Raw genomic sequence first — 51724 nt, 5'->3', positions numbered from 1 at the left:
TTTCTTTCTTTCTTTCTTTCTTTCTTTCTTTCTTTCTTTCTTTCTTTTTTTAAAGATTTTATTTATTTATTTGACAGAGAGTGAGAGAGAGAGAACAAGTAGGGGGAGCTGAGAGGGAGAAGCAGGCTCCCCGCTGAGCAGGGAGCTCCATCCCAGGACCCTGGGATCATGCAGGCGCTTAACCCACTGAGCCACCCAGGCGCCCCAAAGATGTCCTCTTCCTAATCCCCAGAATCTGCGACTACGTTACACTATGTGGCAAAGAGGAATTAAAGTCCCAGATGGAATTAAAATGGCTAATCAGCTGATCTTAAAATAGGAAGATTATCTCGGTGGACAATGTAATCACAAGGATTTTAAAAGTAGAAGCAGGAGGCAGAAGAAGGGTGAGTGTTGGATTGATACAATGTCAGAAAGATGGGGCCACTGCCAGCTTTGAAAAATGGTGGCAGCCACAAACCGAGGAATGTGGGCGGTCTCTGGGAGCTGGAAAGGGCGAAGAAGTGGGTACTCCATAGAACCTCTGGAAGGAGGCCCTGTGGACACCCTTGAGTTTAGCCTAGACAGATCCATTTTGGATTAGACCAATGAAACTGTGGGTAATAAATGTGCATTGTTTTAAGTTTGTGTTAATTTGTTCCAGCGGCCAGAGGAAAGGAATACGATTATCCTCCGGTATCGCCCCGCAGAAGAAGAGTGCCTCCGCGCTGGGCCGCCCAGCGCCTGGCATCCGGACAAGAAGCGCACGCATACTCCTGGCTCTGGTCTTTCCATTTTATTATTTTTTTAATTTTTAATTTTCTTGCTAAGTCCTGCTGCTTCTCCGCCTTCTTGATGATGAAGGTATTACCAAAGTTAAATTCTGTCCCGGCACGATTCAGTTATCTGGAACACTCATCTCCAAGCGTTGCTAGGTGTCTTTCTGGATGAGTAGGGCTCAGCCCCCACCCCCAACTCCAAGGGCGAGGCTCTGCGCCCCTCCCTCAGTGGCACGTGCGGTCCAGATGTGGAGGGGCCCCGGCGGGGCGCGCTCGGGGGACGGGCGCAGGGTGGGCGCAGGGGACCGGGAACCGGACGGCGCTCCCAGGCGGCGCGGCCAGCGGCGGAGCGGCTCCCCACCCGCGGGGGGCTGCGGGGAGGCTGCGGGGAGGCTGCGGGGGACGGGCGCGGGACGGGTCCGGGCGGAGCTGCAGGCGGGCGGCCTGAAAGGGGTTAACCGGGAGGAGTAGTGGTCGGGTCAGGTTACTTCCCTTTAAAAAGACGGGGAAAGGAGGAGTCAGGCGCTGGTGGGGCAGTGTCGGTGGCCGCCTGACTCGGCGGCGTCGTCGGGGAGGAGGCTCCCAGCCGGCCTGGGTCGAGCGCCCCTGCGGCCGCAGGCAAGTGGAGCGTGGTAGAGGGGCTGCGGGGCGGCTGCGGAGGGGCTGCGGGGCGGGTGCAGGGCTGCGGGCGGAGGGCGCAGAGGGGCTGCTGCGCGGCAGTCGGAGTGAGCGAGGGACCCGGACGCAAGCGCGAGCAGAGAACCCCACATCTGCTGCCGACGCCCCCTTCTCAGACGGGTACACTGAGGTCCAGGGAGAGTGAAAACTTTTTCTTTCCTCTTCTTTTCTCCTGCCCCTCCTCCTCTTCTTTTTCCAAAAGTTTATTCCTAAATGGACAGCGGGTTCCAAGGCAACACTTCGTTCTAGATCTAGGTAGCACCAATGTTGTGGCGGGGACCCCAGATGTTTCCGCAGGAATGGAACGAAGCAGCGCCAGGCACACGAAGGGCTTCCTGGTGCGGGATTTCTTCATTGCACCTGTGGCCAGGGGGCCCGTCCCCGGGGGCTTCGTGTTTAGCTCCTGGAGTTTCTCCTGCTCCTCCCTCTGTTCCTGGCCGAGGGCTTCATCTTGACCACCTCCTCGGCCAGGTTCTTGGGCTGCTCCTTTGTGGCAGGAACAGGTGCCTGCGGCCCCTTCCCCAGACCCCTTCCCCAGGCCCCACCACCGGAAGTGTGAGGAATTGTTCTGGCAGACATCCCGCTGTGATCTTGTGGCCTACTAGCCCCCTTCCCTATGGAGCCTTGGAGTCGAAGGCTAGACCATCCATGGAAGAAGGTGAAGCTGCTTCCATGTCACAGATGGGGAACGGTCCCACCTGTGTGAGGCCACCCAGGCCCCACCCTGGGTTCCCAGCGCCCCGCCCCAGCCTCTGGGGCCAGCTCCTTACCACAGCCACATCCCTAAGGCAGGACCTCCAGCCCCTCTGCTTGAAGTTTGATGGCTAAGCATCCTGAGGAGATAGTGGGGGTCCCCACATTGGAAGGGGCTGGGGGATTGGAACTGGGCCTAGGTCCCGGGCTTGTGGCTCCGGTGGAAGGTCCAGGACCACTGGCTGGGTGCCGTTGGACAGTCTGAGAGGGATGGCGGGGCCGGGGGGCCAGCTGCGCATGCTGAGGCCCCTGGGTGCCTTCATCCACACCGACAGCCATCCCCACCTGCGTGGCCCCACCCCAAGTATCTGTCATCCAAGACCCGACGGTGGCTCCAGTTGCACCCACGGAAGTAAGGCCAAGGTCCTCCACAGGTCTGTGTCTGGTAGCAGTCCCCAGCGCGGCCCTGCTGCCAAGAAGTTCCACTTCCTAGAACCACCCCCAGCTTTCCAGTCCTGGTCTGGAGGCACGGAGCTCAGATCCCATTGGCAGAGCCCCCAAGCTGGCTTCCATCAGATTTTCAGTCTCTTGGCTGCTTCCTGCAACAGTGGCTTCAGCTCCAGGACCCTTAATGTGCCTATAAAATTCAGAAGGGGTGGGGCGCCTGGGTGGCTCAGTCAGTGAAGCATCTGACTCTTGATTTCAGTTCAAGTTATGATCTCAGGGTCATGAGATCGAGCCCCACGTCGGCTCTGTGCTGAGCATGGAGCCTGCTTGGGATTCTCTCTCTCTCCCTCTGCCCCCCCCCCGCCTCCCCTTATATGTGCATGCTCTCTCTCTCAAAAAATAATAATAATAATAATAAAAATTCAGAAGGGACACACGGTCCTCCTAAAAGATGATCAGACCTTTCATCCTGCCCAGATCTGCCTTTGTAACTTGCTATCACGTGTTGTTACGCTAAACAGTTTTAGAAAATGTGGGGTGGGGTGGGAGAACATTTTATGAGGTTGGGAGCTTGCACGTGTGTCGTTAAGCCTTTAAAAGCCGCCATTAACTAACTGTGTGACCTCAGGCAAGTCACTTAATCTCTCTGGGCTTTGGTTTCCTCAGCAGCTCCCTGGTGGTGATTACCCTCGTGGGGCCCATGGTAGATACTCAGTTACACGGATGGGAGCTTCCAGGCAAGATCCACAGCCCAGAATGGCCCCTCCTTGGCTCGTGTACTGCCCACCCCACCCCGCCAGGGCCTCTGCTCCTTCCCTCCTGAGTGTGCTACGCTGGGTTAGAAATCCGTAGCGGCAGCTAACTCCCCATCAGGGCCTTCTGAGGTTCTCACAGGACAGACAATGCCTGATGCTTCCAGAGGAAGCACCCTGGGGGGCTGGCCCACACCCAGCCTCGGGCAGCCGTGCATGGAGGCCTCGGAAGCTTGGGAGTAGGCCAGGGGCTTGAGGAGCCAGAGTGTGTCCTATGCTGGGGCCCCAGCCTCGTCCCTACCTCCCCCTCACTGTTCTTTCAGGACAGGCAGACAGGCTTCAGCTTGTCCCTTAGAACCCAGCCTGCCCAGCCCTGCAGGTGACAGGGGACAACTGAGTGAGCTTTAAGTAACAGCCCAGGGTTCTATGAGGGAGCCTGGATCGCAGCCAACTCCTGGTCCTAGGCTATCCCCACCACACCCCCTCCCAGCTCCTGGCTTTCCCGTGTTGGAATAGAAAGCAATTTGTGCCCCCCACATCTGAGACAAAGGTGCTGTTCCTCATTCCGTTGACGGCTTCTACATGTGTGCCTATCTATGCCTTCAATACTCTCCCACTTGTCAACCTTAGTATTTTTTTTTTTTTTAATTTAGAAGGATTTTTGTTCTCTAGGCTGAAACATAGACAGGCAGAAATATATAAACCCATAGAAAGACTGCTTTGGTTGCGATGGGGCTGGAGGTACTCAGCTTCTCCCCCATCAAGAGATTAACAGTAGAAGGAACACACACTCTGCTCACTCCAAAGACAGCCCACAGGGGACCCCAGCCCCACACCCAGACAGGGTGGAACGATGATTTCCAAAGTGAGTGCAGTGATGCAAGATGATTTTAGAGGCTACGTAGATGAATAGATTTTAAATCAATATCATTAATTAAAATGTATATGGGAAAAATTTTAACTTAACACATCTAACCATGAGTTCTTGGTAATTACTGCTCTGAAGAAGGGTAAATAGGGGATTGATTTAAAGAAAAATATTGGGGCGCCTGCATGGCTCAGTCAGTTAAGCATCCGACTCTTGATTTCAACTCAGGTCATGATTTCAGGGTCGTGGGATTGGGCCCGTGTCAGCCTCCACGCTCACTGAGGAGTCTGCTTGAGATTCTTTCCCCCTCCTTCTCCCCCCACCCCCGCTTCTCCCTGCACTCGTGTGTACTCTGTCTCAAATAAATAAAATCTTAAAAAAAAAAGAAAAATATTAAGTGAATAATATACAAGAGAATCACAGATATGGCAAAAGTCACAAAGGGGATTTGGGTCTACGATCCAGGAGCCCAAGAAGGAGTGTGGGGGGGGGCATATCTGTCCCCAGGATCACGTGTCTGAACTAGGGTGAGTTCTGTCTTTAACCACTGACTTATTTTCTTGTTCATGCATCCATTCCCCAAGCATGTGTTACCTGCCTGTTCTCTACTAGGTGCTTTCCTGGTGGGGGGGATACTGTCTCCATGGTGCTCAGAGTCTTGGGGGTGCTGGGAGGGCTGTCCTGGGACAGCATCACTGAAGTGAGCCTCCAGGACAATGGGTGAGGGAAACGCAGAAGCTTTCCAGACCCAAGGAGCAGCTTGTTGCTGGTGGAGAGGGGGTTGTGGTATGCAGCTAGAAGGGGGAGAATGTGGTGGGCTTGAGGAACAGAAAGAGGCTGGTGGGCAGAGCCCAGAGGGTGACAGGAGGAGAAAGCTTCAGATGAGACCAGAGAATCTTGGGGGCTGGATCATGCCAGACCTAAAAGCCATGGCAAGGATTGTGTTTATGATCATTCATTGAGCCAGTATTTACTGGGCTCCTGCCCTGTGCTGGTAATGGAGGGGCTTATAAAGTTAGGGTCTTCCTTTAAGGTGCTCAGGTCTAGTGGCAGTCTTTTGAACACATAGATGGTCTGTTCATAAGCGCTGTGATAGAAATGTGAAACAGATGCCAGGGAAGCACAGAGGGAAGAGGAGTCACCATGCACAAGAAGGCCGTGACATTGGAGCTGGGTTTTGAAGGATGAGTAGGAGTTTGACAGGAGGGAGAGGAAAGGCATTCCTAGTAGCAGAAACAGGATGAGTGAAGGCACAGAGGTATGAAAAGGCCCAGCGGGTTTGGGGAAATGGCTGAGGCTGGAGCCACAATAGGCATTGGAAAGAGGAGAGGCCAGACAGTCAAGTTCACAGAAAGTCTTCAGACTCAAGACTGAGGTTTCATTCCTTAGGCAACAAGGAGCCAGAGACGGAGTTTGAGCAGGAAAGGAAGATCCTTCTGCTGAGGTGTGGTGAGCTTGGGGACTGCCACCACTACCCAGTGGGGTGTGAAGATGGCCAGGCTTGGGCCGTGGCAGGGGGGAAGCTGTAGAGCACGCCCCTCTCCGTGCCCCCCAGCCTGAGCTGGCCTGGTGCCCAGAGCAGGGACCCTTATTACAGGGCAATAAGCTGCCCGCTGCGCCAACTTTGAAAACTAGAGGCTCTTTCCAAAAGAGTGAAGATTCCAGTCAGCTGGGCCTGTGGTCCGCGTCCAAAACAAACAGGAAGAGACCGCAGTGGGGCAGGCAGGGCCTCTTTCTTTGTTTGGGGCAGGGATTAGGCCAAGTGGGCCTGTGGGTCTTTCTGCTTCAGACGTGGGGGGGCTGTAGGCCCAGTCAGGGACAGACTGAAACTTGGTTTAGGGGGACACTCGGCGCTGGGGACCAGCCTACAGGGTTGCTATAAAGATGGCCTCCTTAGGCCAATCCTGGCCCGATGATAGACTGGAAACACATGCCACATCACCCTTGGGAACCACTGTCCCTTGTGTCACCATGCCCAAGCTGGAAACTTCTGTTGGGCACTCAGCTTCTGTCAGCCCAGGCCTGAGGAGGGTGGGTCCTGGCCACCATGGTGGGAAGTCCACACTGGCCAGCCCAGGGCCCGGTAGACAGGTCTCTAGAGAGAAGGACAGAAATGCTAAGGGCTCAGAGCACCCTCAGTCTGAAGGATGGGCATTACGGATTCCCCCGAAGACCCTGCACTCAGCCCCTCGCCTCCACTGGCCCGTCGACAGGTGGCAGTCAGTCATTCTTGCAGTTATGTGTGAATGAACTTACCTACATGTCCCTTCAAGGCATGTGTGCATTCACTTCCCAGGCGGTCACACAGCCTTGGGAAGGCAGACCCGAGCCGGGGCAGGGAGTGGCAGATGAATGAGGTTCTCAGGGAGCTTCCAAGCTGATGGAGCTGGCCTAGGTGAGCCCTGAGATATTTTCGGCCTGAACAAGAACACTGCTTGTCTGTCATGGTTGGAGGAAGGTTCCGAGAAGAGGGCAGGCGGTTCTCCCAGGGCTAGAGTGGGGGCAGGGACAGAGATGGAAAGGGGCTAGAAAGACTTCAATAAGCAGTGATTCATGCATGTGTGTGTTCACTCAACGAGTATGTATTGAGCACCTGCTGTGTGCCAGGCACCATGCCAGGGGCTGATGAGAGGAAGCAGCCAAGGGTCTGCTCTCAGGGGGACTGCAGTTGCTGGGAGAGACAGACAGAACTCAAGTCTTCAGCACACAGATCAAACGGAAAACTGCACTGAGTTATAGGGCTTCGACGAAGAGGTTTGTTGTACTGATGGAACTAATAGGGACTTGACTTGGCTTCTCTGAGAAAGACTGGGAGGAGGAATAAGGAAATAACTAGGGAAAGAATTGGGAGAAGATGATCCAGTGAGCAGGAAGAGCGTGTGCAAAGGGCCTGTGGCAGAGGGGCCTGGCTGACGACCAGAGTGGCTGGACCACTGGGACAGAAGGGAATGTGGTGAAAATGAGGCTGGGAAGTGGGCAGGCTGATGGCATCTGAACTTGTAGGTCCCTTTAGAAGATTTAGTCTGGATTTTATGAGCAAAAGGAAGGGTTTTGTTCTGTTTTTAAGATTTTACTTTTAAGTCATCTCTACCCCCAATATGAGGCTTGAACTCACGTCCCTGAGATCAAGAGTGACATGTTCAGCTGACTGAGCCAGACAGGTGCCCCAGGAAGGTTTGAAACCGTGATGAAAAGCGATCCAGTTCTTGTGGCAAACAGGTTCGAGGGGGCCTGAACGGAAGTGGCGAGTCTGTGAGGGGATAACGGTGTCTGCATAAACGGAGAGTGGCTTTGACCAAGGACATGGTGAGCTCAGGGGGTGGGGGCAGTATTGGACGTGGAAGTGAGGGTCAGGAGGTATCAAGGTCTGAGCCACTGGGCTGCCGACGGGAAGAGTGATAATGAACATTATTTTATTAAGTATGATAAATAATATCTTCGTTTCTACTAAGGATAGGAAAAGAGGCCATGGCTGAGCTCTGAGTGAGGAAGAAGGGAATGACGTCTGGTTCTGCTATGTGGTGTTTAATATGTTTTCTCATTCAATCTGTGCAACAAAGCTGAGAGGTGAATACTGTCATCTACCAATGAGGAGAGAACTCTCAGCAAGGTAGTTACCTGCCCAAGGTCACAGACGGGAAGAGGTTAAGCCTCCACTGGCCTCCTGTCTTAAAAAAAAAAAAGGCGGAACATCTTTCTTTCTCTCAGTATGCTGATAGTTGAGATAGAAATTTTTGGCAAGAAGGGATAAGAGGGGAACCTGGAAGAACTCCTGCTCGGGAAGAACTCAAGGGAGGCTGGGACCCTGTCCCCAGGGCTTGAATTGCCCTGGGTGTCCTGCCGGGGTCCAGCCACAGGCGTGACCCAAGCCGCTCTTGACCCAAGCCAGAAACTAGCTCTCTCGTCTGCGTCTCCCACCTCTTGCTCCTGGGAAGTCCTTCCCTGACTCTAACCTCAATCCTCCTGCTTCTGTCCCACGGTCCCAGCACGCAGGCAGATCAGTGCCAGCCAGCCCCACTGCTCCCTCTACCTGCTGCCCGCCCTTTAGCCCTCTCCCTGCAGCCCGTGACGTTTTTGCTCCCCAGCAGGCACGCTGGCACACTGCGTCTGGATCTCCTCCTCTCCGGAGCCTGAGCAGAGGGTGCCCTGCCCAGCCTACTGACCTTTGCCTGTGTGAGCCCTGGTTAATTTTTGCCCAGGCTGTGGGCTGTGGGGATCCTCCCCCTCCCCCCGGGGATATAAGTCTGGCCCGAGGCTGCCTTGCTCCTCGCCGTCCTGAACCTCCCCCAGCTTCCCCCCTGCCCTCACCATGGCCAAGGGCTTCTACATTTCCAAGCCCCTGGGCATCCTGGTCATCATCCTGGGCGTGGCGGCTGTGTGCACCATCATCGCCCTGTCCGTGGTGTACGCCCAGGAGAAGAACAAGAACACCGGGAGCTCCACTGAGAGCCCCACGGCCACTGCCACCACCACCGCGGCCACCACCTTGGACCAAAGCAAACCATGGAACCGTTACCGCCTCCCCAAGACTCTGATTCCCAGCTCCTACAACGTGACGCTGAGGCCAAACCTCACCCCCAACAGTGAGGGCCTGTACATCTTCAGCGGCAACAGCACCGTTCGCTTCCGGTGCAATGAGTCCACCAACGTCATCATCATCCACAGCAAGAGCCTCAACTACACCAACATCGAGGGGCAAAGGGTGGCCCTGCGGGGCGTGGGGGGCTCCCAGGCCCCTGCCATTGACAGCACCGAGCTGGTGGAGCTCACCGAGTACCTGGTGGTGCACCTGCGGGAGCCGCTGCAGGTCAACAGCGAGTACGAGATGGACAGCGAGTTCCAGGGGGAGCTGGCCGACGACCTGGTGGGCTTCTACCGCAGCGAGTACGTGGAGAACGATGTCAAAAAGTAAGTTGCAGGGGGGTCTGTCTGCTTGGTGGGGGCAGGTCCCAGATGCTGGGGCAGAGCTGGGTCCTGGGGGCCAAGGAAGGGCTTGGACTGCAAGCCTTTGAACCTCCCGGAACCTCTCGCTGGCCCATGGCTCCAACCACGGGTCTAGTGGAACAGCTGCCTAGAAAGCAGTCCTCTCCTGGGGGCTTTCGTACCCCCCATGAGGGACTCAGGGGCGAGTGGGAAAAGAGCCTCTTGGACAGATAGGAAAACTGGGGCTCAGGGGAGAGACACTTGCCTGAGGCCTCCTGGTGAATACAGGGATGGAGCCTGCCGGGACTTTGACCCTGAGTCCTGAAGGAGCTCTGATCTCCCAAAGGAGCTGGCCTGTCAGGGCCCAGAGGCTGCCTGGGGGAGGTGGAGGAGGGCAGGGATGAGGCTGGACCAGCCTTTCATGCGCCCCTTCTCCGGCATGCCCGGCAACACCCTGAAACCCCCCACCCCGCCCACCCTCACGGGGCGCAGGCATTCCACCGGCACACCCTCTAACATCCTGGTTCGGGCAGGGTGCTGGCCACAACACAGATGCAGGCTACCGGTGCCCGGAAATCCTTCCCGTGCTTCGACGAGCCAGCCATGAAGGCCACATTTAACATCACCCTCATCCACCCCACCAACCTCGTGGCCCTGTCCAACATGCTGCCCAGAGGTGAGTGGGTCTGTCCTGGGGCCGCACAGCCTAGGAAGGAGGCACCCCGGAGCTAGGGCGCAGAGCAGGGAGAGGAGGCGTCACCACGTGTTCGAATTCTCTCCATGCCTAGGCCCCACCGTCCCTGTTACGGGAGACCCCAACTGGAGCATCACCGAGTTTGAAACCACGCCTATAATGTCGACCTACCTGCTGGCCTACATCGTTAGCGAGTTCAAGAATGTGGAGACGAGAGCGCCCAGTGGCATCCTGGTAAGAAGCTGGGCCCGCCCTCCTTCCCCAGGATTGGCCCTGGTCCGAGGGATATTCTTGTTTTAATTCCCTCCCATCTCTGCCCCTGAGTTGCTAACCAGTGTTCGAATCACAGCTCTGAGTGATCTTGGACAAGTGTCTTAAGTTCTGACCCTCAGTCTCTGCATCTGAAAAATGGGTCTCTACTTAGGAAGGGAGTTCTCAACGCCTGGGTGCCAGGCAGACGGTGGTCGTGACTACTATTATTCCCAAGGGCTCCTCCTTAGGACTCAAAGCCCTTCAGAGACCTCACCTCCCAGACTTCTCCTCTGCTGCCCACACCTCTCAATTTAACTTAGTTGGGGCCCTCGCTAGCCTGCTGACCTGTGGGGCCCGGCCCATCTGCCAGACCCAGCAGGGGCCTCTGACCTACCTCCATCCTCTTTTCAGATCCGGATCTGGGCTCGGCCTGGTGCAATCGACGAGGGCCATGGAAGTTATGCCCTGAATGTGACAGGCCCCATCCTAGACTTCTTTTCTGCACACTATGACACACCCTACCCACTCAACAAATCTGGTGAGTGAGGGGCCTTGTGGTGGGGCCAGAGGATGGGGCTCCCTACCCAGGGCCCATCCTGCCAATGCCCTTGCCTCCCCAGACCAGGTCGCTTTACCTGACTTCAGCGCTGGCGCCATGGAGAACTGGGGGCTGGTGACCTACCGGGAGAACGCCCTGCTGTACGACCTGCAGTCCTCCTCCACCGGCAACCAGGAGCGGGTGGTCACTGTGATTGCTCATGAGCTGGCCCACCAGGTAGCCCCACATCCCAGGGAGTGCTGAGAAGTGAGCCGGGGGCTCTGGGAGGAGAGGGCACAGGCCCTGGCTCCGCCCCAGGAAGCTGCGAAGGGGGGAGGGTCCCAGCCGGCAGGATAGCGGAGGGGAGCCACGGTGATGTCGTTGAGGTCCTGACCAGCACCTGGCACGTGGGGGACACACGGTGAAGGGGAATTCTGGGTACTGTGAGTGACCACAAGGCCGGAGTGGCTAGCCAGGCTGACCTTCCCTCCCCAACAGTGGTTTGGGAACCTGGTGACCTTGGAATGGTGGAATGACCTGTGGCTGAATGAGGGCTTTGCCTCCTATGTGGAATACCTGGGCGCTGACTACGCAGAGCCCACCTGGAATCTGGTGAGCCAGCTGGCTGGGGTCCCCCGGGTCTGGGGTCGGTGGCCACTGCCCCCCCGCCCCACCGCCAGGTTGGTCTCCTGATGGCCACTGGGCTTTGCAGAAAGACCTCATAGTACTGAACGACGTGTACAGCGTGATGGCCATAGATGCGCTGGTCTCCTCCCACCCTCTGTCCTCGCCTGCCGACGAGGTCAACACGCCGGCCCAGATCAGCGAGGTGTTCGACTCCATCTCCTACAGCAAGGTACTGAGGCAGTGGGGGGCAGGCAGAGGGAGTGGGGACTCAGAGCCCCCACCCACCCGCAGCCAGGACTCCCGGAGCACCCGCCCTGGCCCAGTCGGGGTGCAGGGTCCTGCTGGCTCGGCACGGCTTTCTGAGACCCCTCCCCTTCCCCAGGGAGCTTCGGTCCTCAGGATGCTCTCCAGCTTCCTGACGGAGGACCTGTTCAAGAAGGGCGTGGCGGTGAGTACCCTTGGCCGGCCATGGGGGGTGGGCTTCCCCCAGCACCTGCTGTGTGTCCCCGAGCCCCTGACTACCGCAGGGGGTCAGTGGGAGAAGCTGGGGAGCAGCAGCTTTGCCCTCACTGTGGCCTGTCTTTCCACAGTCCTACCTCCACACCTTTGCCTACAAGAACACCATCTACCTGGACCTGTGGGACCACCTGCAGAAGGTCAGTAACGGCCAGCTGTCTGCTGCCATTTTGTTGGGGTCCTGAGACGCTGCAAGCCCCCAGGGGGGTAGGGGGCAGCGTGTGTGGGAGAGGATGTGTCCAGCTGCACTGCTTACCAGCCCAGGCAGGTCCTTTGAAGCCTCGGTTGCTCATCTGTAAAATGGGTGCAGCGATAGGTCCTCGAAGGAGGTGTTACGAGACCACGGGTCAGGACCCCGGGCAGGCGGCTGCCCCCGCTGTAGGGAGCTCCATGATGGGAGCCGAGGGGTGCCTCATCAGCCAGCCCGCACGTTCCTAAGCCCTCCTCTTCCTGGAACTTTGGGTCCGGTCATTCCACCTGCTCAGCACTCCTGGCTGCCCTGTGCCCCGACGGGCCCCTCCGGCCATAAGTCCACACACTCCGGCACCCTGAGCGTCACCTTTGACCTTCTCACCCAGCCCTGCCTCGCATTCCTGTCCACTCAGACCCCACGCAGCCCTGTCTGTGGGACAGACCCTCTGATCACCCCGCCCTCCCCCCTGCCTCTCCTAGGGCTGAAGACTGCACACTCCCATCTCCCCATCATTTCCCCTCCCTCACAGCAGCCTGACTGACCCTTCCAGACTCCCGAGCCCAGTCCAGCAGGGTGGGGAGACCCACGGCCTTGTCAGGGAGTCACAGCTGGGCTCCAGCGCCCTCCTGGCTGGTCTCCAGTCCAACTTCTATCTGCCAGGAGCCTGGTCGGCCCCCCTCCCCAGCATCCCCCCTCCCTGGACCTCCCACAACCTGCTGACAGGGGGCACCTCACTGCCTCGGTCCCTGCCCTCCACATCCACTGTCTTCCTAGCCTGCCTCAGTCTCCCGCTCCTTCCTCTCCTGCAAAGCTGAGCCCTCCTCCATGCCAGGTGCCCTTCCAGCTCCACCCCTCCCTCCCTCCCTCCCACTCCCTCTGTCCCCAAGCCCCCTCTCTCTGCAGCAGCTCCACCTCCCCCTCCCTGCTCAGCTTCTGCCCTTCTAAGGCTCTTCTTCCTCTTTCCTGTCTTTATTTTCTCACTTATTAACAGATGTTGTTGGTTTTTTGCCGTTATTACAAAAGCAATGCACGTGCATGGAAACAGATGAAAAAAGACCTAGGAAAACAATAGAGAGCACCCGAAGCCCGTTCCCCAGACCACCCAAACTCTTACCCTCTCCCTGGCTCTGCACCCTGCCTGCTCCTCTGCCCTCTCCTCCTCCAGGGGTGTTTGTGCTGGGCGCCCCCCCACATATCCACCTCACGTTGGGCCACAGAAGCGGGGGGCCCACATGGATTTGCTTGGCCGATGTGCGGCGCACCAAATGCCTGGAAGTTCTCAGCTCGCCCAGCCCTGGTGCTGGGACCCCGGCTCCTGCCTCCCCACAGGGTGGCCCTTCCAGAGCGAGGCCGGGGGTCTGCCCAGGCTGCGGCGGGTGGGCAGAGTGGCGGGGGCGCTGCGCTGACGGCCGCCCCGGGTTGCTGCGCCCCAGGCTGTAGACGACCAAAGGGCCATCAGTCTGCCTGACTCCGTGCGTGCCATCATGGACCGCTGGATCCTGCAGATGGGCTTCCCGGTCATCACCGTGGACACCACCACAGGCACCCTCTCCCAGCAGCACTTCCTCCTCGATCCCACGTCCAACGTCACCCGCCCCTCAGAGTTCAAGTGAGCAGACGGGGTCCCCGGGGCAGGCGTCCTAGGGAGGGCTCCAAGGGGCAGTGGCCGTGGTGCCCCTTGACCATCGCGGGTCCCGGCCTGCCACGGTCCCTGCCCTGGTGGCTGGAGACGGGCTCTCCCTCTCCGGCCGGGAGGATGGGCGTGCTTGGCGCCGGAGCTGGGCGGGCACGGGGAGCCCGGGCCAGGTGGCTCTCCCCGGCCGTGTCCAGGAGCTGCTGTCTCTCACCAGCCGGTCTTGGGGTTTCTTGTTGCAGCTACCTGTGGATTGTGCCCATCACTTCTGTGAAAAACGGCATACAGCAGACAGACTACTGGCTTCCGGGCACTGCACAGGGTAACCCGGCCGTGCCCTAGTGGACAGCAGGCACACCCCCTACTCCCAGCTCCTGGCCCACGCTCTCGGGGCTACGGCAGGCCTCAGTGATGGCTTCCTTGGAGCCGACTGCTTTGGTTCTAAGCTCTACTCTGCTGTTGCCCAGCTGTGTGACCCTGGGCGAGTTAGCATCCCTCTCTGGTCTCCCTTTCCTCATCTACAAAATGGGGCTGAGAATGATGTCTACCCCGTTGAATTGTGTGGGGACTAAGGAAGAGAATGTATATGAAATGTTTAAACAGCACCTGGCAGAAAGTATGAACAGCCCTGCTCTGCCAGGTACCGAGGAAACCAAGCTTGAGGCAATTTATCCTCGGCCTCGGCCAGCACTGCAGATGAAGAGAAGGAAGCTAAGCAGCTAGAACTTTCCAGAGCTCTGTCGAGTGCTTTTAACAGAGGCATGGACAGCCTTTGGGCTGCTGGGGCACAAGGCAGGGAGCCTGGAATAAGAAAGATTCAGCTTTGTGGAGAGGTGAGGGAAGGCTGGAGGAGGTGAGTGGCATCTTAGAGGAAGGGAAGGACCTAGCCAGGCTCATGGCGGCAGAAGAAAGAGCGCGTGCAAGGCGGAGTGGTAGGAGAGAACGTAGGGACCGTGGCTAGGCCAGAGGTGTGCCCCCAAGGTGCGGCTGGTTCCTGAGGTCCCTACAGGCTGCAGGACACCGCGGCTGTGTCCTNAGGCCCGGAGGAGCCGGGGCAGGTGGGAAGTGGGCAAGGACCACCTCTATGGAAGGACGTCCTCTGGCCGCCGGGAGAAAGGCTGGAAGGGAGGGCAGAGAGGGGCAACACTGGGGGGTCGACCAGCAGGGAGGCATGGCCTGGGCTCCCTGCTCGGTGACTGGGGCCTGTTGGAGCTGGCTACAGGCCCGGAGAGGGGGAGGTGGAGGACAGCAGCCTGGGGGGTTGAGTCTGAGTGGCCTGGGGGTGTGCGGATGGAGATGTCCAGGCCGCGGTCACGGCCCAGCCATGCGGAGCCTGTGGAAGGCAGGGTGGGCACGGAGGGGCAGAGATGGCACGAGGTCCCTCTGAGGTCACTGGCCGGCCCAAGGCAGAGTATGGCCTGGCAGCCCAGTCCCGCGCCCCTTCTCCTCCTCTCTCCTTGCCATCACCCGAGGCTGAGGGCCAGCCGGTGCCAGGCTGCATGGGAGGCTGCTCCTGCTGAGGCCTGGACAGAGGCAGGCCAAGGGTCAGCCTGTGGCCTTCTGAGCAGCCCCACCCAGCTCTGGTCTCTCTCCACAGTCCAGAATGACCTGTTCAAAACCACAAATAATGAGTGGCTCCTGTTGAACCTCAATGTGACGGGCTACTACCTGGTGAACTATGATGAAGACAACTGGAGAAGGATCCAGACTCAGCTGCAGACGGACCTGTCGGTGGGTGTCTGCCCCCCGCCCCCCCGCCCAGGCCCCGGGCCCAAGATGGTGCCCCAGACTGCCGGGCCCACCCCCACCGCCAGCCTGAGGTCATAGCCTCTGTTGCCCTTTCTAGGTCATCCCTGTCATCAACCGGGCTCAGGTCATCCATGACACCTTCAACCTGGCCAGGTGAGTGCCCTCTTCCTCCTCGGGCCCAACCTGGCTCAGGCCTGGTGACTTTAGCAAGTGCGTGTCCGTGTCGAGAGCCGCTGCTCTTCCTCTCAGCCTTACCGTCTCAGGCACAGGGCTGCGGGCTCCCTGAGCTTCTGTACACCCCTCCCTGGGCCCCAGATAGGGCATCCGAGACTCAGTGTGAGTACTTTACCTGAGGCCGCACGGGAGGAGCCCCTGACAGCCAGACACAGGCCTGTCCACTCTAAAGCCACACCGTACTGCACAGCACCGAGCTTTCTCTGAGCATGAGCAGTGTGCCAGGCCGCCACTCTAGGTGCTCAAAACATCTGGGGAGGCCAGGACAGGAGAGACACAGCACCTGCTGTGTTTCCTGCAGGTGCTAAGCTGATTTAAGTAATGCCCCCATAGACACGGACATTTATGAAACGAACGTGTGCACAGGGTTTGAGAGGGAGGGGGGAGGAAGGCACAGAGGGCCAAGCAAATCAGAGAAGAGGTGGGCAGAATAAAGAGCACAGGCTTTTCGTCCTGATGAATCTCAGCTCTGTGGCCTTAGGCAAGTCACTTGACCTCTCTGAGCCTCAGTTTCCTATTTGTAAAGCGGGTCACAGTACGTGACTGGCCGTGGGTGAGGCGTGGCCTGAACTGGCCTCGTTTGTGGCAGCATCCAGCATCCATGTCCCCCCGCCCCATCCACGGTGAACACTTGAGCGGCTCAGCTGGGGCTCTGGGACCTCAGGTTCCATGAGGGGGTTGAAGTTCCGTCCAAGGGGCTGGACTTACTTGAGCCTGTCTCTTTGTCCCCAGTGCTCAAAAGGTGCCCGTCACCCTGGCGCTGAACAGCACCCTCTTCCTGATCGGAGAGAGAGAGTACATGCCCTGGGAGGCCGCTCTGAGCAGCCTGAGTTACTTCAGACTCATGTTCGACCGCTCTGAGGTCTACGGCCCCATGACGGTACGGAGGGGCGCGGTGGGGTTCAAGGGCCGTTTGCTCTGGTGCCTGAACTTGCAGCATTAGGGAGTTCGCAGAAATACTGGCTGGAGCGGTGGACCCTGCAGACTGCCACGACACCGGTTCTTTGCCAGAGCAGGCGGGGTGCGAGAGGGCTATGGGGTAAAGGGAGCAGGTACCGACGAGGTGAGCAGGTTGGGAGGGCAAAGAAAGGACACAGACTTCTAGCGAAGTGCGCTGTTCTGGACGGTGGCAGACCCTGCCCTGGGAATTGGGAAGGCCCGCCTTTTCTCAGCCGTGTGGCTTTGGCCCACTCTCTTCGGCCCCAGCGAACCCCGCTGTGAAGTGAGCCAGCCCATCCCTGTCTAGCCCAAGGGCGGGGAGGGAGATGCAGGTGTTTCAGCTTTGAAGTTGGGGTGCTTGTGGGTGGGATATGTTGAGGCTCCCATGAGGGAGACCAGAGGGAAACTCAGCAGTTTCAGACCAAAAAAAAAAAAAAAAAGGACCCAAAACGCTGACATGTGGAACAGTCGGGGATTGGTTAAGTAAACTACAATATCCTTGTGATGACTATTATACCACAGATGATACTTGAAGAGTTTTTTTTTTCTTTGAGAGAAAGAAAGCAACTGCGTGCATGAGATTGGGTGGGAAGGGGCAGAGGGAGAATTTTAAGCAGACTCCACACCCAGCACGGAGCCCAACGCGGGGCTCGATCTCACAACCCTGAGATCGTGACCTGAGCCGAAATCAAGAGTCAGGCGTTTAATCGACCAAGCCACCCAGGCGCCCCTTGAAGAGATCATTTTTAATTACAGAATTCTCACATTAGGGTATTAGGGTAAGTGAGCTTTTCACTCAGTAACCTGCCCACCCTGGGGTGACCCCATCCTCCTGACGCAGTGAAGCCATGATATTTGGTGAGCTGCTGCTCAGCTCTGGGGCCGGAGGCCCTCCCCCAGGGGAGCACCCCCTACAGGAGTTTTTGAGAAAGTGTCCATAGGACATGGAGGGATACCGTCTGCAATGTCTTTGTCCCACTGCCACACAAGACCCAGAATTTACCTGGGTTTAGAAGGTTCTAGGTTGCAAATGATTCCTCAGCGAATTTCAGGCCTCGCTCCCCTGAGGCCCAGCCTCCCGTGTTGCTGTTGAGAAGCTCAGAGCCTTGCTCATTCCTGGTTATTTGAGTGTGGCTGTTCTCTCCCTTCTGGAAGCCTGTGGACTCTTCTCTCAATCCTTGGTTGGCCTTTGTATGGGTCTTTCTCCTCCTCCTGCCCTTTCCGTCTGGGCATTTTGGCATTGCTCCTTATGACGTTCTTTCCCGCTTGCTGTTCCATTCTCTTTCTGGGCCCCCTGAAATCCAACCTACTGTTCTTGCGTTGGCCTTTCTTCTGTCCTGTGTTTAAACTTCCAGGTACTGGTCCTGGTTCCTGCATCCTTTACAAATCTCTGAACGCTCAGAGGGTATTCATCTCAGGCTTTTACGAAGCTTTCTTTTTCTTCCATTGACTGGTTTCCTGGGTCTTCTGTTTGTTTTGGTCCCCTCTTGAGAAACCACGGGGGAGGCTGAGCCGCCCCCTTTGAATTAGAGTGAGGCAATAAAAGGCAGTTGGAAGTTCCATGAGGAGGTCACATTTGTCACCCTCAGGTCTCATTGAGGGGTGACTGGGTGGCCAAGTGACTCCTCATGGGGACCCTCAAATATTAGTATCCATGGGGCTCCTGGTTGGCTCAGACAGAAGACCATGTGACTCTTGATCTTGGGGTCTTGAGTTCAAGCCCCACGCTGAGTCTAGAGATTACTAAAAAAAGAAAAAGAAAAGAATAGTATCCATGAGTGTGCTCCCCTGAGACCAGAGAGTCATCCTCTATCTTGTAGAACGAAGCTGGTGATGCTCACTTTCTGGGATTGGGGATGGGGGGAGAAACTGGCGATATCTCCATTCAGGATATAAACTTCCACCTCTGGCCCTCTCTGCAGTCCACCAGTCCTTGCCCTGTGTCTGGCGACCCCCAGTTCTGAGCCCCCACTCATTCAGCCTCACCCACGAGGGAGGGCGGGATGTTGCCTGCTGCCAAGAGGGAGGCGGGAGCTCGGGGGTTTAATTGCTCCTGCTACAGACTCTGACTCCTTCTCCCTGTGTCCAGCCCCCGCCTCACCCCCGTCCCCTGTAGACCTGTCCCTCTGGCTCTGAGCCATGTCGCAGCCAGTCTTGCTTCTGGCTCCGCACGCCCCTTGTCAGGTGCTGTGCGGCAGGCTCAGCCACTCTGCCCGTCCCTCCCTCTGTCCCCACCTTCCAGCTCCTTGACTGCACGGGCCCCTCATCCACTCTGCTTTCCCTTCCTGTTTCCCTTGTTCTCCGAAGTTTGAAGTTCGTTCTTGGACCCAAGGCAGGGCTTCCGTCCCAGTGCCGGAGACAAAGAGCAGCGTGCAGAACAACAGAGATGCTAGGTAGAAAAGGAAAAAGAAGGGCACAACTCACTAATTTGAAAATCCTAGTTCGGGGAAGCTCCCGGGTACATTTTAATTTCTGCAGATGCTGCTCTGTGTTTTCTAAGCTCCTTACAGCGCACGTGGGATAACTTAGCATTGGGCGTGGTGGGACGGGGTAGGACCCAACACCATATTCAAAAGTGCGGCACGGAGACCTGGAGTGTTAGACTGACTGAGGCTTTTGGATGGGAGAACCTCAGACCCATGAGCTGAAACCAGGGCCCTCGCCGACCCCTTTGAGCCCTGCGGCCCCGGGCGAGGCCTGAGCCTCCAGCCTCTCCGCCTCTGTGCCATGAGCCCCACCCACTTCAGAGGCTTCAAGGGGCTCCAGAAAGGTCAAGTGTGTGTCTCACCTTCGAAGCCCTTCCTGTTTTCTTTTTCCCAGAACTACCTGAGGAAGCAGGTCACGCCTCTCTTTGATTATTTCGAGACTATCACCAAAAACTGGACTGAGCACCCACAGACCCTGATGGAACAGTGAGTGTGCTGCTGGGAAGCTCAGAGCCCTGCTCGTTTCCTCATTTCTGGGGGTCAGGGGCGCCCTGCCACCCTGACCTGGGGAGTCCAGGGCGGGGCCCTGCAGTGTCCACCCCTCTGGAGGACATCTCCTGGCTGGACCAGGGCCACCATCAGGAAGAGGAACAGCCCCCCCCTCCCAGGAGAGGAGGCCTGCCCTGAGGCTCTTTGTGGCCTGTGGGCCCATCTGACCTCTTTGCACAAGGGACCAAGCTGAAACTGAGGTCCCTCACTGGCTTGGTCATTTTATTTTAAAGATTTGTTTATTTATTTTAGAGAGACAGAGGACTAGTGTGCATGAGCTGGGGAGGGGAAGAGGGAAAGGGAGAGAGAGAGAATCCTCACGCAGACTCCCCATTGAGCACAGAGCCTGACATGGGGCTCAAACCCAGGACCCTGAGATCATGACCTGAGCTGAAGCCAAGAGTTGGCTGCTTAACCGACTGAGCCACCCACACGCCCCTTGGTCATTTAGATTCTAGATGTTCAGATTGGGGCTGGAGCTTGTGCTGACCCCTCTAGGTCCCTGGGCTGCCCAAGGCACAAAACAAACAGGGGGACCTGGTGGACCGGGTGGGCCGCAGCCAGAGACAGAGCCCGGGCCCTGCCGTCCTCCCTAGAGCTGTGCATTAGCAGGGGGATCTTGGCCGGAGTGTGGCCCAGGTGACCCATGAGCACGTTGACCAAATGTCATCCTTGGCACAGGTACAGCGAGATTAACGCCGTCAGCACCGCCTGTACCTATGGGGTTCCTCGGTGTAAGCAGCTGGTCTCAACTCTCTTCGCGGAGTGGAAGAAGGACCCCCAAAATAACCCGTGAGTGTGTCCCCCGCTCCTCCCCCAACCTTCATCCGTCCCTCAAGCCCACAGCCATGGCCTCGTCAGACCCTCGTCCCAGCCTCCCTGCTCCTGCTCCACCCCTGACCCCCCACCCCACCGCTCGCCAGGATCTACCCCAACCTGCGCTCCACCATCTACTGCAACGCCGTTGCCCAGGGCGGTGAGGAGGAGTGGAACTTCGTGTGGGAGCAGTTCCGAAATGCCACGCTGGTAAACGAGGCCGACAAACTGCGGGCAGCCCTGGCCTGCAGCAACCAGGTCTGGATCCTGAACAGGTGAGGGAGTCTCCCTCCGCACTGGGGACCAGGATCCCCCCTGGGAGAGAACGACCCAGCCAGGCCTCCACACTCTCGTTCACGGGATCCCCACAAACTCGTGCGGTGGGCCAGGATGTTCCCCGTTTCACAGAGGAGAACACTGAGGCTCAGAGATGCAAAGCAGCTTGCCCAAAGTCCAGAAGCTTAATCGGAACCCAGGTCTGGGTCTCCGTCCCAGGCTTTTAACTGCTGTGGCTTCTTAGCCTGTAGTTGACTGCAGTTCAGTTCTCCTGTCTGTCAGGGACTCGGGGCAGCTGCACCTGAGTCGTTTTAGATGTGCAGCTGGCCACACCTCAGGCCCTTGCATGAAGGCTCCTGGCTCCCACTGCCGGACCCCAGGAAAGAAGGGCCTCCCTCCATGTCAAAGACAGATGTAGGGGCGCCTGGGTGGCTCAGTCATTAAGCATCTGCCTTCAGCTCAGGGCATGATCCCGGGGTCCTGGGATCAAGCCCCGCATCAGGCTCCCTGCTCCGCTGGAAGCCTGCTTCTTCCTCTCCCACTCCCCCTGCCTGTGTTCCCTCTCTCGCTGGCTCTCTCTCTCTCTCTGTCAAATAAATAAATAAAATCTTAAAAAAAAAAAGACAAATGGAGCCACCCTACCTGGTACACGGCTCTTGGCTCAGGTATTCCTTCCTTTATTCATTTGTTCCTGGTCCCTCATCAGATATTTATCAGGCACCGGGGCCATGTGACACAGGACACTTGGCGTAGCCAGTGATCCTCCCTAGCAGACTCAGTATCCCTTCTACCAGAGGGAGGTAGGACTAAGGGGTCTTGAACCCTCAGTAGGCTGAAGTGAAATTAAGAGGCTGCAGAGGAAGTGTGGGGGAGGGGAGGGTGGGGTCCTTCGCCGTCCTGGGTTCTCTCTCGAATCCTCTGACTAGAGCCCTTGGAAGTGGTCACTAAGTCAGCATCCTGCCCTCACAGGTACCTGAGTTACACCCTGAACCCTGACCTCATCCGGAAACAAGATGTCGCCTCCACGCTTAACAGCATCGCCAGCAATGTCGTCGGGCAAAGTCTGGTCTGGGACTTCGTCCAGAGCAACTGGAAGAAGCTCTTTGAGGAGTGAGTCTGCGGAAGCGTGTTAGGAAAAGTGCCCACCGAGGCTGGGGTGTCCTGGGGGGGGGGACGGTTTGTGTGTCTGTGTGCATGGGGCACTGCCGGGCTGGAAGTTGGGGGGCTGTGGGCACTGCCAAGGAATGCTGGAAAACTAACCCAGCTTGAGGTCAGTCAGGTGCGGGGCAAAGACAAGGCAGGGTATGGGCCGGCTCTCTTTGCACTTGGGGGAAAGAAAGTCTGTTCTCTGCAGAGATGGGAGCAGGGACACTGCAGTCAGACCTGTGTTCATGTCCTGGAGCACGTCATTTCATCTCATCTACAAGATGAGGACAGTCACAGGCTGGCTGTGAGGGTACAGTGTCGCCGGCCAGTCACTGAGCGTTAGTTCTCAGCCCCTCCCGGCTCTTCTGTCCCCCTCCTCACAGCTATGGCACTGGTTCCTTCTCCTTCTCCAACCTCATCCGGGCAGCGACCCAGCGGTTCTCCACGGAGTTCGAGCTGCAGCAGGTAAGCAGCCCTGGATCCTGGGGCGGCACCCAGAGGCCCATCCCGTCTAAACGGGCAGCTGACATTCAGCGAGTGCCCCCTGAGTGTGCTCCCAAGGGACCTTGGGCTCCATGCCGTCGGGCCTTCCTCATTTCCAGGGGAGGCTGGGCATCCAGGCTTTCTAAACAGTGACAGTGCCATCAGAAACATGCATCTTGGAATTTTTGTATTGGCAAAAAGTAAAGAGAATCGTGTACATGAACCTCCATGTACCCATTACTCAGATTGAACAATTACCAACATTTTGCCGATTCTTTTTTGGGGGTGGATAATTTTCAAGCAGAGATCACTTACATAATTTCATGTGTAAGTGGTTTAGTCCTATCTAAAATAAAGGAATTTTTAAAAGATAATCTCAATGTCGTTAGCAAACCCAAGAAAATGAACAATTTCTTACTATCATATTCTACCCGGGGCCATTTTAAACCCCCTAGGTTTCTTTTAAAATTCTTTTTGCAATGATATGTATGTTCAAATCAGAAGCCAAACAAAGTTAACTCATTGTATTAGGTTGATGTGTCTTTTTTTTTTAATTGAGATGTAATTGATACACCATCTAGTTCCAGAACATTGTCATTACCCCCAAAAAGAAACTGTGGCAGTCACTCTCCATTCCTCTGTCGCCAGCCCCTGGCAACCACTAATCTACTTTCTGTCTCTATGGATATGGCTAATCTGGATAGTTCATAAAATGGAATCATATAATATGAGGCCTTTTGTGTCTGGCTTTCACTGAGCGTCAAGCTTTCAAGTTTCCCCCATGTTGTAGCGTGTAGCATCCTTTTTATGGCTGAATAATATTCCATTGTGTGGATACACCACATCTGTTTATCCACCAATCAGTCGATAGACATTGGGTGGTTTCCACTTTTTTTAAAAAGATTTTATTTATTTATTTGAGAGACAGAGAGTGAGCGTGGGAGAGAGTACGAGCAGGGCCGGAGAGGAGCAGAGGGAGAGGGAGAAGCAGACTCTCTGTTGAGCAGGGAGCCCGATGAGGGACTCGATCCCAGGACCCCGGGATCATGACCTGAGCAGAAAGCAGACGCTTTACTGACTAAGCCACCCAGGCATGCCCACTTTTTGACTATATGAATAACGCTGCCATGAATATTCATATACATATTTTTGAGGGAACATATGTGTTTGTTTCTCTTGGGGATACACCTAGAAGTGGAGTTGCTGGGTTGTTTGGTAACTCTATGTTTAACTTTTTGAGAAATTGCCAAGATGTTTTCCAAAGTAACTGCATCTAATTTACATTCCAGTGCCATGTAGGAGGGTTCCAACGTCTTTCCGTCTTTGTAGACTCTTGTTTCTTCCTTCCTTCCTTCCTTTCTTTCTTTCTTTCTTTCTTTCTTTCTTTCTTTCTTTCTTTCTTTCTTTCTTTCTTTCTTTCTTTCTTTCTTTCTAATTATAGCCACTCTGTGGGTATGAAGTAATATGAATAGCATTTCCCTAATGACTAATGACGTCGAGCATCTTTTCATGTGCTTACTGGCCATTCGTATATCTTCTTTGGAGAACTGTCTATTCAAATCCTGTGCCCATTTTTTAATTGGGATATTTGTCTCTTTATTGCTGAGTTGTAAGAGTTCTTTATATATTCTGGATACTAGGCCCTTACTGGGTACCTGATTTGCAAATGTTTTCTTCCAGTCTGTAGATTGTCTTTTTCTGTTCTCGATAGCGTCTTTTGGTGCACTGAACTTTTTTGTATTTTGATGAAGTCCAGCTTTCTAAATTTTTCTTTTATTGCTTGTGCTTTAGGTGTCATACCTAAGAAACAGTTGACTAACCCAAGGTCACAAAGATGTATACATGCTTTTTACTAAGAATCTTACCATTTTAGCTCTTACATTTATGACTTTGATCAATTTTGGCTTTATTTTTGTATGTGGTCTAAGGCAGGGGTCCAGCTTCATTCTTTTGCATGTGGCTGTCCAGTTGTGCCACCACCATTTGTGGCAAAGACTGTTCTTTCCCCCACTGAACGGTCTTGGCACCCTTGTTGAAAATCAGTTGACTGTAAATGTAAGGGTTTATTTCTGAACTCTCAGTCGTCTGTCATTAATCTATTTGTCCCTATGCCAGTACCACACTCTGTTGGTCACTGTAGCTCTGCAGTGAGTTTAGGAACGTAAGCCCTCCAACTTTGTTCTTTTTCAAGATTGTTTGGCTATTCAGAGTCCCTTGCATTGCTTTATGAATTTTAGGATCAGCTTGTCCATCTCTGGGAAAAAAACCAAAGGCAGTTGGAATTTTGATAGGGATGGCATCAAGTCTGTAGATCAATTCGAGAAGGGTTGCCATGGCATAAAGCTAAGTCTTCCAGTCCATTAACACAGATTTGGGTCTATTTGGGTCTTTTTTTCCTTTTCTTTAGGTCTTAATTTCTTTCAACAATGTTTTATAGTTTCCGACATGCCCATCTTACATGTCTTTTGTCAAATTTATTCCTCAGTATTTTGTTCTTTTTGATGCTATTGTAAATGGAACTATTTTCCTAATTTCATTTTTGTATTTCTCATTGCTAGTGTGCAGAAGTGCTCTATGATCTTGGTATATCACTCTGGCATCTTGCCACCTTGCTGAATTCGTTAGTTCTAATAGGTTTTTTTTGGTAGACTCCTTAAGATTTTCTGTATCCAAAATCATGTCATCTGCTAACGGTGATAAGTTTTACTTCTTCCTTTCTGGATGCCTTTTATTTCATTTTCTTGCCTAATTGCCCTGGCTACAGCCTCTAGTAATATATCTTTTAATCTGTGACATCTTTTTTTTTTAAATAATGCCATTTAGTTGTTGAAACAACGAGGTTATTTGTAGTATAGAAATGGCCACATTTTGAATTTGCCTGATTGCTTCCTTGTGGTATTTTGTTTAATTTGTCCCTCCCCCCTCCCTTGATTGGGCTGAGATTAAAATTCAATGAAAAACTGAGGGCCAACTCAATAAAGAACCATACAGTGAAGCTCAGATCTATACAGGAGCCATACTTTTGACTCTGCCCTAGATAAAGACTTTATCCCAGGGGGAGAGAAGGACGGGCCCTTTCTCTCCTGGGGAATAGGCTGTGGCTGTGTTCCCAAGAGCCCTAATGTGGGTGGGAGGACAGAGGACCGGGCAGCCCTCTGCTTGAGGCTGTGTTAGAGACCCAGCCTGGGGCTGAGAATCTTCGTTTCCCTGCAGCTGGAGCAATTCAAGAACAACAACATGGACGTAGGCTTCGGCTCGGCCACGCGGGCTCTGGAGCAAATCCTGGAGAAGACCAAAGCGAACATCAAGTGGGTGAATGAAAACAAGGAGGTGGTGCTCACGTGGTTCACAGAAAACAGCTCATAGTCCTTGCCTTAATCGTCACCTGGCCCCCATGCGAGATGCCTCTGGCTGTCTGCCCCTGTGGCCCACGGCAGCACCCCATTCCTGGAGCCTGAGGCAATGGTGTCCTCCCCTCAGGGACGAAATCTCTGGCCTACGTTTTCTCCACTGTGCCCATGGGGCCAATCCGGTTCCTGATGGCCAGACTGTCCAAGCACCTCCCAGCCCCTGCCCCTCATGCCACCCCCATCCCGGGCCTGGCATGGTGCCTGTCACCCAGGGCCCTGGGGCTGATCTCAGGGAAGCCCAGCTCTAGGGCCAGATGAGCAGAAGCCCTCGATGGACGATGGATGGCCTTGGCGGGGTAGCCCTGTGCCCTCTCTCACCTTCCCATAAAGACCCTGAACCTGAAGAATCAACAGGGCACAAGATCTATATTTTTTTTTCTAAGAGAAAATGTAAATAAAGGATTTCTAGGTCAATGTCTAGATTCATTACCAAACTAGAGCAGGAGTGGGTTTGCACAGCAGCCAGGAAGACTGGGAGGGAGGGAACCTGGGGTGTTTGGGACCCCCAGCGAGCACAGGAAAGGAGGAGTATCCAGAATGCCTGTGTGTCCTGTGGGGTCTGCCTGCAGCGCCCTTTCATCCATATTCCCCTGGCGGTTGGAGACCCCGGGTGCTGGGGAGCTACGAGGAGGCCAGGCAACACAGACCCAGCTCATGGTGGAGTGGGGAGAGCCGGGGCTTGGTGCCAGGCCCAGGGCAGTCCTGATGGTGGAGGGAGTGTTTTTGCAGAAAGCAGAAGTTTCCATAGTTCCAGATGCTTGGGGTCAGCTCCTGCCCTAACACGAGGGAAGGGAACAGGGTGCTGATTGGTCCCCTCTTCTTGTGTCTCAGCACACCTGGAACAGTGAGAGAGGGGCTCGGAGTGAGGGCAGCAAGCCCTGGGATCCAGGCCTGGTCTGACCCCTCACTGGCCAAGGCCCTGTCCCATCTCCTCTCCAGGATCCATGGTGGAAGGTGGGATATCAATTTGTAAAGTGGTTGTTTTCAAGAGTAGCATGCAGAAAAAGGCAGGTGCCACTCAGATCACCTGGGGCAGCCGGGGGTCAGTGCTATTCTGAGAAGGTCTGGGACCCACATGACTCCATAGCCCACATGAGACTTCTTGGCAAATGGAACCAGGTTGTTGGAAGCTCACCTCAGCCTCAGCCCCCACAAGGCCGTGCTGAGCACCCCAGGCTGGTGGAGGGAACATGGGAGGTGACAGACCACGGGGCTCCTTGGGGCTCTCCTCCAAGGGAGCCGCTGGGTCTGGAGTCCCGGAGACCAGAGGGGGCTGGTGTCAGATCACAGCTTGGCCAGTTTCTTGGCAAGTGACACAAACCCCTGGGCTTGGCTTCCTCATCTGCAGGATCAAGGTGATGGATCACAGGGTTGGGGTGTGGACCTAAGGAGATTCACGTAGGGGGCATCTGGTGCACTGCCCCCCCCACGCGGGAGGAGATTTGGGTGTTGTTAAGCTTAGTCCTGTCTCCTGGCCTGCCTGCTCTCCTCACAGCCTCTGTTCCCCCTTGGGAGAAGTGGGGGTGGGGCCGGAAGGCTCCTCAGCCCGCCACTGCAGTCCCTACATCAAAGGTGGGGCGGGCCAAGGGGTGAGACCATCCCCGGTGATGGGGTGGGGTCTCTCCACCAATCAGGAGGCTTCCCTCAGCCCAGCCCCTCTGGGCCAGCCCTTCCTGTCGCCAGTGCCCAGCAGCCCTGGCTGGCACTTAACCTTCTGGGGATCAGAGGGCAGGCCCCCTCAGGAGGTCCCGCGGGGGGAGGGGCCAGCCCCGCCAGGGTCCCTGGGAGAGAGCTGGCCTCCCGGGAGAAGAGTCTGAGGGGATCCTAGTCTCTGTGCCTGGCGCTGGGCGAAGTGTTGATGCGCATTATCTCATTGGGTCTCAACAGTCCCAGGAGATAAGGATTGTTTTTATCTCAGTTTTGCAGATAAGGAAACTGAGGCGCAGGGAGGCTAAGTCAGTAGGGCTAGAACGAGATGCAGGCTCCCCAGAGTGGAAGGCCTCCTCCATCTGGAGCTGGGGCAAGGTGTGTGGCTTCCACACGTTGTGTGCTCGCACCACTGGACGCTCACAAGGCTGGCGTACGGAATGCCCTGTGTGTCAGGTCCCTGGGAATACCGGGAGGGCACCCAGAGCCAGAGACCGGGTGGCAGAGCCTCGCTCCAGGTCGCACACAGAGCCGGGCGGACTAGAACTCGGGCTGCTCATTCTGTGCCCAGCACTCTGCGGCAGGTTGACCCCTCAGGGGCTAGCGGGGGTGGGGGGTGGGGGGAAGCAGGCCCTGGGGTTGGGCAAGAAGTGGGGGGTGGTGTGGCCCCATTCAACAATTACTAAGTGCCAAGCCTAAGAACCCTGAAGGATAGGGTCTGTTACTGTCCCCATTTCACAGCCAAGAAAACTGAGGTTCAAGGAGGTTTCATAGTTGGCCCAGCTATACAGTGAGCGAGAGCTGAGTGGAACGTGCACCCAGGTCAGTCATGCCCTATATCCCTCTCCTCGCTGTATATAATCTTGTGTGAGGTTTTCTTATCCTTCAGCGTGGCTGGCAGCCCCTAGGGACAGGAGGCCCTGGGGTAAGATCCCGAACCCTAGAAGGCTGGGGAAGAAGCCACTTCAGTGGGCACCTAAGCCAGTTCCTCTTTTGGGAGATGGGGAAACTGAGGCACAGAGAGGGAGTGACTTGCCTGATGTCATCGGGCGCAGCAGCGGGTCGGATGGCTGGCCCTGCGTGTGGCTGAGTGCTCAGGCAGCTTGTGCTCTGGCCTTCCTCCCCCTCCTTCTCCTGCCCTGCCCTGTGACAGCGGCATTGCTGCCAAGCAGCCGAAGGGACCACCTGTGCCTCTGACCGACTCATTCCGCGTTCCCTGCCTTTAGTGCCTCCGCAGCACCCGAGAAAGAGGCCATACAGGATCCCCACAACTTTGTCTATGAGCTCCTTTTCCCACTCTATTCATCACCTCTGTCAGCTCTGGACACGCTGTTTCTTCTGCCTGGGTCACTCTCCACTCGCCCCTCTTGGCAAACATCCTTCAGTACCCACCCCCGACATCCTGCAGTTCTCCCCTAACCAGGTCAGTATATACAGAATGAAGTCACCACCACCGTCGGCTCCCAAGCCCATGGTGGCCATTGTTAACGGATCGCGGGTGGCGTTCTTTCCTCCAGATTCTAGAGGTACCTTACTCTTACTCAAGGCAGCATAAATCAATGCAGCAGCATTAATGTGGATCGGGTAACTCAAGAAAGTGTTGTCAGCCCCACCTCCCACCAGGCTGTCACATCCCCTCTGGTCCCTAAGTACCTTATATAAACTCCCATCCTCTACCCGGGCTTTAACCACTTACTTTCCTCTAATTCTCCCTGCTAGCTGGGGAGGGTTTTCTCTCTGGCATTATGGGTATTATGGGCTGAACTCTGTTCCCCCAACATCCATGGTGAATTTCTAACCCCCAGGACCTCAGAACGTGAATGTGTTCAGAGATGGCACTTCTAAAGAGGTAATGAACGTAAAAGGTCCCATGGGAGGGGTCCGTAATCCAGTATGACTGGGAGTCTTACCAGCAGTGAGTAAGCCAGGCGCACAGAGCGCGGCGTAAGGAAGTGAGGACACAGAGAGAAGGCGGCCTTCCGCAAGCCAGGGGGAGAGGCTGCAGAAACTAAACCGGCTGACACTGATCTTGGACTCTAGCCTCCTGAACTGTGAGAAAATTGTATTTCTGTTCTCCAAGCCGCCTGATGTGTGCTCTTTTCTTACGGTAGCCCTAGAAACAAATAACGCTGGGCCTCACTTGTGGAAGCGAACCACCACGCATCCTTCAAGAACACTTTCCCGTAATTGTGAAAGAGCCCTGCGGGTCAGCGGGACTGCAGGCAGAGGAAAGGACGAGGTAGTGGTGCTGGGTCGGAGGCGAGCGCGCAGGCCCAAACGTTAACCCCCACCTGTGCCACCTCGCACGGCAGGCCAAGTGGAGCCCCTGCAGATGAAGACGTGTCACAGTGGCACGGGAGGGCACACACCAACCTCAGGAGGCCTAGACCCGGGGCCGGGAAGAGCAGCAGGACGGTTCCCTGCAGGAGGGTACATTCATCCTTCTCCAGAGGCAATAAAAACCCAGGTTGATAGAAGAAAAACAGACCAAACCAACGTTTTTGTTGTTTTTTAAAGAAGTACAAAAATCGAAGCGTACAGGCTTCTCTCCCCTTCCCCCCACCCAGAACCCACTCTCCCAGCAGTCCCAGCCTGGCCAACTCTGTGGTCAAGCAGCCATCACCTTGCCGCAGCTCAGCCAGTGCTCTGCAGAGCACTGGTCATTCTGGGGGGTGTCTCGGAGTGGAGGCCACTCCCCCAGCCCTGACTCCAGCCAGGGAGGCCACCCACTCTGTTTCCGACACTGCCTCTCCGTGAAAGACATCACTTGGAAAAGAGATCCTTGGCTTAAAAATAGCTTGAAGACCACAGCAAGTAGCAAACGAGGAGGACACTCCACACCAGAGGCCTGATTCCTGGCTCACAAGGGGACAGGCAAGGCTATTAGTAGAAGATGCCCAGGTGGGCCGCCTCCAAATCTTCTTGCCAAAGTTCAGGGCAGCCACTAAGCTGCAGGCCTGAACTCTGGGAGGGGCTTTCGTCACTGAGCTGGAAGGCAGGGCCTGGTCCCTGGTCCTCTGAGCTGGGGAGCACCTCTGCACTATGGTTCCAGCATCCCCACTGGGTCTGAGGCTGGAGTCTCTGGCATGCTGGGCGGGACAGGAGGGGTGGGGTTTCTGGCAACAGACAGGACTCTGGAGACAAAGAGATTCCCTGCAAGAGAGACAAAAGCAGCTGGTTAGTGGGCCACTGCCTGATGCCCTGAGACCTTGAACCTGGACGCTTCCTGGAGCATGACTGGCAGCTTCTGGACAGTCCTGGGCACCATGGATGCAGTGAAGCTAAGTGGTGAACACTTGCTCTGGAGATACACTCCGGGGGTTCAAATCCCACCTCTGCTACTAACTAGTTTTAAGAACTCAACCTCTTTTATTTGGTTTTCTCATCTGTAAAATGGGGCTGATGATAGCAGTACCTACTCCATAGAGTTGCTGGAGGACTGGCTGAGTTAATACATGATCAGTGCCAAGAACGGTGTTGGGCCAACAGTGAGCAAGCAGTAAATTTTGGTTACGGATATGCTCTTATGGACCATGATTCATTCACTCATGGGCCTCATGAACAAATGAAGTTTAAAGGAAACAGGAAGGTCACCAGCTCCAAGCCCGTCTACTCTGGAAGTCCCCACCCCTGGGGCTGGCCAGTCTCCCTCCCCCCAAACCTTAATGGAGCACTTGGAGCAAATTCCCTGCCAGTGGCTCTTGGTACCTTTCATCTTGCCTCTGGAGCAAGTCTGAGGATTCCCCCTCTTTAACGTGGCTTCGAAGACTTCTAAGTAGAGGTGGTGGTGGCCTTAATGACCTGGGACCGAACCTCTTTCCCCAAGGAGGTTAGGCTCCTCTCCATACTCCCTTCAGCTTCTCTCTACCCCTAACTGGGTTGGATTAGATAAACCGTGATCTAAAAAGCATGAGATTCTCTGCAGACTCGACCCTACCCACTCGCTCCATTTCCGAATGAACGTGGGGACCACCCCGAGGGAAGTGAATTGCACAGGACTGCGTGCATACCTGGTATACTACAGCCAGCTCCGGGGTCGCGGGGGGCGGCGTCCAGGGTATGGCCTGGTTCCTAGGTTCTGGGGACGTCCGCATTCCGGAACAGGCCTGCGGCGGTGTCCAAAGGGCCGTCTCGGGGGCTCTCCCTTGGGAGAGCTGCGGGGGCGACGGCATCCCAGGGCAGTAAGGGGGTGTAACCCAGGGATTCATGTCGGGGACCCTGCTCCCCAGGCGCTCGGGCGCCGCTAGGGCTGCGGGACAGGCCGGCGGAGACCCCCACGACGCGGCAGCGCCTCCGGCGGAATCCAGGCCGGGGGCGCGCACCTGCACCTGCGTCTGCGTTTGCGCCTGCGCGGACCCGCCGTCGGGGCAGAGCAGGCAGCCCCGAGACACTGCCCCGTCGCTGCGCCGCCGTCGCCGCCGCTGCAGGCTCTCCTCGCTGAGGCCCAGCACGGCCGACAGGTGGCCGATGTAGCGGATGGCCAGGCGCAGCGTCTCGATCTTGGTGAGGCTCTGGCCGGCGGGCGCCACGGACGGCGGCAGAAAGCGGCGCAGCTCGTGCAGGGCGCGGGCGAGCGTGCGCATGCGCAACTTCTCGCGCTCGCTGGCGCTCTGCCGCTGTCCGCCGGCTGGGCCGCTGCGGCCCCTTCCCGGCGCCGTCGGGACGGCCTCTGCGGCGCGGGCGCTGCGGGCCGGGAGCGCGGGCAGCGAGGGGCCGCGGGCGCCGTCGCAGGGGCAAGAGCCCGACGAGTCCGATGAGGAGGAGGCCGGGGACGTGGAGTCCGGGTGGCTGGCCCAGCCCCAGCCCTGGGGCAAGATCCAGTGGTCGTGGCCCAGGAGGCTGTGCAGAGGAGGGGACTGGGCCATCGCCGGGGCTGCTGCGGGCTCTGGGAGGCTGGGCTGGCCACCTCCAGGCCTGAGCTTTTATCTGGACCAAAGGTGAGAGGTGGCCCCCTGCCAGGTTACAGAGAGGTGTCAAAACCCACAGAGCCCAGGGAAGGCCTGGGCAGGGGGGCCTTGGGAAAGCGGGCCCATTTGCGGAGGTGTGGATTCTGACTCCTCGGGGGCTCTAATGGAGGCCCCTGCAGCCCGGGAAGTGTGGGAGGGACAATTCGCATCTGGATGGAGCTGCTAAGCTTCTCACCGAGTTCCCACCCACCCGGACTCGTGGCATGGTGAGTGCCCAGGAGCCCGACAGTGGTGGGCAGTGCCATCGCCTGAGGGATAGCCTTCCCTCATGTGAAGAGTGGACCCATGCAAAGAGTGGCCGCCTCTCTCATCACCGGCACCCCTCCCCCCGAGGTGGGAGGAACTTTGCCCAGAACTTCCGCTCACTGTCTGCAGGTGTGCTGGAGAAGTCGGCAAGACAAGCCCTGAGGGATTTGCCCACAGCGCTGTGGGGTGGGGTGGAAGTAGGGGGACATACAGGTGCATCCTTCCTGGGTTGCTCCTGGCACCCATGCTTGCTGGTTTGCTGAATGACATGAGGAAAGTCATCTCACTACCCACAGATAGTTTCCATCCCTGAAAAATAGAGCAGCCTGGAGAAGAGGGATAGGGAGCAGTGGGTGATGAAAATGGGGAAAGGTGAGCCCCCAAGCAGGCCTGAGTCTATTTGCTGTGTGACCTGGGGCAAGTCACTTAACTCCTCTGAGACTCAAGTTTCCTTCAATCCCATAGCAATAATAATCCAAAGTACCCACCACCTGGGATGGCTGCTGGTACTAAGTGGAGCCATCCGTGGAACCATTCAGTTTGGGCCTGGCAGGTGAGCTAAATGGTTGCTGCTATCATTTCATAAGGAAGGTACTGACATTTCAAGATGCTGTAGGCATTACTCATTTAGTTCGTATTTATTTAGCGGCTGTAAAGTTCAGGCACACCAGCGAGAACAAGTTAGTTGTGGTCTCGGCTCTCATGACATTTCAGGTTTGTGCTGAGAGACAAGTAAACAGGCCATTATACATTTAGTAGCTCCACCACTAACTGGCTGTGTGCCCTTGGGCAGGGCCCTTAACCTGTCTGAGGCTGAGCTTGTGCTCTATAAAACAAGAATAATGATTATAATATCTATTCGTGGGACTGTTATTATAGTCTCATAGTATAAACTTGGAGATAGTAAAGCTCTTCTCAGCAGTGATTACAGTTTAAAGGAGGCATCGGTGTCCTTTGTGATCTTCGAAGAAAGGGCTGAACTCTGAAGCTAAGGGCCACATGAGGGCCACGGGCTGTAGAGCTCTGGCCCCAGAGCTGGGGAGGTCACTGCTGGGCCTTGAACCGTGAGTAGGACTTGGTTAAGGAGAGAGGCATGTAGGGAGCATTCTGGCTGTGGGAACTGCTTAAGCAAAGGCCTGACAGTGGGACATGCTAAGGGGCTTCCGGAACAGTGTGTGGGGGTGCTGTTGTGGAAAGCTGGGGCAGAGCTTGAAAAGGGCCAGGCTAAGAAGTTGGATTGCCAGATGGACCTTGGAGCAGAAGTGTGACGTGGGGGGAAAAAAAAAGAGCAATCAGTAACGAAAGGTCAACATGATGATGTTTCTGGGATAGATTGGCCTGTATCAGCTTGAAGTGATAAATAATGGCCTTGTAGTACTTGTGGCTCTTCCTAAAAATAAACATTTAGTTACACAAATTACATAACTAATACATTCTCTTTGGCAGCAATGGGAGCATTTCAAGTAAACCTGGGGTCCCTGAAACCCCTCAGCAAAGGTAGCAGCCCTCAGGTTGTCATGTGCCCCTCCAGACTTAGCCACACGTCCACAGGGACGTATGTAAATGAGGTAACACTGCAGCCTATTTGTAAGTTGCTTTTTTTTTCTTAAGGTTTTATTTATGTGAGAGAGCACGAAAGCGCACGGTGCGGGAGGGGGGCAGAGGCAGAGGGAGAAGCAGACTCCCCGCTAAGCAGGGAGCCTGATGGAGGTGTTGGGGGGAGGCAGAGGGAGAATCCCAAGCAGGCTCCACGCCCAGCACCAAGCCTGACAAGAGGCTCGATCTCACGACCCTGAGATCATGACCTGAGCCGAAGTCAAGAGTTGGACGCTTAGCTGACTGAGCCACCCGGGTGCCTTGTCACTAGGTCTCTTTAATTCAGCAGTGTGTCTTAGAGCACGCCCCATCAGGAGACACTTAGCTGACTCGTAGAGGGTCATAGGTGATGTAAATGGATGAACGTTTAAACGTTATACAAACATTAGAGCAGATCGTGTTAACTGGAAAAAAGTGGCAGGAGGTGCAGACAAACCTTCAATGAGGAGATGACATCACTTTCTGCTCAGTACTTATTTTTTAAAATATCAGAGAAAATATGCCCCAAGTCACCAGTCTAACGTGATGATGAAGGAATAATTGGCATTGAACAACGTCGGTCAGGGCAACCCCTGTTTAGTTTACCCGAGCTGCCGTGAATAAGGAGGGGGAGTTTCTGATGTGTCCACGGCACAAAAAGAAGGTGACTCACTTAACGGTGGCCTTGAATCCAAATAAGCTTTCTCTGGAAAGAAACAGGCAGTTATGTAGTATTTCGTGACTTAAAAGGATTTAAACCAAGTCAAAACAAAACAAACCCAACTTTTTCCTAAGGGCAGTGAGGACTTGGAAAACAGTCGATCCTACACTCTTTAGGTTGAACTCGTGGCTGTACTGTCTCAGAATTGATTTACATGTAACTGACAGTGGTAAGCAAAAATCCGTCAGGTTTCTTGTATGTTTCTTGATCTGGATTCTGAAGTTTCAGATTAATGTGCTGTTGATACTGAGTGTTCTGACTCACCCCTATAGTATTTTCTAGCACTTTCCTGATGCATCTTTAGTCTGTGTTTAGTTTTTGCCAAATGGCATTGCCTTGTGCACAGGAGGTAGACCTGGAGAGGTGGAATGGCCTCACGATCTCCAGGAAGGGTCCAAAAATTCAGAATTATCCTTAGAGCCAGCCTGGAGGGATTTCCTGTGAAAGGATTTGGTGAATAATGGGAATCCCCCTCCAGCACAGGGCCCTGCTTACTCTCCTTTCCTCTCTAGGATAGCCTGGCCTCCTCTCTTGGTTTCGGCTAGCCCCAGAGCCCAGGTCTCAGACTGACTGGGATGCCAGAGCATGAGTTCTGGAAGGTGGGGCCCTGGCTCTTCGCCAGGCCCTTCAGCCAGGTTCTGGAAGCACAGGGACACACTGTCTGCCAGCCCCATTCACCTGGGGGGGGGATCCCAAAGTGAATCCCCACACTGGGCCTCCACTTAGCACAGGGAGGTGGTGTCACTGGATGGTGAGGAGGCTGGGCCATGGAATGGGACTGACCTGGGTTTAGAGTCCCAGCTCCACCCCTCATGAGCCATGAGAAACTGGACAACTTACTCAGCATCTGTTTTCTCATCTGTGAAGTGGGGGATTCTGATTTCCAGGGTGATTGTTGGAATACGTAAAGATGGTGCATGGCATAGTGCTTAGCATAGGCTTAGAGCCTGCGTTTGTAAGTCTTGCTTACAGCGAGTTCAGGGGCAGCAGAATGAAGTAGGTAAAGGACTAGGTTGGGGGGAAAGGGGGCTGGTATCTTTTCATCTTGGCCCTTGAAGAAGGTGATTCCTTCCATTCCTGAGACTCCAGCAGCAGGCCTGGCACATCCCGCCCTATCCCCCTCCTCCACCTTTTCCTCCGTGGACCCAGCATGGGGGTCATCCTCAGCAGGGCGCTCCAGCCCCTGGCCTGTGGCAGCGGTCACCACAGCTACAACGCAGAGGGAACAGGAGAGCCCAGATGCCTAGAGCCGGAGCCAGAGCCCACCAGCCCAGCCAAGGCTAGGAAATGGAGGGTCTGAACCTGCTTCTCCTGGCAGGCTGGGTCCTGGCCCAGGTGCTTGTCCAGCTTGCTCTGGGACCCTCAAGCATTCCTCCCTCTATGTGGGAACGAGCCCCAGGTGCTTGGTGAACAAGCTGGGCTCTCCTCTCTTCCTCATCTGACTCTCCTGTTAAAAGGAGGGACAGCCACAGCTGTATGCTGTTAGATAAGGTGATTAACTTCTGGGCCTCAGCAGGCCACTGGCACCGGGTTCACCCCCTGCTTCCTGTGATGGGAGGAGGTGGTGGTTCAGTCAGGGAAACAGGGTCAGTGGAATGTTCACGAGTCTGGCAGACCCTTCTAGTTGCGCACACACACAGCATCTGTGACAGCCTTTATTCTTACATCTTTTTTGATAACAGGACTGTGTTTTGTGGGTGGCAATAGGCCCAGCTAGAAAACATTTCCCAGCCTCTTTTGCTCATGGAATGGCCAATGAGATGTTAGCAGAAATATTGGTTGGGGCTTCTAGGAAAGCTCTTTAAAGCAGAGAGGTACACTCCCGTGTTTCTATCCCCTTTTATGTTCTTCCCAGGAAATGTGATGGCTGGAGCTTCAGCAACCATTTGGTGACACTGAAGCCATCCCAAGGACAGAAGTCATCCACTAGGGATGATGGAGCAGACAGAAGCCTGTGGCATTGGCGACAGCAAGGAAGCACCATACTGGCCCAGGACTGTCTGTCCCTGAGTTTCTTTAATGTGAGAGAAAACAAATCACCAGTTTGTCTAAGTCATTGACATTTGGGTGTGTATGAACAGCCACATGTAATTCCTGTCCACATAATAAAGAAGTGCCAGGGTATCCTTGTCAACAAATAGGGCCATGTGAGCTGGGTGACAGGTACGTGAGTTCGTAACAGATCAGTGTTCCCACGGATGCCCAGATGGGTGTTCACCTGCAGGAAGGTGTCCTGCGATGGTGGTGCCTCCAGCTCTATTCCCAGCCTCACCAGGGGCATCGTTACGATCTTGAATGGAGATATGAATTGATCCAATTTGGGGTAGGGTCCAAATGCAGCAAATGAATTGGGTAACAGCCAGGATCTAAAGAGAGGCTGACGGGCTGGAACAGCCTACCAGATCTAATAAGGTGGGATCAACAGAGCTCCACGTGTCCTCCCTTTTAGTTTGGGCTCAGGTGGCAGGTAACCAGCAGCACGCGTGGAAAACAAAGGTGATCCCACTGGTGAGAAATGGGGGGGAAAGGGGGTCTTCCACCAAGGAGGTGACAGTCTCTTATTCCCTCTGCAGGATGGGTCATTGCCAGAGTAAGTGGTCAAATGTGGGGGCCACCATTCATGATGGAAGGAAACAGGCCCTAGCCAAGGAGAGCAAGGTAAGTGACAGGGCTTCAAGCCAGGTCACCAGAGAAATAGTCAAAGGACTCGGGGATGTTTTGTGCACAAAACAAAAACTTCGGGATCTGATGGTTGTCTCCAGGTGCCTAGAAGAGAATACTCCAGGGAGACTGAAGAACTTCCTGATATTGGAAGGGCTGTCTTATGAGGGAGTGAATGGTCTGTTTGTGGAGGTGATCAAGAAGCGGCAAACGAGTACACACTAGGCACAGGCAGGAGCTGGCCCCATAAAACGAGGGGGTTGGACGTGAGGACCCCTGAGGTACCTTCAGAGCCAGGCCAAGAATCAGGGAGAGGATGGGGCAGCCGCCTCCAGGCTCTGGGCAGTGTCAGTGCGAGGAGCCACGGGGCCCCTTCAGGCCGTCTTGGGCTGGGCTGGGGTGCACAACGAGGCCTCCCAGGTGCCTCAGCACCCCTGACACTCTCACCCCTGTTCTCTGTACCTGAAGCCCTGGCTCAGCTGGCCTCCTCGTGTGTAGGCTGGAACCATAAGGTGACCACGACCCTTGCCTCAGCTTGCCAGTGTGGCCCCAGTCAGCTGACGGTGATCCTTTCATCCAGGTGAGGAAACTCATCCTCCCCTAGCGACTGCCCCGGACTTTGTCCCAGGCCGGCAGTCAGATGAGAAAGGCCGAGCCCCAGGTTGGACCCTGAGCGTGCTCAGTCAGCTCTGGCCCTGCGAGAGGCTGTGGCAGGCCGGTGACGGGGCCCATCCTGCTCTTGGTGACTCAGCATAGGCCCCAGCCCCGCTCCTGGAAGCCTCCACCCGCTCTTTCTCCCTGGGCAGGCAGTGCAGGGCCCCTGGGAGCAGGCCCAAGGACCTGGAGGCAGGTGAAGGCCTGGCCTCTGCCCTCTAGGTCTTCTTTGCCTCCCTCCCCCTTGGGTGCCTTCCAGGCCCTGGGGGTGGTCAGGCTGTGGGAACACGGGAGGGAAGGAGAGGCTGGGCACACGGGGGCTACAGCAGCTGTGTGGTATTCTCATTACCAGGGAGCAGCAAGGGCCAGCCCAGCCTCCGCCTTGGCCACTGTGGCTGCCTTCACACCTCCTCTCTGCCTGTTGACACAAGGCCACCTCCCCCAGGGCAGAAGGTGTCGACTTGGGAACGAGGGTGTTCGGGGGCCTCCAAAACAGTCCAGCAGCAGGTCCTCTCAGAAACCCCAGAAAGTTTCTCTGGGGTGGGGGTGGGAGGCTGCAGGTCCCCACCCTGGGAGGCCCAGGGAAGAGGTAGGGCCTGTGTCCTGGGGGTTTGGCGTGGGGGAGGGGGGAGTGAGGGAGGACAGGAGTTCCGAATCCACCGGCCCGTTAGGCCCCTCTCCTGGCTCTGGGGGCTGGTGCATAACAAGGCCCTGCCCAGCAGAGTGCCATCAGTGTCACCAGGAGGCCCAGAGACTGAAGCCAACAGGGCAAGGTCAGTCTGACAGGGCCTCACGACCGCCCGGTCTTCTGAGCACTTCTAGACGGCACAGTTGCCCGACACTGTGCCTGCAGGAACCTCGTCAGTGCTCAGACCCCATGACTTCAAGCCCGTGGTTCTCCCCGTGCTTAGATGGGCCAGGCCCAGGGAAATCAGTTCCTTGGCCTTCATTCCCCAGAGTCAGGATTCAGACCCACGGAGGCCAGGCATCACACCATGGGGAAACTTGTCCCAGGCCGAGGGGAGGCTCCAGGGAGGGCCGAGCCTCTGGGAATTCAGAACTTGGAGGAGGGGAAAGACAGCTTCTGCGTCTGCGGTGACCTGGTGTACGGGGAGCCCAGGGCCACAGAGAGGCACTACCCAGCCAAGTGATCTGGGCTGGTCCCGGGGTTGGGGGGGACCCGGAGTTGTGGGTATTCTCCAAGCGGAGGTGCGGCCGTCCTGGCAGAGGGACAAGGTGGGAGCCCACATCTGGGAGCCCGAAGCCCAGCACCGGTCTGGGCAGTGCAGGTGGGCCGGGAGCCGTGGGAGAGGCTGTGGTCTAGCGAGCGGTTGGAGGCGGGGTTGGAAAGGCTACTGAGTGGGAAGTTTGGACTGTCAGGGAGGGAGGCAATGAGAACCACAGACATCCTGAGGAAGGAGAGGGTGGGAAGGTGAGGAGCTGGAGGCGGGAAGACCGCAGTCACACGGGTGAGGGCTGACCGGGGCAGGGGCTGGGCGTGGGCCAAGGAGCCCATGGCTGAGAATGTGGACAACAGCAGGAAGGCCATGGCCCCTGAGGGCTGGGAGAGGCACAGGCATCTGGGGAGCTGCCCAGCAGGCCAGGGCTGCAGAGGTGGACCCGCTGCTCTTCCTCGAACAAGAAGGCTGGGCCAGGGAGCCTGGGCAGAGGCCCCAGGACTGCCTGGTCCAGCTCCCAGGGCAACAAGGCCCAGTGGAGGGGGCTCAGGCCTAGGGCCAGCCATGCCTGGGCTCCATCCTGTGAGCCTCAGTCTCCTCGTCTATGAAATGGGTGTCCTTGCTGGGAGGATTAGCTGGAGCGTCATGGGTTCGGCATGCGGGACTCCAGAAGTTCTGCCTGCCTGCCTGCCTGCTGGAGAGAAGTGACCACCTGCGGTCCTGCAGCTCTCAGGAAGGACAGGGGGGGAGAGCGAGTGGCGCGCACTCCCGCAGCCCAGGCTCTGGGAGAGAAGACCCAGCCTCCTGGCCCCAGAAGCCACAAGGGGGCTTAGTTTTGTATACTGCATTTAAAAAATGTAAAATATATATAACAAAATTTGCCATCTTAACCGTTTTTGAGTGGTGTTAATTATATCCGCAGTGTTCTGCAGCTATCACTTCTTTCCATAGCTTTCCATCACCTTGAGTAAAAGCGCTGTATCCATTAAGCAATAACTCCCTTTACCCCCAGCCCCTGGTAACCTCTCAGCCGTGTCCTGTCTCTACGAATCTGGCTGTTCTGGGTGCCTCGTGGCGGTGGGATCATACGGTGCGCGCTCTTGGTGTATGGCTTACTTCGTAATGTCCTCAAGGTTCGTCCACGGTGTGTCATGCGTCCCGGCTTCAGTCCTTTCTGTGGCTGATAAATATTCCGGTGTACATATAGACCACATTCCGCTTGTCCATTCATCTGTTGCCGGACATGCGGGTTGTTTCCACCTTTTGGCCGTTGTCCCTAATGCTCCTACACAAGTTGGCGTGCAAATCTCTGTTCTCGTCCCTGCTTTCAAGTTCTTTGGGTATGAAAAAAGCATGTTGTTTTGTGACCAACTTTTCTCGCTAATGTATTAACATTCTCCATATCAGTAGATGTATTTTTTTTTTTTTTAGATTTTACTTATATATTTGAGAGAGAGCGTGTGTGTGTGAGTGAGGTGGGGGGAGGAGCAGAGGGGGAGAGAGAATCTCCAGCAGACCCCCACTGAGCGTGGAGCCTGACGCGGGGCTCAGTCTCTCAACCCTGAGATCACGACCTGAGCTGAAATCAAGAGTCAGACACTCAGCCGACTGAGCCGCCCGGGCCGCCCCATCAGTAGCTGTACTTGTGCGATGCAGTGTTTAGGGCATGTCTGGTTCTCCGTGATGTGGTGGCAGTTTGGGTAACACGTTCTCTAGTACACACTCAGGTGCCTTTTGGCTTTCCACATAGTGACATCCTTACACCTAGATATTAAAAATTGTTTTTAATCTGCACAGGTAATATATGATGTAAACTCCTCGTGAAGAATTTAAGCACTACAGGTGAGATGCTTACTTTAATAGTCTCCCTTGGGGGCGCCTGGGAGGCTCAGTCGCTAAGCGTCTGCCTTCAGTTCAGGTCATGATCCGGGGGTCCTGGGATCGAGCCCCGCATCAGGCTCCCTACTCAGGGGAGAGCCTGCTTCTCCCTCTCCCTCTGCCCCTCCCTTCACTCGTGTGTGCGCTCTTTCTCGCTTTCTCTCTCTTTCTCGCTCTCTCTCAAATAAATGAATAAAATCTTTTAAAAAAGTCTCCCTTGACACCTCCCAGAACCCAGACCTGCCCCCCCACCACACGTACACACCAAGTAAGTCATGGGACGTTGTTAGAGATGGGGTGGGTGCCCCGAGACCCTTTCTGCACACGTACACGTTCGTACAGTGGACCCTCCTAACACGTGTGGTACCACTGGATGCCCTTCTGTGTGGGGGTTGCGTTTTCCATCTGTGTTCTCTTTCGTGTGTGCGTCTGTCAGTGGAGTGCTGTTGAACGGGCTTTTCCGCAGCTCGGCTCTGCCACTCCCCAGTACGTCTTCACGTGGACCTTTGATCTTTTCTAACCATTATGAATTCCCATCAGGGGAACTGCAGGCAGGGGGCGGCGGAGGCTGTTCTGAAGTTGCAGGCCGGCCTTGGGGAGCCCTGGAGGTGGGCTGTCGAGGCTCACCTGGTTTGGGGTGCCCAGCTATCCTGGCCGCCTCTGCCACTGTGCTGGGCGCTGCGTGTGCACTCCCAGGGCCGGGGGCTGGGCGTGATCTCCAAGGGTGAAGAAACTCGCTCGGCTCAGGCCAGGGGCTGGATCTTGGATTTCTCTTGGTGGGGGAGCCTCCAGAACTGAGGGTTCATCCTTTCACAAATAACCAGTACTGACCCTGGGTGATTTCGTATCTGCTCAGTTTAAGCTCTGTCCCCTCCCCCAGCTGTTCTCCATTGTGTCCGGGGACATCCCTGTCCCCCAGCCTCTGGCCAAGAATCCTCTTCCCAAAGGCTTCTCACTCCCCCACGTCCGGGGCAGGTATTCCAGCTCAGTCCTAGGAGCCCCCACTCTGCTTTTTATTGGGCCTGAAGTCAGATACCTCTGGGAGTGCCCTCCCTCCCCTGCTTTCTCTGCCCTTGGAGTTGACTGAAGGCCCTAGCCACCCAGTGACCTGGCAGGTGCCTCGTCACTGTCCTGGCACCTCACCGTGCTGTTGTGAGCAGTCAGCAAGGGTAGGGGTGGTGTTACAGGGAGCTCGCAAGCCGTGCATCCTGCCTGGAGGAAGCTCCATCTTGTGCTTTCTGCAGGGGCTGGTGTCCTAAGTCGGCCGCTGTAGTTCCGTACTGCAGACTTGGGAAGGGCACAGAGCCCAAGGCATCCCCTGTCAAGTTTCTGTCAACTTGGGGTCTTTTTTCAACCTTGGCTCCCAGGAGTGTATAGGGAAGGTCAGGGGACCGGGCAGCCCTGCTTGGGCCCTGCCCTCCTGCCCCCTCCTCCTCATTTCCCTGGGCTCTAGCTTGCGCTGCCTCTCTGCACACAGATGTGTGTTTTTCCCAGTGGACAGACGAGCCCACAGGGCTCCAGAGAGGGCAAGCCCGTCTGGGAGTCACAGCCCATCACCCTGGCACTGAACTGGCTTCACCCACTTGTTTTTTTTTTTTTTTTTTTAAAGAAACGAGGCTCATTTTGTGTTGTTTTAGGAGTCAGTGGAGTCCAGTAATGGGCCCCAGGGGCGAAGGTCGGCCCCTGGTAAGGCAAGTCCAGGAGGAGGCCCCGCCTGCCCTCTGACAGCCCTGGGGCTCAGAACAGGTGGTGAGCTTGGCATGGTTTGCTACTGGGTGGCAGGCCCGGCTAGCGTGGGAATGTGGAAAAGTGAGTCTGTGCCCCCTCTGCGGTCCCCGAGTTTACACAGGCACAGCAGCCAGACAGGGCCAACCCTCGGTGAGTCAGGAATCGTGCCTGCGCAGGGAGAGGCAGCAGTCTGCATGCATGAAAGGTAAACTGAAAGAGGTGGCCACACTCCCCAAGCTATGAGAAAACACGGGGAGGCAGGTCGGGCAGGCTTTACCCCCTCCCTGAACATAAGCCTCTGTGCCACAGCCCGCACCTGGCAGCGTGCAACAGGGAGAGTCCAGAAGGAGACTTCCCATAGCCCTCCAGCAGGCGAGGATGGGGTCAGTGGGAGCAAGGGTTGACGTTGTGTGGCTTCAGCCACTTCTTAAGCTGGCCCCTGCACCTCCGGTTCCTGGTACCTACCACCCCACCCCGCCCTGGCCCTGGCCCCAGAACAAAGGCCCGGGACCTGTTGGAGGTAGGTGTGCTCTGCTCAGATCGCCGAACCCCAGGTGGCTGGGCAGTGCCCTCTGCTGGTGGTGGCTGGGAATTCGAGGACATTGGTCCACACTGGCTGACCCAGGGGTCAGCCCTCTGGCCTGAGATGGGAACCTTCCAACCAAGGCATGCAGTCTCCAAAAACATCTCAGCAGACAGCCAGGAGTTCTGGGTTCCATTTTACAGTCGGAGAAACCAAGGTGCCATGTGACAGGTTCCCCCTCATTCACATGTCTGCATCTCAGCTTTGGGCTGGTTCAGCTCCTTAACCCCTTTATGCCTTGGTTTCCGCACATGACACTATAAAGCTTAGATCTTCCTCTGCTTACCCAGATGAAGCAAAGGAGCGTAAATGCGACTCCCGTAAGAGAGAGGCGCTCTCTGCCTTCTCAGCCCCGCTCCCAGAACTGCAGAGAGTCTGCATTTCCCCTGGAGCCTTTCCTGGAATCCGCCAAATCTCTCTCCTTTCTTCCCACCCCCTCCCTGCTCATCACCCCTCGGCTCCTGTGACTTCCACTGGCTGCGCCTCCAGCTGATCCAGGACTAAGTTAATCAGATTACCTTGGGTCCAGAATAATCTATTCCATATGGCTTGCCAACTCGGAGGCTCCGGGAGCTGAAGGTGTGAGGAAAGGGGGTGATCTTAGTTGGAAGGGGCTCCCTGGGAGCCTCGGGGGCCTCAGCTGGGAAGCTGCTGTGGAAGGAGGGAGGTGGAGGAGAAGTCGGGGGGCCTTCCCGCTGAGACCCCTGACTGCCCTGGGGCTCTAGGCGGCCGCTGCCTCATCCATCGGTGACCCACGGGGGCTTAGGATCCATGCTGGGGGGCTGGGCACTCCAAGTGCTTTTTACACTCTCCGGATTGGGGGGTGGCCTCTGTAGGCACTGCTTCTCAAAAGTGGCTGAGCTTCATAATTCTGGGGCAACTGTACTCTTCACACCCAAATTCTCCAGCTCCGTCCCCCAGGGACTCTGGTGCACCAGGTTCAGGGTGGGTGTGGAAACCTTTTTCTGTCTCCACGCGTCCCTGTGACTTGTGACAAGATGTTGTGGGTGCTTGAGGACTCTGGGGGAGTTCCCCCACACCAGCACCCTCACTCTTGGGGCAGCCTTCAGGAGGAAAGGAGCCCCTCCCATCTTCCAGCGGAGACTGGACAGGTGGTGGGGAGGACAGAACACAGGCTTTGACCCAGACAGAGGCAAACAGGCCCCAACTCTGCCCCTGTTTGCCATGCGACACAGGACAACCTCTCGACACCTCCATTCCCTCATCTGCAGAGGGAGGCCATGACACCCATATCATGGCAGGGCAGCAAGCTGTGACCCAGCCACACCCCAACACAGTGCCAGCCCCAAGTGACAGTAGCACACGTGACCACGGCTGCGGGTCACATAGCCCAGGCCACACAGGATGATCTGATCCTTATAATGTCAGCACAGTCAGTATTACCCTGTGGCACAGGAGCAGAAGCTGGGGCCCAGAGATGGGGAGGGAGTCCCCATGTGACACCGGTGGTCCACAGCAGGACAGGGATTCGATTCCAACCCACACTGGCCACATGAGGTGACCCCTTGTTCATAACAATCCCTCCCCTGGAATGGTCTGCGTCTTGGGCTGGTGCCAGGACATGGTAGGAAGATCCCGCCGCAGGGGACACCCGAATGACAAGCCTCCCAGGAGCTGGGCCTGCTATGCTAAGTGGGCTGGCAGCAGAAGAGCTGCTTCCTTCTCCTGGGGCCTCTGGCTCCGGCGGGGACAGGGATTAGGGGCTACAAGGGGAGTATTGACATAGCACCTTTGATTAGCGCTCCCGTGTCAGGAGGGCTGGCCGGGGAAATGAGAGCACCGAGGCTGGGAGGTGGGAGGGGGGTGGTATCCAGGACCCAGGCCTGGCCCGAGGAGCTGGCTGGCTCCTAGCCGGAAGACTGGGACCCAGGCCTCGGCCCAAGAGGAGGCTGCCTGGTCCTGCCTGCCCCCAAACCCGGCCAAGGCCCCCACTGAACTCTCACCTCTGCTCAGTGGGGCTGCCCCCAGGCCTTATTTCCCAGCCTTACACGTTGGCAGGCGAAGGTGGGCTCGGGCCAGGGGAGCGGGAGCACTGGCTCCGGCACTTGTCAAAACACAGGCCCCCGAGGTGTGAAGGCCTCACCCCAGCGGGAGGGCATGTGGGCCCTGCTGCCCGGAGAACTCATTAACTGGGGCAGCTCCCAAATGAGCCCACAGGAGAGCCTGGCGATAAGGAGATCAAAGGTGAGAGGGGCCGGGTTGGGGGGGGAGGGAAAGGCGACTGGCAGGAGGTTGTAGAGCCCGCGCTCCAGGTTGGGGGGGGTCCCTCCTCTGTCCAGGCTTGGCTCCATCAGGCCCACTGGCATTGGCCCTTGCACACACTGGGCCGGACACTCCGGGGGGCAGCGGGAGAGGGAGGGACTCCCAGGCGGCAGCCCTCAGGGCTGAGGCCCCCAAGGTTGGGGTGGAGGTGGAAACCTGCCATCTGCCCTGCCTCTCTCCTGCCCTTTCCGTGGGCTCTTTGCCTCCACACTCGCCCCAGGGGCTTTTTAGCCCTCCCTCAGCCTGACACCAGAGATCCTCCTGTCCTGAGCACGGTGTCTCTCCTGCCCCAGGCCTCACGGCTGCTCCTGCGCAAGGGCCCGAGGGATGTCAGATCTTAGGTCCCAGATGGGCCAATCCTCAGGAGCCAGAGCTGTGTTTTTAGGATAAACAGTCTGCCTCCCACACATATGGCCTGTTGTCCAAAACACATCTAGTTGATTTTGTACTTAATAAAATGAGGAGTCATTTCAACGACAAACCAGTACTGGTGGTTTCCCCTGGACAGGGAACGGCAGGCCTCTGAGGCAGGATGGCAATGAACTTTGTTAGACCCTCAGTGCTTGTTGAGCTGTGGACTTTCTAGCCACGTGCACCTACTGGATTTTCAAAGAGATGACGGTGAAACAAGAGGTGGCTGATTGGGCGTTTTTGGGCGGTCTCAGTTTTCTCAATGATTAGCTGCCAAGTGGAAATCCGAATCATGTGAGAATTGGAGGGATTTTTTGACATGGAGAAGGTTGGCAGCAGAGACCCCAGAGCCCTCACAGACCCCACCCCTCCTGCCTGACCAGTCTTTACTCTGCACCCCCTCCCACTCGAGTGCATGATACGCTCTACCAGTTGCCAACTGTTAGTCCCCTCGGGTCCAGTGGGGTCCAAGGGACCCAGCTGCTGGGCTGCAATGCCAGGTTCTTGGCTTGGATCTGGAGCCCCAGGAAGGCATCCCTTGACGAGGGTCCAAAAGGGGTAGACCTCACTGACAGCTTCCGGCTGAGGAGGGCCCTCCTGGATCAGGCTCTCTTTGGGAATAGATGGGTCTATGGCAGGGTCCCAGGGAATGGGCTCTTCTCCTTCTCCCCAAGGGCAGGTTGGCACTACCTCTCCTGGGTTGACCATGGGCATAAGAATTCTGGGGCTGCTGGGACAGCCTGCAGAGGAAGGGAGTACAGAAGGTGCTAGAAGAAGCCACGGGCAGTAGAAGATAAAAGAGATGAGGGGAGGGGGCGGTGGTGGGCAGAGATACCCAGGGAGAAGGTATTAAGCCTTTTCGCCGCCTTTGCTACAGACCAGCTCACCCATCAGGCTCACCAGGCTGGAAGCCATGGGGGATGGGAAACATTAGACCCCTCACACTGAAAGAGACTCTATAAACCACTTGTCTTGAAGACATGATGCTAGACACCAGGTACTTCAGAATCTAGGCAGAGAACAGACATCAGTGCACAAAGTAGCTATTGTGACAAGTGCGAACTCAGACTCCTGAGAGGTCAGGCAGGCAGCAGAGGGCCTCTGAGATTTCCTACGTAGACAATCACATTGTCTATAAATGGAGACAGTTTTATTTCTTCCTTTCCAATCCGTACGCCTTTTATTTCTCTTTTGTTATTGCACAAGCTAGGCCCTCCAAGGCAATGTTGAGTAGGCATGGGTAGGAGCAGACATTCTTGCCTGTTCTCAGTATTAGGGGAAGCATTCAGTCTTTCCCTGTTGAGTATGCTATCAGCCCTGGGTTCTTTGTAGATAGATGCCTTTTGTCAGGTTGAGAAAGTTCCCCTCTATTGCTATCTGGCTGAGGATTTTTATCATGAAGGGGTATGAATTTTGTTAAATGCTTTTTCTGTGTCATGTCCCGACACATTTCAATGGCAAAGCCCTCTATACCTGCCCCAAAGTGGCAGAATACCAGCTAGAGGCCAGTGGTGGCAGCTTGTGGCAGCAGGCCAAGCCCTTGATCCTGCCAGGCTGAGGGTGTCCTGGAGGGCATCAGGCTTTCCCTCCTTCAGCTCAGATGGTCTGGCAACTTGACCAGATTTGGCCAGCTGCTTGGCCTTGCCAGGGATAGCTTCCTCATAGTGCCCCCTCCGTCCCAGGACCACCACCACCACGTAAGGCCACGTCCAGGAGGAGAAATGGATTACTGTTCCTCTCTCCTCTAGCGGGAATCAGGGCCCCACTTAGGGTCCCTGTCCTACTGATTCTACAGACCTAGCTGCAGCATGCCCCAAGGCTCCCATTGTACAAACTGGGAACGAATTTGCAAGAAAACGTTAAGAATGTGCATAAAGTCCCAACAGGTGAAGACTGCCCCAAACAGGTCCTATACTTCCAGAGGCCTGAGCGGCTAGGTCAGGTGCCCATGCGAGGGCCCAGGTGGGGCCAACCTGGGGCAGTCAACGACCCACACCTTCAGCACCCCCGTTGGTTCAAAGGGTCAGGCCCCGCCCCCTCCAGGCCCCGAACCCGCTTTGAAGTGCTGATGCGGCCTGGAAGGGGCCACTTCACACCTCGGGCTCCGGATAAAGCGGTCGCCGGCCGCCGGTCCCCAGACGTGCCACCGCCGCCATGGCCCAGTCCCTGTGCCCGCCGCTCTCCGAGTCCTGGCTCTTCTCGGGATGGGGCCCGGCTCCGCCTCCGCCGCCCTCCGACAGGGACTGCGGCTGCTGCCCCGCCTCGTCCCCGGACTCGTGGGGCAGCGTCCCGGCCGGCAGCCCCGAGCCGAGCCCCGGGCGGCCCGGCGCCCACGCGGCCTCCCGAGCCCGGAGCGCTGGGAGGCGCGGCGCCCGCGGCAGCCGCCTGGGCTCTGGGCAGCGGCAGAGCGCCAGCGAGCGCGAGAAGCTTCGCATGCGCACGCTCGCCCGCGCCCTGCACGAGCTGCGCCGCTTTCTGCCGCCGTCGGTGGCGCCCGCCGGCCAGAGCCTCACCAAGATCGAGACGCTGCGCCTGGCCATCCGCTACATCAGCCACCTGTCGGCCGTGCTGGGCCTCAGCGAGGAGAGCCTGCAGCGGAGGCGACGGCGGCGCAGCGACGCGGCGACGCCTCGGGGCTGCCCGCTCTGCCCCGACGGCGGCCCCGCGCAGGCGCAGACGCAGACTCAAGTGCAGGTGCAGGCGTGCGCCCTGGGCTCCGCCGCCGGCGCCGCTGCGTCGTGGGGGTCCCCGCCAGCCTGTCCCGCAGCCGTAGCGGCGCCGGAGCCTCAAGACCCGCCGGTGCTTTACGACGAGACGGCGTGTCCGGAATCGCAGGCAATGGAGCTGGGTCCCTCGTCTCCGGTTAGTACCCCCTCCCGCGCGGGACTCCCTCCCGGCGCCGTCGTGGGTGGTGCTACCTGTTTGCTACCTGTTGTCCGCGTCCCCAGCGCGCAACTCCCACTGCGGGGGCCACTCCCCCTGCGGCACCCCCACCGGCAGCCTGGCCTGGTCTACATGCTGTTCGGAGCTGCGTAACTGGTGTGCCCGGAGCGCTCAAGCAGGGAGGGGAGTGAGGACACGCAGGGCACAGGGTCCTGTTCCCCTCCAAAGGTCCCCTGAGAGTGGAACCCATGAGCGCGGACACCAACATTCGGCAGCCAACGCGGGCGGTAACTCTGTTCCCTCTCCCTCCGCAGCTCTTGCCTGGCGACGTGCTGACCCTGCTGGAGACCTGGATGCCCCTTTCGCCCCTGGAGTGGCCGCCGGCCTGAATAGTTGAAGTGACGACGTACTACTGGCGCCCTGTCTGTGAGCATCGAGGCCTTTCTGGCCTCGGCACCTTCAAAACGGCCCCTCTCGAGACTCCCTTTCCAGGGAGGGGGCACCTGTGATACTGGCATACACACTCCTGAGAGCGAGAGCCTGTCGCCACCCTGGACGGTCCTCCCAAGCCCCTCCCGCAACGGAGGGACCTATAGGTTGACCCTCGGAGGCCGGCAGGGAGTGCCTGCCTCGTATGTATTTATTTATTTGTGAATAAACTGTGCTGGTGTCAGTTGACTGTTTCTTCTTCCTCTGCGTGGACACAAAGCGCCCTCCCCCTCTCCAAAGAAGAACCTGGGAGAATCAAGAGGGTCTCTTGCAGTCTTCAGCCCTCAAAGCACACAGGCTCATACCCTTTCCTCCAGCCCTGACTTAGCATCTCCTGTTCCAGGAAGGTCAGCCTGGAAGGGGGAGGTGCTGCATATGGGGAAGTGGTAGCAGGTAGAGTCTGTCCATCTTTTCTTTGAACCTGGTGGGAGCTGGGTAAAACCTAAGTATCTCTGTAGAAAATACACTTCCATTAGTACTTATTGTGCATCAGTACATTATACACATTTTATATCCATTTTACAGAAGAATAAACCAAGGATCAGCACTCAAGCCCAGCTCTGAATTCAGAATCTGAGTTCTCATCCCCAGTGGGATTTTGCCAGCTCTAGGGTAGGGTCTGAGGGGACGCCAGCTACCAAGGGCTCATTTTCATGCATCTCAAGCCCCTTCTTCTCTTCTGCTAGGGCATCATGGCCTGGACCTTGGGATCGTGTCATCTCCCGTCACTCTGGTTTCTCACCCAGGTGGTTTAGGGACATAAACTAACACCAGAGAGTCAGTCCCGGGTTCATATAACTGTAACCTCCCAGCGGTCTAGCTAGGGTGGAGAGATTCATGGGAGTTGCATCCTGGAACCACACACCCGTCTACATGGCTGGGTTCTGATCAGGGATGTGCTGTATGGGGAAGAAGAAAGCCTTGACCCTGAAGGAGTCTGGCCTGCTTAAGGTTGTCTGGGAAGCAGTCAGGCCTTGAGGGGAAGGCGAGGTGGGGTTAGGGCATGTAGCCTCTGCACAAAGGCCGTCTGTGGATGCATACCAAGTTCTCCCCTCTCCCTCAAATATCTTTGAAATACAGGCCTTGGTATTTATTTTCTATAAGAGCTTTATTGAGATATAGTTTATGTACCATAAAAATTAATCTTTATAATTCAGTGGTTTTAGTATATTTATAGAGTTATGTACCCAGCACCGCTGTCTAAATTGAGAACATTTTTTCTTTAAAGGTTTTATTTGACAGCACAAGCAGGGGGAGCTGCAGAGAAAGAGGGAGAAGCAGGCTCCCCATTGAGCAGGAAGCCCGACGCAGGGCGGGATCCCAGGATCCCAGGATCACCTGAGCCGAAGGCAGATGCTTCAGCGACTGAGCCACCCAGGTGCCCCTAAATTGAGAACATTTTCATCATCCCCAAAAGAAACCCTGTGCCCATTAGCAGGCACTCCCCCATTATCCCATTCCCCCACCCAGCACACTCATCTCCTTTCTGTCTCCATAGATCTGCCTGTTCTGGACATTTTGAATGAATTGGAATCACACAACACGAGGCCTTTGGTGTCCGGTTTCTTTCACGGGTCGTAACATTTTCAGGGTTTATCCATGTGGTCGCATGCATCAGTACTTCTTACTGCCTGGTGATATTCCACTGCATGGACATACCCCGGGAGCTTATCTGTTTAGCCATGGATACTGATAGGTTTGTTTTGAAACTGCCTCAGAGATCATTTCCAGCGCTCGGCCCGGCTGGGAGGGGCGGTAATTCAGAGCAGGCGGGCGGCACTGCTGTCCTTCAGGCGGCCAGGCGCACCCTGGCCAGCATTTGGCAGCAGAGAGTGAGATCCAAAAGCAGGGGCCCTGCAGGGGGGCAGACCTCACACCTCCGCTGACCACCCTCTTTCCCACACCTCCCCTCCCATCTTGCCTTCCCCTCCCAGGACCCTAACCAGAGCAGAGTGGGAAGCCCTTTCCAGGGGCCTAGCCAATTTAGAAAATCTGTTTGCATGGCAAAGGCCCTGTGGTTTAGGATGGGGAATTAAAGTTATTAGCAAGTCTTTTCACAGATAAGTGGGGCTCATTGCCTGCGCCCTCCCCTGGGGAGAGCCTTGCCTCCCTCTCGGAGCCAGAGCGGCCCAGTGTTTATTAGCACCTGGGTGTGAATTTTCATTAACGCGTCTCTGCTAATAAGACAGAGGATTGGGGATGGCGGGGGGGGGGGGGGGG

The 51724-nt window shown here is 56.2% G+C and overlaps 3 protein-coding genes and 1 long non-coding RNA gene across 4 annotated transcripts; 3 read left to right on the top strand and 1 right to left on the bottom strand.

Annotated features, from left to right (window-relative positions):
- Positions 1 to 8284: 8284 nt before the first annotated feature.
- Positions 8285 to 26014, top strand: LOC103660259 (alanyl aminopeptidase, membrane; the record flags this gene model as incomplete). Its single annotated transcript, XM_040642797.1, is given in 20 exon segments — positions 8285 to 9104; positions 9653 to 9795; positions 9908 to 10047; positions 10477 to 10603; positions 10686 to 10840; positions 11102 to 11215; positions 11316 to 11459; positions 11613 to 11678; positions 11821 to 11886; positions 13373 to 13548; positions 13815 to 13894; positions 15170 to 15303; positions 15419 to 15474; positions 16288 to 16435; positions 19315 to 19406; positions 20151 to 20261; positions 20393 to 20560; positions 21531 to 21671; positions 22091 to 22172; positions 25404 to 26014. Coding segments are annotated over 20 exon segments (2895 nt in total). The 3' UTR covers positions 25557 to 26014.
- Positions 26015 to 29815: 3801 nt separating this feature from the next.
- On the bottom strand, positions 29816 to 32178 carry MESP2 (mesoderm posterior bHLH transcription factor 2). Its single transcript, XM_008687845.2, has 2 exons — positions 31258 to 32178; positions 29816 to 30400 (listed from the first exon to the last, which is right to left on the bottom strand). The coding sequence occupies exons 1-2, from the start codon at positions 32110 to 32112 to the stop codon at positions 30131 to 30133; spliced, it is 1125 nt and encodes a 374-aa protein (XP_008686067.2). The 5' UTR covers positions 32113 to 32178; the 3' UTR covers positions 29816 to 30130.
- LOC103660184 lies at positions 32097 to 38598 on the top strand. The gene is made up of 4 exons (XR_567722.2): positions 32097 to 32184; positions 37330 to 37414; positions 37886 to 37997; positions 38424 to 38598. It is a non-coding gene; the product is annotated as an uncharacterized LOC103660184 (long non-coding RNA).
- Positions 38599 to 48286: 9688 nt separating this feature from the next.
- MESP1 (mesoderm posterior bHLH transcription factor 1) lies at positions 48287 to 49688 on the top strand. The gene is made up of 2 exons (XM_040642796.1): positions 48287 to 48994; positions 49330 to 49688. The coding sequence occupies exons 1-2, from the start codon at positions 48287 to 48289 to the stop codon at positions 49402 to 49404; spliced, it is 783 nt and encodes a 260-aa protein (XP_040498730.1). The 3' UTR covers positions 49405 to 49688.
- The last annotated feature ends 2036 nt before the right edge of the window (positions 49689 to 51724 follow it).

The sequence above is a fragment of the Ursus maritimus genome, unplaced genomic scaffold, assembly GCF_017311325.1.
Source record: "Ursus maritimus isolate PB19 unplaced genomic scaffold, ASM1731132v1 scaffold_27, whole genome shotgun sequence".
In the NCBI taxonomy this organism is placed as follows: domain Eukaryota; kingdom Metazoa; phylum Chordata; class Mammalia; order Carnivora; family Ursidae; genus Ursus; species Ursus maritimus.
Note: the sequence above shows the minus strand (reverse complement) of the source record. Positions and strands in the feature narration are given on the sequence as shown.

Coding starts and splice junctions, on each gene's coding strand:
- MESP2 (XM_008687845.2), bottom strand. CDS start 32,112: ATGGCCCAGTCCCCTCCTCTGCACAGCCTCCTGGGCCACGACCACTGG. Junction 30,401..31,257: donor AGCTGGCTGTAGTATACCAG/GTATGCACGCAG, acceptor TCTCTCTTGCAG/GGAATCTCTTTGTCTCCAGA.
- MESP1 (XM_040642796.1), top strand. CDS start 48,287: ATGGCCCAGTCCCTGTGCCCGCCGCTCTCCGAGTCCTGGCTCTTCTCG. Junction 48,995..49,329: donor AGCTGGGTCCCTCGTCTCCG/GTTAGTACCCCC, acceptor CTCCCTCCGCAG/CTCTTGCCTGGCGACGTGCT.